This window comes from Rattus norvegicus, chromosome X (assembly GCF_021556685.1).
Source record: "Rattus norvegicus strain SHRSP/BbbUtx chromosome X, alternate assembly SHRSP_T2T, whole genome shotgun sequence".
Lineage (NCBI taxonomy): Eukaryota > Metazoa > Chordata > Mammalia > Rodentia > Muridae > Rattus > Rattus norvegicus.
Window position 1 is genome coordinate 3,318,955 of NC_141554.1, and position 72,089 is coordinate 3,391,043.

Consider the following 72,089-nt stretch of genomic DNA (forward strand, 5'->3'; position numbering starts at 1 on the left):
GACATTGAAATTTATAGTTCAGTATGAGTGAATGTCAGGAAGGGCAAAAATTAAGCAAAAGGCAACTTAAAACATAGATCAAATCACAAATTTTACCAGTTGATACTCTTATAATAATACTCTACTACCATAAGTAATTATTATCTTACAGGTGATTTTTTAAATGATACCAAAACTTGGCAGGCAAGTGATGTTTCTACCAAATAATTATGGATAGTATGACTAAGATTAAATAAGTTAAATATATTGTTTTCATTTTCATATCACTTTCTGGCATTTTTCCTCAAACATGATGTATATTACATTAAATATTAAGGTATTAATTTTAAATTTTAATATTTATTTTAACCTAACCTATAAAGTAACTGGTTGCCTTATGTCATGTTTGTAAACATTCAACTTCATCCTTCTTTCCTCAGTACTTTTTCCCCACCACCACTATGTCCCTAAAACTTGCACTATTCTGTCTGTGTTATTCTTACTTCTACATTCATACCCCACATGTTCAATAACTGCCAACCTATACTGTTTAAAACACTACTTTCTAATTCATGAGACACATTCCAGTTTAATGAACTCAAACCACTCACAGCTTCACATAAATACAAGTATATGAAAATGAGATTCTATTATCTACATGAGAAAGAACACATCGTATTTCCCTTTCTGAATCTTTGTTACCTTACTCGGAATATTTTCTAGTTTCATCTATTTTCCTGAAAACATCATAGTTTCGTTTTCCAAGGGGTGAATGAAATACCATTGTGTATATTGTGTTAGTCTTTCCTTTCTACCTATCAATGAACATTCCTTACTATTCTCAATAAAAAAGCAATAGATTTCCTTAGGAATAATGATGAGAAAGCTCAGATACAGAAGTCAAGATTTATTACTTACAAACCAAGAAAAATTTTTTCAAAGATAAAATAATAACATATTTGTGTTTATAGTAATTAGAGATGTGTATTTTCATAAATGTTATTGTATTCATAATACTGTATACTAATTAATAATGGAAAATATTTAATAATTTAGAGAATGTTTGTGAAATTGACAATCACTAAGTGATATTTCCACTAAAAATTAATCTTTTTATAATATATATATATATATATATATATATATATATATATATTTAATTTACTTTCAAAATAAAGCTCATGAAGAAGTTACTGGAATAAAATTCAGTAACACAACCAAAGACCTGTTATATGAATGAAGAGCAGTTTAGGTGTTATTGAATACCTCTCCAGTTAAATTAAGAGACTTAGAAGGAGTTAGCATTTTAATAGAAATTCACATGTCAAACAAGATACAATAAAATCCTGAAACTCTAGCCAGATGGTTACTATGCATTCCTATTTGCAAAGGTTTCTTCACACACATGGTACATGAAGAGTATGTATATATGAGAAATATATAATCATATTATCATTGTAACTTTCTTCATAAACCCAAGCAGACATGAATCTATTTTGCGGCTTAAAAAGTATGTACAAAGTACGGCTTTTGATAATAACACTAATATTTCAAAACTATCATGTAAACATGCTAAGACCTTAATACAAAGGACAGAGGTTTCAGAGCAACCATAATTTTTTTTTTTTTATCAACTTGAGTATTTCTTATTTACATTTCAAGTGTCATTCCCTTTCCCGCTTTACGGGAAAACACCCCCCTAATCCCTCCCGCTCCCCTTTGTTATGGGTGTTCCCCTCCCCATCCTCCCCCCATTGCCGCCCTCCCCCCAAAAATCTAGTTCCCTGGGGGGTTCAGTCTTAGCAGGACCCAGGGCTTCCCCTTCCAATGGTGCTCTTACTACGATATTCATTGCTACCTCAGAGGTCAGAAACCAGGGTCTCTTAAGATGAAAAAAAATTTTTTTCTAGGTACACAGATATGCATAATGAAATCCCCAGCTAACCAATACCAGAGGGGTAAAATTTATTGTCCTATATATTCCATAGAATACTCTCTCCCAGTCCGTTGTCCCTTAGCAGACTTTTTTCCTTATCTTTCTGTTTCTTATCTTCTCAGAGGAGGTTGTATTTCTCACAAAATTTGTTCAAATCATCAGATCTGGACTTCAATAAAAAGAAGCTGTATACTTTAGAGGAAAACCAATTAAAGGTTCTCATTTTTTATTGTGCAACATTTTAGATTAGATTTTGTATGCTTAATATACATCTATACCTTAGTCATTACCTTTCAAGATTGACCTGAAATCCACCATTCTAAATTAACAATGTGAAATCCCTTTAGCTAATCACAGAAAAACTTTCAAACTGTATTTACATAGGTTTATTTAATAAAATTTCAGCTTGTAGTTTAAGGAGAATAGTGATGGAAAACATCTTTTCATACATTTTAAGTGCCTTCACATTATTTTAAAGCTAAAATATTGCATTAGACTCAAGATAAAATTATTAACATCTTACTAAAATAAAATGAGTTTTTTTTCTTTGTATACTACAGAAGTTGTAACTGAACTTTTTTCGAGACAGTGTTTCTTTTATATCCCTGGCAGTACTAGAACCATATCTTTCCGTTTCTCTGTAGACCAAGCTGGCCTTGAACTTAGAGTTCTACTGCCTTCCTCTTCTTACCCAGTGCTAAGATAAAAGGCCTGTGTCAGCACACCCAGTGCTTTCTTCATCTTTAACAAGGTCTTATTTGATTATATTCCAAATCATATGAAGTCACTTCCCTAGAAATATCTAGAAGAAATCAAATACCAACATCATATTTTGCACACCTAAATCCCTCATCCCGAGTTCCTGATTGGTCTAGTAACCTAGCAAGCTCTCTGAGGGAACTGAAAATAACAAGTATTTGCTTTCATTACAGGAATAAAGAAAAGGCCGTCTCACTGCACAATCTCATGATATCATGGAAGAATTCTTCCAACATTACAAAGAGAAATCTCATAAGGAGCCCTGTATCTGAAGCCACAGTTCCTTATCTTGTGTTTGGTTTTGTACACTGTGACCACCATTTCATTATAACCAGGTTGAACCCAAAGGTATTCTCTGCCCCAAGGATCCATTTCTATCATATTGTCATATTCAGCCATATTCAGTTAAATTTAACCATCGACCACACCAAAGTGAGGATTTATAAAATACCCAACAGAAACCTGGGAAGAAATGCTACAAAAATAAATTCATGCCTAACAAATAAACAAAATATCTCTTACTTGTTGTAACACAGCGTCTATCCATTTTCATTGTTTTGATTGGTTCTGGATATATTCACAAGCCAAGAAAATTGTATTTAAGCCAGGAAACAACTTGTGAGATTTAGTTCTCTCTGTTTATTATATAGACTATTAATACTAAACTTAGATATCAGTTCTTAATAGAAAGCAATTTTACATGTTGTGTCATTTCACTGTTTCTCAGATTTTTTTGTATAATTGAAAAAGTAGAGCTGAAGCCTGTTATTTAATATTTTTCTCACTACATTTCAATTTCTACTCTAATCCTGAATGCTAAGTCCAACTGGGATCTGATTAAGTTTATTGGCCCCATACTTATTTTTCTTAAAATCATGAGGCAATAATTTTATATGCTAGAAAGTATACTTTTGGGAGGACAATTTACTGTAAATTTAGTTCATCCCTTTTCATTAATTTTGTCTGAATGACTTTATTATTTACAAAACTGTTTTAAATTGTTAGAAGTATTGTGTGGTTTTGTGTGTGTGTGTGAGTGTGCCTGTGTGTGGATAAATACCTACATATGTATATTTGATAATTCAAATATAATATGACAAGAGAAAGTTGCTTGAGTGTTATTGATAATTTATGGACACAGTGAATTTTGTTTATGCTGTATATATAACCTTGAAAGTATGTACTGTATAATTTTTCAAAAGCAATGTTTAAATATGTATACTACATGAAGCATACTAATTGCAGTTTTAGCTATTTCCACACTAATTTTATCTCTTTAGATGTCTAGAAAGAAATACACGGAAGCATGAATCATCTCTTAACTCCAAATGTAGGTAGACTCAATGATATATCTTGCTTTTGCACATGATTGCTCACCTTTAGTTCATAAGTTATATATTTAATTTGCTCTATTTATGTTAGAAAGTTGTGGCACATTGCTTTTGTAATGTGTGGCACATTGTATATATGTATTCGTTGATAACTTCCTTCTGTCAACAAACATTAAGAACAAATAATTTTTAAACATTATTACAAAATCTAAGATCATTCAGTTTCTTCCATAATCAAATAATAAAATGCATAAATATCAGAAGCATTTCCTTATTTTGACTATTAACAGAAGTATTTAATGTACCATTCCTATAAACATATTTTGATATTATCCATTAAAATATCTTCAAGGAGTAGTTTAAATATTAATGAAGGTAAGTATAATCAAATTGTTAGTATATTTGAATCACAAATGATGTCAGTATTTTACATACCCAAATATGCATAAACATGTAATTTTAAAACTGGATTCCATAAACGTGAATTTATATATTTCCATTCAAAATCACCTGCGCCTAACTTACACGCATTCTCACAATTACACTCTTACACACACAAACATCCATACATTCTTGTAATTACATACTTACACAGATATTCTTACTTACATAAGCATAGGGAGCAAATGACCAAGCACCAGTGCAGAAAGATGAGCTCCAATCTTTATTACATAAAGAAAAAAATCACTTCGACCCTTTTAATGCTAAGTGAATTAAACCCAAGTGTGTAAGAGAAAAGCCTTGTTCCTTTTGATAAGAGTAAGCCTGCATTGCTATTAAGAAATGACCTGTTCTGTCCCATGGTAAGGAGAAACCAGACTGCACCTTCCGCTCTTTCCAGCTTCTTCTGTTTTCCTCATCTCCTCTGCATTCTGCAGATTGCCCTCTTATGTTACTTATAGTATCTACATTATACCTCTCTACATTTCTTCTCAGCCCAGATATTTTTGGCTCTGTTCTACTAAGCTCCGTTCTCCTTAGCTCAAAGCTGACTTTTCAGCTCGGCCCCACTCAAGCTCAGTCCATCTGTCTCTGTCCTTCCAGTTCAGTCCTTCTCTCTCAGTCCTTCTTTGTGTTTATTTCTTTCTACTCAGCATTTAAACATATTTCAGAATACATGATCACATGTTACAAAGTTCATCTCTAGTTCATATGAAAGATCAAAGCATAAATTGAAATACAATTTACAACCGAGAATTTTTACATGAATATTTATCAGGAGTAATTATCAGGCTAAACATTCATCACCAGTGTCAGCTCTACAGGTTCACTGAAGGTCTAAAACCATAGTTGATAGAGAAGTTATTTACAGATAAACCCAGTCAATATCTTATCATCTGTCCTTGCACCTGTAACAAATCATTTCTTCTCTTTTATGACTCTTGATAACTGTTTTACAACCTTGTTAATGGGTTCTGAATAGGAGAAAGTCTGTTTACTATCTCAGAAGAATTAACTGGTGACACCTGGTAGACTGGCAGAGTTCTCACTGCAATTTTGACTATAAAAAGAGACTTCTAGCAGTCCCACTATAAAAGAGCTTAATAACCATTGATATAATATTAAAAATTATTGTAGGATCATTATTAAGGGTAAAGAATTCATCTATTTGTCTGTATAGCATCACTACAGGACAGTACAACTTCGTAGCTCTGCAGAGATCTCCTCCAAAGGGGTGTGCTCTTACTCAATAATTGTTATATATTTCTAATAATAACAACAGTAATAGCATTTCAATAGCAGGAAAATTTCCCAAAATTTATCCCTTACAGCCTTGCTTAATAAGGGCAAACAAGTTGTGGACTATAAAATAATCCAAGGCTGTCCATCTGAGGATGACCACCTGCTAGTTATTAGCTTGTCCTCTTATGGCTCCTGACACTTTCTTCTCAGTCCCACATGGTACCTTCTCCAAAACTGACAATAACATCCATCACGAAACATGCCTCAACAGATACAAGAAGATTGAATTAATTCCATGCATCCTACAAGATCATTACAGACTAAAAATTGTCTACAGTAACAACAAGAACAACCAAAGACCGACTTATACATGGTAGCTGAGGAATGATTTACTCGAGGAGAAGTTATTCAAATAGAAATAAAGAAAAAAAAATTAAAGACATTCTTGAATTTAATGAAAATGAAGGCCTAACTTGAGAATACAAAAAAGCAATGCTAAGAGAAAAACTGATAGCTTTGAGACCCTCAACAAAGAAACAGGAGCTATGATACACTAGCAGTTTGACAGAACACTTGAAATCTCAGAACTAATAAAATACAAATACACCAAGAGGACTAGACAATAGGAAATATTCAAACTCCGGACTGAAATCAACCAAGTAGAAACAAAAGGAATTATATAAAGAATCAAGAAAACCAGGAGCTGGTTCTTTAAAAAAATCCAAAAGACAGGTAAATCCTTAGTATTCAAATTAAAAATAACAAAATCATAAGTGAAATAGAGATATAACCATAGAAAATGAGAAAACTCAAAAAATTATCAGAACCTACTATAAAAGCCTATACTTAATAGAACTGGAAAGTAAGGATTAAATGGATAATTTTCTAGACAGATACAAGGTACCAAAGTTGAATCACGATCAGATAAACCATCTAAATACTCCCATAACTCGTAAAGTAGTAGAAGCAGTCGTTAATTGTCTCCCAACAGAAAGATCCCTGGACCAGGAAGGTTTAGTACAGATTCTCTCAGACATTCATAAAATACCTAATACCAATATTCTCCAAACTATTCCACAAATTAGAAATAGAAGGAACACTACACAATTCCTTCTCTGACGCCACAGTTATGCTTATAAGTAAAGCAAACAAAGACCCAACAAAGAAAGAGAATTTCAGATCATTTTTTTCATGAATTTCCCTGCAAAAATTCTCAGTAAATGTTTTGCATGCAAATTCCAAGAACACATCAAAACAATGATCCATCATGATCAAGTATGCTTCATCCCAAAGATACAGGAATGGATTAATATACAGAACCTAATAACCAATCAGTCTAATCCACTACAAAAACAAATCAATGAAAAAAAAAAACAAGCAATCATCTCATTAGATGCTGAGAAAACATTTTATAGAACCTAACCCTTCATGGTTAAACTCTTGGAAATATCAGAAATTCAAGTACCATACTGAAGAACAGTAAAAGCAATATACAGGAAACCAGTAGCTAACATCAAACTAAATGGAGAGAAACTTAACACAATCCCACTGAAATCAGAAACTAGACAAGGACACACACTCTCTCCCTACCTTTTCAATATAGTATTTGAAGTCCTAGCCAGAGTAATTAGACAACAAATGGAGGTAAAGAGATAAATATTGCAAAGGAAGTATTCAAAATGTCACTATATGCAGATTATGTGGTAGTATATTTAAGTGACCCCACAAATTCCACAAGTGAACTTCTAAGCCTGATAAACAACTTTGGCAGAGTGACAGAATATAATATTGATTCAAACAAATAAGTAGCTTTCCTCTACTCAAAAGAGAAATAGGCTGAGATAGAAATTACGGAAATGACACCCTTGACAATAATAAAGAAGCTTATAAAATAACTCAGATTCACTCTAACCAAGCAAGTGAAAGATATATATGACAAGAAAACAAGTCTCTGAAGAAAGAAATTGAAGATCTCAGAAATTAGAAAGAACTCCCATGTTCGTGTATTGGCAGGATTAATATTGTAAAAATGGCCATTTTACCAAAAGCAACCTATAGATTGAATGGATTCCCCATCAATATTCCAAATCAATTCTTCACAAACATAAAAGTGAAAGTTTTCAAATTTATTTGCAATAAAATAAATCACAGGATAGAGAAAATTATTCTGAAAAAAAAGCATTTTGGAGAAATCACCATCCCTGAGCTCAAGTTGTATTACAGAGCAATCGTGATGAAAAATTGTATTTTATTGGTATTGAGACAGGCAGGTAGATCAATGGAATAGAATTGAAGATGCAGAAAAGAACCCGCACAACTATGGCCACTTCATTATTGACAAAGGATCTAAAATCATTCAGTGGATAAAAATTGTGCTGTTTCAACTGAAGGACAGAATGTAGGAGAATGCAAATCAATACATTCCTATCTCCTTGTACACAGCTCAAGTAAAAGTGGATTAAAGACCTCCAAATAAAACCAGAGAAACTGAAACTAATTAAAGAAAAAGCAGGGAAAACCTTGAACACATTGGTACTGGGGAAAATTTCCTGAATAGAACACCAATTACTTTTGCTCTAAGATCAAGAATCGACAAATAGAACTTCATAAAATTTCAAAGTTAGTGTAAAGCAAAGACCACTGTATTTAGTTTCATACAGCAACATACAGATTGGAAAAAGATTTTACCAATCCTACATCTGATAGAGAGCCAATATCCAATATTTACAAAAAACTCAAGGAGAAGATTTACTCCAGAGAATCAAATAACACTATTTAATAGTGGGCTACAGTTCTAAACAAAAATTCTCAACTGATGAATATTGAACAGCTGAGAAGCACCTAAACTAATATTCAACATCCTTAGTCGTTGGGGAAAAGCAATTTAAAACAATCCTTAGATTCTACCTCATACCAGTCAGAATGGCTAAGATAAAAAATCAGTTGACAACAGACTCTGGCAATGGTGTGGAGAGAAAGGAACACTCTGTCACTGTTGATAGTGCAAGCTCTTAAAACCACTCTGGAAACCAGGCTGGAGGTTCTGCAGAGAATTGAACATAGTATTTACTACCTGAGGACCCAGCTGTACCATTCGATGGCACATACCCAAAACTTGCTCCCACCTACAACAAGGACACGTGCTCCACTATGGTCATAGCAGTCTTATTTATAAAAGAGAGAAGCTGGAAAGAACCCAGATGTCCCTCAAAATAGAAACAGATTCATATAATGTGGTACATTTACACAATGGTTTGATACTCAGCTGTTAAATGGAATGACTTCATGAAATTCATAGGCAAAAGGATGAAATCAGAAAATATCATCCTGAGTGAAGTAACCCAATCACAAATAAAGGCACATAGCATGTACTCACTGGTAAAGGGGTACTCTCTAGAATGTCCCAGGTACTAGGGATGCGACAGGTTCCCCGGACCCAACAGTGATGACATTAGCCAACATACACAACAGTGATATTGAACCTGAAGAAACCACCTGCAGTAGATAGACATAGCCCCCAGTGCAAGGATGGGACCAGTCACCCAGCTCTTATTAAAGCAGAGTTATCCCTGTCTAATGAAAAGGCAGGGGCAAAAATGGAGCAGAGGCTGGAGGAAAGGCCTTCCAGAGATCTGCAGACACCAAACCGGACACTGTTGCTGTTGCTGAGATGTGCTTGCAAACAGGAGTCTGATATGCCTGTTCTCTGAGAGGCTTTGCCAGGAAAGCCAACCATTGAACTGAACCTAGAGATCCCAATGGACGAAGTAGGGGAAGGGATTTAGAATCTGAAGGGGATTGTAATTAGAGGTAGAACAATGATTTCAATTAACCAGACCCCTCAGAGTACCCCTGGCCCTAACCACCAACTATAGAATATACATTGTCTGGTACCCTACATATGTAGCAGAGAACAGCCTCAACTCACATCAGTGGAAAGGGAAGCACTTGGTCCTTTAGATGCTTGATGTCCTAGAGAAGAGCAATTCAGAGAACAGTGATTCTAGATGGGTGAGGCAAGAATGATTGGGAGAGTTGGGGAGGCACCCTCTTAGAAACAAAGAGGAGGATTATGTGGTGGATGGAGTTTATTAACAGGATCTGGAAACGGGTTAATATTTGAAATGAAAACAAATACAATGGTTAATAATAATAATAATAATAATAATAATAATAATAATAATAATTAAGAGTGGTATTTTCCATACATTATTTTACTGCTCAGGTTAGCTTGGAACACTTATTGTTCCCTAGATGCATATTTCTTCCTACAGTTCCTGATTGCTTGTTTCTCTGAGGAGTGTAGCCTTAGATCTTTCTCTTCATTCAAAGAAGGCATGACACTTAACTCCTTTCTCCAAGCAAGGGTGATTGTAGATATGTCTGTAAAAGGCGGGAGGCATTTGCACAATCTAATTGGGGATCACCAAAAGAATTATTTAAAAGAAAAGTTTGTAATGTAAACAGTTGTATTCAATCAGCTTACCAGTATTGAAAGCATCCCAGGATTTCTAGCCAGGCAACTGCGTAAGATATCAAGAGGCATTTAGAATTTCAATACATGTGACTAGAAAAAATACATTCCATTGTGTAGCATACTCAATATTTCAAAACTATCATATTGGAAAGAATATTAAGAGCTTTAGGACAAGAAAAAATAGTGATACATCTAGGCAGAAGCATCACAGTAACACCTGGAAGTCACATGGAATTCTAATATCAATCCCATGCATTCTATGCTCTATTCACATCCTCACATGTTCATTCCGTAACACAGTCAACCAGTGATTTTCTAGTCCCTGCAGTCTCTGAGGAGCAAGGGTCTGGATCAGCCTTTCCCATTTGCTTATGATGTTCCAAGACACATCACTGCACCACTGATGGCCTCCAGTTAGAGCGATTTATCCTGTTGTAATATTCGCTTGACCGCACAATGTCCTAAGCACCCCTTTCCCTTTCCATTCATGTTGCTCCTTCCAGAATCCCTTATCTCGGCCCCTGACAGAGAGCAGATAGCACTCTGGACTCAAAGGAAGAGAGTCGATAGGGTTCCTCCTCAATCAGAAAGCTTGGATGATTGCGCCGCTACTACAAATACTGACAAGTGAGGCAGCTCCTGACTAGTCCGTGCAGACCTCGCGACTGCAACGTGCAGACCTCGCTATTGCCCCACGCAGACCTCGTGACTGCCCCAGCAGACCTTGTCACTACCCCGTGCAGACATCGAGACTGCCCCTTGGAAACCTCGCAACTGCCCCATGCAGACCTTGCGACTTCCCCGTGGAGACTTCGCAAGTGCCCGGTGCAGACCTCGCAACTGGTCCGTGCAGACCTCGCTACTGCCCCGTGCTAACTCGAGGACAGCCCCTATCCAACTTTGTTTCCTGAGATCAAGGTTCACTCGAGATTCCCCTGCTTTTCTTTCTGGACTTGTCCACAGTTCTCAGGAGAGAGACACATACTCAAAGGATACAGCTCAACTGATGTTCACCAAGACTCACCTCTGGGCAAGTACATTCACTGCCCCTTACGTGGTAGTAGCCCATTCACGATTTCTTGTTCAATTTTCTTAACGACTAAACAGCCAGATGTGTGGAGAGAGGCCAGCGAGCCTCATCCGGGACTTTACCCTCTGACCATGCACTGCCGATTTCCCAGCCTCCACAGCCTGGAAGCCCCTTCAGTGTCCCCCCAAGCAGATTATAACACCGGACTCCAATGGGGGAAGCACTTGAAGGGTTCCCAGCCTACGTCACCTGAGACCGCCTTCAGTGTCCCCGAACCAGATTACAACATCATTCCTCAATGGGGGAAGCACTTGAAGAGCAGAGACCCGAGCAAGTTTGCACCTCCAGGACTACTTACATGGACTCGGGACAAGTTCAGATGCCCAAAACCCTATGAAGACCAGAGATTCAAAAAACCTGATGCTCGTGTTACAGAAAACCTACAGAAACTCAAAGATCATATAAAGGCTTCAGTCAGTAAGAGGGCCCTAGACCCCAAGAGGTAACTGACTGAGAACAAGAAATGGACAGTTCCACTTCCTCTGAGGGTTCCTTGGGGCATGAGTAATCCACTGACCAAGGATAGCAGATCACTGAGTAACACACTGACCAGGGATACCAGAAGATCTGCTTTACATCCTGCTACTAGAAAAAAGAGTGGCCTCATCTTTAGTGCCCATTCTTGGGAAGATGAAAAAAAAAAGCGGGTTATGTCTACTGGGTTTGAAAAAATCTGGACTTTGACGAGTTGGTAGCCAGAGTGCCTGCAACATCTACAAACCACAGTGCTGGAGAGAACAGTGAAAGTTTCAGAGAAAACCACACTGTACCTGGGCCACCTTCTGCTGACTCTTCTACTGACAAACTGGGCCAGGTAATATTCACACACATTCCAGGTTCCCAACATCATTCCCTATCTAGACATGGAGAACTTGGATCTCCCATTTTTCCCCAAGATGTTCCTATCCACCCAGGACTTTCCGGAAATAACCAAATGTTTCCAATATTCAATAGGGTTTTTCAACATTTGTCCAGGTGTCCAAAATTCTTCCCATTGATCCTTAACGGAAAATCATATGTTCTCCTCTTCCAGAAGGAGTGTTTTTTTTCTTCTATTTTCATTAACTTGCAAATTTATTATTTACATTTCAAATGTTATTCCCTTTCTAGGTTATAGGTTAACATTTTCCTAGCTCTTCCCACTCAGCTTCTATAGGGGTGTTCCTAACCCGATCCACCCCCATATTACTTTCCTTCACTGGGGGTTTAGTCTTGGGAGGACCAAAGTCTTCCCCTTCCACTGGTGCCACTACTAGGCATTCAGTGATACCAATGATTTTGGAGTCCCGGGTTAGTTCATGTATAGTCTTTGGGTAGTAGCATGTAACCACTAATGAAGACAAGACAATTCTCTAGATTTAGAGAGATGGAGTATGTAAAGGTTTCCACTGTGTCACAAGAGACTCTCCTGGAAAAGGCACTCTTGAAACTGGTCAATATAAGGAAAGCTGTTCAGCAGGTAGGACATGGAGGTTCTCAGTGACATCATCATCATTAGGTCCTTCCCGAAAAATCTCTTGTAACCTGGAGAGCCCTAGCTCCTTCTGTGAGGTCAGAAGTGTTGTTGTGACACCACCTGCTTCTCAGATATTCCTTCAGTACATCTAGGGTTTGTAACTGGCCTTTAATTCAGAGTAAACAGCCATTTTTTAGGGAGAGCAAAGAGGATGAAAGGATCCGAGATGAGGAGAAGGAAGCTGCCCTTCTGTCATGGTATAAAAAAGGAAGAAATACATGGTCCACTGGAGAGCTCAGTGAATCCTGGGTAGGTGTTTAGTGTGTTCCCTGAACAGAAAGCCTTGATCTGACCCTTCCACATATGGGAATCAAGAGCTGTGAGCCTCTCAGAAGCATCTGGACTTCCCTGTTCTTATGGTTCCTGGAAGTCAGAGAGTTTATATCATTAATTTCTTTATTCCCAAAGCCAAGGGTTGGGAAGGGCACAGTTGATTTCCTGAGAGCTCATGGACTTTTCTCTTTTTGAAAAGAAGAAAAAGGTCCTAAGGAAAAAGGGAGTGACAGGAATTGTGTCCCTAGCTCAGAGAAAACTCCTCCATGGTTTGGATACCTATATTGCAGTTTGTGTCTGACACTGATATCTGGAAGAGAGAAGTGCTTCTAGTTGAGATTTCATCATCTGTCTTTCACTAGTATTACTCTGATTACCATTCCCTTACAGTAATCCTTTAGATTTCAATAGGTGAGATTAGGTAGCAGTTTCTTTTACTTTTTCCATTTTTTTTTTATTTTTTGGCAAAATTCATTGCTTATTTAATTGGATATTTCTATATTTACATTTCAAATGTTATTTTCTTTCCCAGTCTCCTGTCAATATGAGCCCTAACTGACCCCTCTCCCCTTCTTCTATAACCTCCCATACTGCACCTTGACATTCCCTTGAACTGGGAGTCAAACCTGGAAAGACCAAGGGCTTCTCCTTCTATTGGTGCCCAACAGGGTCATCCTCTGTTACATATGCAGTTGGAGCCATAATTCTGTCCATGCACAAAATATTGGGTTAGTACCAGAAATCTCTGGTTCTTTGGCATTGTTTTTCTTATGTAGTTGAAAGCCCCTTCAGTTCTGTTTGGAGCGACACTCTTGATGCCCTCCACTGTTGATGATATTATTATGGTTAGAATTTACTATCACTATTTTCATGGAAAATCCCCACCAAGCTGCAAAATAGTAATACACATTTGGTGGTAAAGAAAAAATAATACTATTTTAAAGTTGTCCTGCTGACTAATAATATGACAAACCTGTGACATTTCTGATACTTTGTGAACATCACCTTATTACCTGACCACACCAGTATTGTATGTTGGTCCTGGGTAAATGTTTCTTACTTTTCCCTGCCCTCTGTTACCCCTGTTATGGTATAAATTCAGCCTTGGAGGAAAATAAAATTGCCGCCCTGGTCAGACTCCTGTCTTAACGTCATTCTTTGTCCCAAGAACCCTTGTCCCAATTCTATTCCAGGCACCCTCTGATCTCTCACTTACAAAAGGCACCCAAGTTGCGGCTCTTTGAAGGTGTCCTGGAGGAGAAAGTCTTTCCCTATTAATAGGCTGGTCTGTCTTCTTTGTTTGTGGAAGACTTTGCTCCTTCTTGGACCTTTGGCTCCCACCCCTAACCCCCTCCCAGAGCTATTGCTGAGTGATGGGACAAGCATTCTACTCTCAACTTTTGTGACAGGACACAGAGAGTCATTCAGGACACAAAGAATAGGGCTATGGGGTCTTAAAGCACTTTGGTGCATCACAGGGACTGTGCTCCCTCCAGACCACAATTGGTTAAGAGATCAGAGGTAAGCTTGAGCAAGTCTGTGTTTTGTGTTCTGTGTTACTTTCTGTTTTGTCTCTGTGTCATGCTTCGCCTTTGTTTTATGCTGACTTGTGTTGTATGCCCCTGCTGTCTGAAGGGTTTGAGTCCCAACTGGAGAAGTTTTAGAGTCCACTTGGTGGTCACTATTGGTCCTGTAAGGGGCTTATGGCTGTGACAGGTCGACTTGCTTGTTGTCACAGGCCATAGGCCCTAGAGGATGCTCTAGGAGGAGAAAGGAATATAGAGGACACTCTAGAATCACATTGGGAGGTGGGATCAGATGTTCTGCCTCATCCCAGAAACAGCTAAGGTTAAGCTGCATTTTGGGCCAGGTATTGAAGGTAATGGGCATCTGTGGAATTCACTTATAGAATGCTTTTTCTTGGTCTTGTTTGTCTAGTTTTTTTCTTTGGTATTGTCGAGTGTCTTTTTTGGCTGTTGTTTCATTTTTGGACTTGGACTGATGATAGTGTTTGAAATCATGGAACTGTTTGCTTTCTTTCTCAAGAAGTTTTACTTGGTATACTTGGTGCTTAACTTGGAAATAATTTGCTTGAGAGAAATTGTTTTCTGCCAGGGAACCTGCCTTATCTGCTGGCCCTATTGCAAGTGAGGAGTTGGTCTTCAGCATTAAGTCACCTTCCTTGTTAGTCATCATTGACATAGACAGTGCCTCTGATCCTATTCCTGCAGCAGTCAGTTCTTGCCCCTGTGGTCAAAATGCCCCAGGTTGAGAATCAGGGTAGTCCCGAAAATAGTTTCAGAAAGAGTCTGCAGCAGACTGCGAGGAACTTCTTTGTGCCAGACAGAAAAGGCTTTACTCTAGGATGACAAGAAGAGCACCGGCTCTTCAGCTTACTCCAACTGGAGGCTGTGGCCACGGTCAGGATCAATGTTTTCTTTTTCATGGCCCTCTAACTCAGTGAGGCGGCTTGGTGAACGGCTACCACTGCAGTCCTTGGAGGGCTATACTTCTATTAAAGATCAGTACTCCAATGTTAGTAATCTATTTATTGGTTGTAGGAGTCCGGAAACCCAACACAATTGTGACCACTGCCTCAGGAATGGTAGCCGAAAGCGTCCTTAAAACCAATTGCCTGTAACTATAGCTTACTCTATGATATCTGATGCTTCAATCGGATAACACCCCCTGGGCAAGCCCCCCTTCAATTCTCAAATGCTATTTTCTCCTGGTCTTTTGGCACAAGGTCATCTAGCATGTATGACAGCCTGGAAGAAACTTCCCCCTTAAAGTAGACGAACCATACAATTATTTTATCAGCCACTTGGCATCTAGCACTCAGTTCTTAACCATCTCTCTATCCTTTTGTTATTAATTCTTACTGGAAGCCTAGTGTCCTTCAGAGGCTGGGTCTCTTGAGAGGCAGAGCCACTGAGCTGACTCTAAGGAGCTGAGCTGAGCTCAGGACAATCAAAGTCCCGAGAGACAGCCAGTAACAAACCAGCTGCCACTCTGCTCTCATTTTTGTTTCACAGGCACAAAGCTTGTGCCTGATTATGGGCTGGCCTTTTTGCCCCAAGAAAGCTGGCCCATTTAGCTGTATGACTGAATGCTATTTGTCACCTATCTGGTTGTTCCACGTGCTCTCACCATGTCACCCCCTAGCATTCTTGCCTGGCACCTTACCGCTGTTCTTAAGAATTTTATCACCCAAGACACTGTGTAATTTGACTTAAATATATCCCATCCTGCTAATATGGATGTCCCAGATTCACATTCTGAAGGTACTAATTTTAAAACAAGGGATGGTACATTCCCCTAAGTATTAAATTGATATACTTGGGGTCTTAGAACGTTTCAATCAGAGGTTGATACAGAGATTATAATTACTTTAAAATAGTTAAAAGATACAGTGCATTCTTACTGACCTGCTTTTGGGCACAGATCCAAAGAAGGAGCCCAGCGAGGCACTTAACATGGCGTAAGGTACACACGACTTCATCTACAGCCTGCATTCCACTCAAAGGACTTGCTTCCTCAAAGAACTGCATCGCTTCAAGAAGAATGAGAAACCTAACACCCACTCCAGGACAGCTAAATTATGTATTCTTCAAAAATGCAATACCATTCATAGGATTTGACTTTTTGGATAATGCAATTATGATTGTTGCAGGAACCCAAATTGTATTGTCTATTTGATTTATTTTGAGACTTTAAAAAATGTCAATCAGCATGCTATTTTTCCTTCTATGTATCAACACATTATTTATTTTTCAGTTAATGATGCTGTACATTAATTATTTGGGGTTTGCTTATTCCTTATTGGACATGCATGGGATACCTATTTATCTCCTTGTCTTTTGCTTATATATTTTGGCCCTTGGACATTTAATCATTTATCATCCTTGTTAAGTAACAGGGAGATAATATAACAACAAAACCTATTCACTTATATTATCATAGGCTAACTATCGACGATGCTTTGATGAGGGTCAAGTTCACCTACAAATCTCCATCCCAGTCCAGGGAAGGACATTTTTGTTCCTCAGTCAAATGAGGCCATCATTCTTTTTTGCCTACTGTCCTGATGCCTTTGCTGAAAAACCAAAAAATTCTCACCCCTGCGTGCAGAGCTGGACAGTCATTGATGGATAGAGAATGATATATTCATGAATAAATGGCCTAAGACAGGAGGGCCGACATTAGCTGCTGCCTTATCCCATGATGGGCCCTAGCTACAAGATTCTCTTGGCCATGTGACAAATAACACCCCAAGTTAGACAGACGCAGTTTCCAAGGGGTGCATTCCAGTACATGCATGGGCACTGGTCACTTTTACATTTGAATATATGTAAATTGGAGATGTTGGTTGCAATTGCCTTGGAGCCCTCCATTGTAGATGTTATTATTATGATTAGTATTAAGTATGACTGGGTTCATGGAAAATCCCCAGTCAGCTGCAGAAGACTAATACAAATCTGGTGGTCAAGAAAATAAAAATATGGTAATGTTGTCCTGCTGATTAATAATATGACAAACCTGTAAACTCTGTACCATCATTTCAACATCAATCCGTGACCAAACAAATCATGTGTTTTGCCCTGCGTAAATGTTTCTTAGTTCCACCTCCCTCTGTTAACCCTCTTATGGTATAAATTCAGCCTTGGAGAAAAATAAAATTGACGCCTTTTTCAGACTCTTGTCTTGGCATCCTTCTTTGGTCCTTTGTCCCACATTCTCTTCCAGGTACCCTCAGAACCCTCACTTTCACAGCATTTGTAATCCCTTCTCAAAATCTACCAACAACATATCAGTTGTCAGTAAACTAGTTTGCCACTAGCATTCACTTCTGTATTTGATATGCTCTAGCTGTCTCTCTTAGGAAGGAGCTATATCCGGTACCTGGCAGAATGCACTTCATAGCTTCATCACTCATATCTAGTTTTGAATATATATATATTCAAATATATATATATATTTGGTGTCTCCTACAGCAATGAGGTTAGGTAGAATTTTAGCATGGATTGTGCGCAACTAGCTAAAGAATGTAGAATCCACAAATGACAATGGCAAATAATCTCACTCCTGTTCCTATTGAGGTTGATGTTTAACTGGACCTCAAGCCATTCCTCTCACTGCCCATCCTCCTAAGTATGATGTATGGCCTGAAGAAATAATCATGGTGGGAACACAGGTAGGTAGATATGAGAGAACTGATACTTAATTGGAAATAGAACCACATTCTATAGTCAATGTTGTCCTTTGTTTTATTGATATCTGCTATTTTTTGGATAAAATAAGCATTTGGGAGTTTATCATTCGAAGTAGGTAGACAATATTTACATTGTTATATTCATTCTATTGCTAGACCCACATTGTTGCCAAAATCAATGAAAAAAATGGAATTGGAAAACAGATTATTTGATAACACATTCTGGAATATATATATATATATATATATGTATATATATATATTCCAGAATATATACACACACACATGAATATATATATATATATATATATATATATATTCCAGAATATATATAGATACATACATATATATATATATATGTATGTATAAATTCCCCAATCAAGGAATGTTCAAATAGAAAATGAAATACAATATACACTCAATTAAAGGTCTGTAGGGTAAATACAGGTTTTTGGGAAACAAAGAAAACCTAGGAAACTGAACTGTATATCACAGGAATGGACCTGGTAATAGAATTATGATCCAGAAGAATCTCCTCCATCCTATGTTCCTAGATGTTTTCTACTCATGCCAAGCCCCTGAATAACTGTCTCCATTCAGACCATGTAAACACTAATACAGGAAAGAGAAGTATCTAGACTTGGAGAGATGAAGTTTTTAGTACGTACAGGTTTCCACTGTGTCATAGGAGACACACCTGCAAATCACATTCTTGAATCTATTCAATGTACCTCTCCAATATTCCTTCAGTACATATAGGGTTTACTAATTGGCTGCTAATTCAGTGTAAAGGGCCATTTAGGAGGGAGGACAAAGAGGATGAAGAAATCAGAGGTGTGGAAAAGAAAGCTGGCCTTCTGTCTTGGTATAAAAAAAGGAAGATATGCATGGATTATGGGAAAACTCAGTCCTTGGTAGGAGTTGAGTATATTCACTTGAGACACAGACATGACCTTAGCCCTCCACATACGGGATTCAGGTGCTGGAGCCTCTCAGAAGCATCCTGACTTCCCTGCTTCTAATGGTTCCTGGAAGTCAGAGAGTTTATATCATTAATATCTTTATCCAAAAGGCCAGGTGTTGTGAAGGACACTGTTCTTTTCCTTAGAACTCATCGTTTTTATTCTTTCTGCCCAGAAGAAAATGGTCCTAAGGAAGAAGTAAAAAAACATGTATTCTTTCCTCAGCTCAGAGGAAATTACTCAATTATTTGGATACTTATAGAGCAGTATGTTCTGATACTGGTATTTGAGAGAGAGAAGTGCTCCAAATTTGGACTTCATCACCTCAGACTTTCCACTAGTATTATTCTGACTATAATTCCCTAATAGGGACCATTTGGATTACTGAGCCAATAGGTCTGATTAGCTGCTAATTTTCTTTTCTTTTCTTTCTTTAATTTTTTTTTTGTTTTTTTAGCAAATTTTATAGCACTTTTAAATGGGTATTTCTATATTTACATTTCAAATGTTATTTTCTTTCCCAGTTTCTGGTCCATAAGATTCCTAACTGGTCTTCTTACCCTTCTTCTATAACGCCTTTACTGAGCCTTGACATTCCCTTGAACTAGCAATAAAAACTAGGGAGAACCAAGGGCTTATCCTATCACTGATGCCCAAAATCACCATACTCTGCCACATATACAGTTGGAGCCATAAGTCTGTCTATAAACCGTCTTTGAATATTGGTTTAGTACCAGAAAGCTCAGGTTAGTTGAAATTGTTGTTCTTATTTGGTTGAAAGTCCATTTAGTTCTTGAAATCCTTTCTCAACATCTACAAACAAGGGGTCTGTTTTCAGTTATCTGGTTTGCCACTAGCAATCACTTCTGTATTTGACATGCTCTGGCTGTCTCTCTAATGAAAGATCTATAACTGTTTATTGGCAGAATACACATTTTAGCTTCATCAATCTTATCTAGTTTTGGTGCCTGATTTTATATATATATATATAAAATGGCTCCTACAACTATGAATTTTAGTGGAATATTTACATGGATTCTGTGCAATTAGGTCAAGAATATAGGATCCACAAATGACAATGCCAAATAGATTCCTTCCTGTTCTTATGAACCTGCTGAAGTTGAGGTTTCACTGGACCTAAAGCAATACATTTTGCTGCACATCCCCCTGAAACTGACGTTTGGACTGAAAAACTCTCATGTCTTGCCCTGGGAATACAGGAAGATAGATATTAGAGAAAAGATATGTAATAGAACTATAGAACTGCATTCTATAGTCATTGTTGTCTTTGCTTAACTGATGTCTGTTAATCTTTGGATATTATAATGATTTGGGAGTTGATCATTTGAAGTAGTACACAATATTTCCACTGTTATATTCACGGTATAGCTGGGTCAAGTTTGTTTACCAAATTTATTGCAAAAAATGGAATTCGAAAAATGAAATTTTTGAGTACTCATGCAGGAATATATAGAATATCCCCTGTCAATGAATGTACAATCAAAAAATGTAACAAAATATCCACTAAATTAAAGGTCTGTAGGGAAAATATTGGCACATGGGAAACTGAGAAAACGTAGTGATTTGAATTGTATTTCACAGGATTGGACGTGGGAATGAAATTAATCTCCAGAAGAATCTCCTTCACTCCTTGTTCCTAGATATTTTCTACCCATGCTAAGCCCTTGCCTAACTTTCTCCATTCAGAGCATGTGACCACTAATGAAGCAGAGAAATCTCTAGCTTTAGAGAGATGTAGCATGTGAAGTTTTACCCGGTGTCAAAGGGGACACTACTGGAAAGGGCACACTTGAAACTGGTCAATGTAAGGAAAGCTGTTTAGCAGGTAGGCCATGGCAGTTCTCAGTGACATCATCATTAGGCCCTCCATGAAAAATCCCTTGTATCCTGGAGAGCCCTAGCTTCTTCTGTGACGTAACAAGTGTTGCTTCGTCAGCAATTGTCTCTCAGATATTCCTTCCATATATCTATGGTTTACTAATTGGCCTCTAATTCAGAGTAAAGAGCCATTTGGGAGGGTGAACAAACAGGATTAAGAGATCAGAGATGGGGAGAAGGAAGCTGGTCTTTTGTCTTGGTATAAAAGAAAAAAGAAACGTGGTTCTTGGGAAAACACCCTGGGAAGATGGCTTTAGTTTTTTTGATCTCTGGTTTAACTGTGATCTTGGAGAAGTTGCTGAACATTCTAAAGACCTTTGGGCAGATGGTAAAGTTTCTAGATACCCCTTTTTTATTTCATTGGTCCTGGGGATTGTACGGCTGATGGTAAATGTTTCCCAGGAAGACTGCTAAGCCAGATTGATTTTTGGATGCTTTAGAAGACATGGAATATTTCTGATATACTTGGGCTGATGGCACAAGGTCTAAAAGATATTTTTCGATGTGGACTTTCCCTCAGACCTTTGAAAATATAAAAAAAGCTTTTGTAATTTTGAAGTCTAATTTGCACAATGACAAATCACTTTGAGCATGGACAACACTTTCTGGAGCCCTAGAGCAGTGTGAAGAAATTCCCTGAAACCCTGGGCAGACGGTGAACATGCATTTTGGTAGAAAAGTGAGTTTCTTGAGCACCTTGGGACAATATGGAATGTCCAGTATGCCCTTGTAAGGATTGGCAACTTTCCAAAATTCCTTCGTCATTTTTGGAAAATTCCAAGGGCCTATGGACAGATGGAGAATGTGTGGGACTCACCTGAGGAGTAGTTGTATCTTTTGGTGTCTCTTTGTTTCCAGAAGATGACACAATATCCCAATTCACAACTGTCTTCCTCAGAGGAGAAAGTTCTCAAGACTCCATCCGAAGGATCAAATCTTAACCCTGTGTTTCTAGAGACTGGATGCTTATGGTCCACTATGGTAGAGGGAGAATGCAATCTATTTCTTCCCAGAGTGCACATGTGATATAAATCTACTTGGGTAGACAGGGATAGTTGTAAAGCATGCTGTTCAGCTGCAGTAGATCCTCAGACATCCTTCTCAGATGAGGAAGGTCTTAATGTATCATGTATATGTATAGAAATCCTGACTGTGACATCAGAATGGTGGTTAGGTATTAGAGCTACCTCTGAAGATGTGACTTCTTCTAGAGAATCATGGACATATGTGAAAGATCTGGGAGCCTCATGAGCAGATAAGGATGTTTCTACACATCGTTGTGTAATTGTGGAAGTTCCAAGAAAATTTTCTTCTGCGGGAGAAATGGAATCAGACTTTCATATAGAAGTGTCAGGTTCCCTAGCCTGCTTGATAGGCAAAACGGCTTCGAAGGCACCTTCAGGAGATAAGGTAAAATCCAGAGCCTTAGAAGTATTTTGCAGATGTTCTGGGTCTGCTTGTGGGTATAAAGAAGGACTGGATACCCTTTGGGAATATTTGGAAGAGTCTGTAGCGTCTTTTGTGTTTGTGGATGTTGGCTGAGCTTGAGGAGATTAAGAAGTTTGTATAGACACCTGTGAAGTTAGCAGAGGTCATATCCATTCTTTTGCACAAATGCAATCCAAGCAATCCCTTTCCTCAGCTGTTGAGGATGGTACAGACACTGGTATTTCGTTATCATGTTCCCCCACTCCTGGTTCATATATGGTTGAATCCATAACCTTCTCTACAGATGGAATATGTCCTAGAACATCTTTTGTACATGTGTCACATCGGCAAGCCATTTCTACATATGTGGCTGTGGGTAGAACTCCTTTTGTAGATGTTTCTTCTCCCACAGTCTCTTTAAGAGATAGAGTACTACTCAGAGAATTCTGCTAAGTTTTGGGAAATGCTAGCATCTCTGCTGTATATGTGGAAAAATTTGGAGCCTCTCCTTACAGGACAGAATGACCTAGAGTCCCTTGAGGAGGTAGGGGATGTTGTATCTTCTCTGCACTTTGTATAAATATGGAGTCTGCATGGCTCATTGACTGTGTGTTGTGATAAACTTGGTTCTTTTGGGCCTGATGACAAGTCAGGAGGGACCTTTTCGGTGGTAGAGGATATTTGAATAATTCTCTGTTGTATAGTGACATTGTAAGTACTGGGGGAGATGGTGAGGGTGCTAGATCATATTTTTTATATGCTGAAGGCACAAGAGTTCCTTTGGTGGACTCAGAATTTTCTACCACATCTTGCTTGGGTATGGAACACTGAAGAGCCCCTTCTGAAATTGTCAATGGTCCTTGATCTAATGTTGTACATGCAGAAAGTTTTGTCTCTGCTTGGGCTGGTATGTGCGTTATGAGTTTCACTTTGGGATTTGTGACTGCATTTTTTCACTCTGGACCATAAGTGATGATTTAATCTCATTTTTAATAGTGGAGGGCTTTTAAGTTCCTCTTGGTTTAATAGGGAGGTTCTGAAACCCCCCTTTTCAGCAGAATCAGGTTTAAAATTTGCTTTACCCTAAGCAGATTGCATTAGGCACTTTGATGTAGATTGGGGACATCTTTGACTGTCTTTCGGATTGGACATAGCTCTCTGCCCTGCTTTGGCAGCTATCAACGGTATTAAAGTCTCCGGTGGAGAGGGGGCATGTATTAATCCATTTGTGGAATATGAATAATCACTGAGATTACCTTTAAGAGAAGTAGTTTTGCAGCCCTCTTTTTCTGATGGGGCCTGTTGTACCTCCCCTTGACCAGAGGGGTCTTGTCCATCACACTTTGGAGGAGAATTGGAATGATTAGAGACCTACAGGATAGGGAATGAACATTTGAAACTCCTCTGGAATCTCTGTGTGACAGAGAGCTGATCACCCAGAAGAGTGGGCAATCCTGGCACCTCAGGGAAGGAGAGACTGCCACTTCTGTCCACCTGTGCCGACATCCCTAGCCCAAGAGGAAACTGCACAGTGCCTCTGGATACATGAATATAGTAGGAGTCAAGGTACAGGAGCCCTGCAGTCCAAAATGCATCTTTATCTGGTTTAGTCCAAAATGCATCCTACACCCAAATCTCATGGGATTGGAAGACTTAGAGCATCAGAGGGGTGGAAACCCCTGAAAACCACCTAGCTCCAACTGGGCCTCCTGTGCATAGGGACCTAGGAGCAGTAGGGGTAGGACATTTCTGCTTGTGGCTCTCATAGAGAGCTGAAAGTCAGCTGTGGAATGACTTCTGGCCTGAGACCAGTGGTAAATCCAACTTTTCTGCTCTAAGTGACCTGACTGGTGGACTCAGAACAAGCAAAGGCAGAACTCTGCTGGGACCAGGCACTTCCAGTTTCTAGCTTTCTCCTGAAACTCGTCATCCCGGCCCAGAGCTCCCTGCTCCTAGACGCTGTGGGAGAGAGAGCTGATTATCCAGTATTGTGCACAATACTGAGCCTACAAGGAAAAGAGGCTCCCATGTCTTCCCACTGTTACCCACATCTCTGGCCCCAGACAAAAGAGCATAGTGCTTCTGGACCCAGGAATATAGAGGAGTAAAACTGTAGGAGCACCATGTCCCAGACTGTGCCTGGATCTGAAATGAACTGGATGAATAGCTCACTGCACACAAATCCTGAGGGTGGGGGAACTATACTTTCAGAGGAGCGGACACTCCTGGGAAACCAGAGGATACTATTCTATCCCCAAATTCCTGTCTCAAGAGGGAAACACCTTGTGCCTTCTGTGCCCCCACCCGCACAGAAGGACCTAGGAGAAGTATGTGAATTTCCTTCTGGTTCCTGCCCACAGGGAGAGCTGAAAGCCAGTGGACAGGAGAAACTACTCAACTGAGAGCAGTATACTCTGTTCCCATAACTGGCTAAAAGAAATCAGGAAAACAGGTTTACAGCCGTCCTGACACACGAGCATACAGGACTGTCAAGCCACTGTCATAAAGAGCAAGACAAGCTAACTCCAGAGACAACCTGATGGCTAGAGGCAAGAACAGGAACTCAAACAACAGTAATCTAGACTACTTAGGCTCATTCAGAGCCCAAATCTCCCACAAAAGCAAACACTGGATATCCAAACACACCAGAGAAGCAAGATCTAGATTTAAGTTCAAATTTTATCATAACCATGGGGGATGTTAAGAAGTTCATAAACAACTTCCGTAAGAAAATACAGGACAGTAAAAAAATACAGAAGTAAACAGGTAGAATCCCATAAAGAGGGAACAAAAAGGTACCTTAAGAACTACTGGGAAAACAACAAAACAGGAGAAGGAAATGAACAAAACCATCCCGGAATTAAAAATGGAAATAGAAACAATAAAGAAACACAGAAGAAGACAACCCTGAAGATTGAAAACCTAGGAAAGAGACCAGGAGTCACAGATGTTAGAATCACCAACAGTATAAAAGAGATAGCACACATAATCTAATGAGCAGAAGATTCCATAGAAAACATTGACACAACTGTCAAAGATAATGTAAAACCGAAAAAAACTCCTAGCCCAAAACATACAGGAAATCCAGGACACAATGAGAAGATAAAACCTAAAGATAACAGGATGGAAGAGAGTGAAGACTGCCAACATCAAGGGACAGTAATATCTTCAACAAAATTATAAAAGAAAACTTCCATAATCTAAAGGAAGAGATGTCCATAAACGTACACAAAGCCTACCGAACTCGAACTCCAAATAGACTGGAATGGAAAAGGAAATAATCCAATCACATAAAAGTCAAAACACCAAATTCACAAAAGAAATATAAATATTAAAAGCAGTAAAGGGAAAGGTTAAATAACATATAAAGGCAAAGCTGTCAGAATTCCACCAGAATTCTCACCAGAGACTATGAAACCCAGAAGACATTGGACAGATGTCATACAAACACTAAGAGAACATAAAGGCCAGCCCAGGTTACTGTATCTAGCAAAACTCTCAATTAACATAGATGGAGAAACCAAGATATTCCATGACAAAACCAAATTTACACAATATATTTTTACATATCGAGTAAGACAAAGGAAACTAACTGGTAAACCCCAATACAAGGAGTCAGGTAAAATCATAGATAAAGCAAGAAATTAATCTTTTCACAACAAAACAAAGAGAAGCACACAAACGTAAACTAACCTTCAATATGAAAATAAGAGAAAGTTACCATCACTAATCCTTAATATCTCTCAACTTCAATGGACACAATTTTCCACTAAAAATACACAGATTGACAAACTTGATATGTAATGAGGACCCAGCGTTTTAAACTACAGGAAACACACTTCAGAGACAAAGACAGACACTACCTTAGAGTAAAAGGCTGGATAAATACTTTCCAAGCAAATTGCCTGAAGAAGCAAGCTGGAGTAGCGATTCTAATATCATATAAAATCTATTTTCAACCAAAAGTCATTAAAAATCATAAGGAAGGACACTTCATATTCATCAAAGGAAAAATCCACCAAGATGAACTCTAAATCATAAATATCTATGCTCCAAATACAAAGGCACCTACATACATAAAAGAAACCTTACTAAAGCTCAAAGAACATATGGCACCGCAAATAATAATAGCAGGTGATTTCAACGCCCTACTCTCATCATTAGACCGATCAGGGAAACAGAAATTAAACAGAGACATAGACAGATTAACAGAAGTTATAAACCAAATGGACTTAACAGATATTTTAGAACATTCTATCATAAAACAAAAGGATATAACTTCTCACCACTTCATGGCACTTTCTCTAAAATTGATCATATAATCAATCAAAAACCAGGCCTAAAAGAATATGGAAAGATAATAATAATCCAATGAATCCTACCAGACTCCATGGGCTAAAACTGTTCTTCAATAACAATTAGGAAAGAACACACACATATACATGGAAGTTGAACAATGCTCTACTCCATGATAACTTGGTCAAGGAAGAAATGAAGAAAGAAATTAAAGACTTCTTAGAATTTCATGAAAATTAAGGTACAATATACCCAAACTTTTGGGACTAATATAAGCTATACTAAAAGGAAAGCTCATATCTCTGAGTGCCTGCATATAGAAACAGGGGAGAGCATACAGCAGCAGCTTGACAGCACACCTAAAACTCTAGAACAAAAAGAAGCAAATATTCACAGGTGTAGTAGAAGGCAGGAAATAATCAAACTCAGAGCTGAAATCAACCAAGTAGAAAAAAAGGGGACTATACAAAGAATGAAGAGAACCAAATGCTGGTTCTTTGAGAAAATCAACAGGATACATTAACCCATAGCCAGACTAACCAGAGGGCACACAGAGTGTTTCCAAAATAACAAAATCATAAACGGAAAGGGAGAAATAACAGCAGAATCAGAGCAAATTATAAAATTTATCGGGGGTTGAGAATTTAGCTCAATGGTAGAGCACTTCTGTAGCAAGCACAAGGACCTGGGTTCGGTCCCCAGCTCTGAAAAAATAATTTAAAAAAAAGTTATCAGATTGTCCTACAAATGCCCATATTCAAGAAAACTTGAAAATATGGAGAAAAAGTACAATTTTCTCGACAAATTCCAGGTACCAAAGCTAAATCAGGAACAGAAAAACCGTTTAAACAACCAATAACTGTTAAGAAATACAAGCAATCATTAAAAGCCTCCCAACATAAAAGGAGTCCAAGATCAGATGGGTTTAGTTCAGAAATCTATCCAATATTCATAGAACATTTCATACCAATACTGTCCAAACTATACAACAAATTTGAAACAGGTGGAGCACTACCGAATTCCTTTTATGAAGCCACAATTACTCTTATACATAAACCACACAAAGACCCAACAAAAAAGAAAACTTCAGAGCAATTTCCGTTATGAATATTGGTGCAAAAATACTCGATAAAGTCTTGCAAACTGAGTCCAAGAACACATCAAAAAATCATCCATCATGATCATGTAGGTTTTATCCCAGGCATGCAGGGATGGTTTTGTATATAGAAACCATCAACATAATCCACTATATAATCACACTCAAAGATAAAAACCCAATGATCCTTTCATTACATGCTGAGAAAACATTTGAAAAAATTTAAAACTACTTCATGATAAAAGTCCTGGAAATTATAGGGACATAAGGACCGTTCCTAATCATATACAGCAAACCAGTAGCTAACATTAAATTAAATGGAGAGAAACATGAAGCAATCCCACTAAAATCAGGGACATGACAAGGCTGTCCACTCTCTCACAATTTATACAATGTAATTCACGATGTCTTAGCCAGAGGAAGCAAACAACAAAAGGAAGTCAAAGGTATATAGACTGGCAAGGAAGAAATAAAAATAGCACTGTTTGTAGATGATATGATAGTATATTTAGTGACCTCAAAAGTTTCACAAGATAATTCCTGAGCCTGATAAACAATTTTAGCAAAGTGGCTGGGTATAAAAGTAACTCTACACAAAAGCTAAACTAGCAGAGCAAGAAACTAGGCATATGACAACCTTCACAATAGCCCCAAATAATATAAATATCTCAAGGTGACTTTATCCAAGCAAGTAAAAGATATGAGCATATGAGCAGAACCACAAGTCTCTGCAGAAAGTGAAGGAGATTTCAGAAGATGGAAAGATCTCCCATGCTCATGAACTGGCAGGAATAATATAGTAAAAATGGCCATTATACCAAAAGCAACCTACAAATTAATTCCAATCCCCATCAAAATTCCAATCCAATTCTTCGTAGAGTTAGACAGTACAATTCATTATTTCATCTGGAATAACAAAAAACACAGAATAGCTAAAACTATCATCAACAATAAAAGGACTTCCTTGGGAATCACTATCCCTGAACTCTAGTATTACAGAGCAACAGTGATAAAAACTGTATGGCATTGAGACAGAGCCAGGCAAATCAACCAGTAGAATAGAATTGAAGACCCAGAACTTAAACCATACTCCCATGGTCACTTAATTTTTGAGAAAGAGCCAAAACCATCCAATGGAAAAAAAGATAGCATTTTCAGCAAGTGGTGCTGGTTCAACTGGAGGTCAGTATGTAGAAGAAGGCAAATTGGCCCACTCTTACTGCCCTGTAAAAAGCTAAAGTCCAACTGGATCAAGGACCTCCACTTCAAACCAGATAAACTCAAACTAACAGAAGAAAAAGTGGGGAAGCATCTGGAACACATGGGCACTTTAGAAAATTTCCTGAACAAAACACCAAAGGCTCATGTTCTAAGATCAAGAATCAACAAATGCCATCTCATAAAACCGCAAAGCTTCTGTAAGGCAGAAGACACTGTTCTTAGGACAAAATGGCAACCAACAGATAGAAAAAAGATCTTTACCAATCCTACAACAGATAGAAGGGTAATATCCAAAATATGCAAAGAAAACAAGAAGTTAGACTGCAGGAGACAAATAACCCTATTGAAAAATGGGGTTCAGAGCAAAACAAAGAATTCACAGCTGAAGAATATCGAATGTCAGTGAAACACCTAAAGAAATATTCAACATCTTTACACACAAGGGAAATGCAAATCAAAACAACACTGAGATTTCACCTCAAACCAGTTAGAATGGCTACGATCAAAAACTCAGGTGACAGAAGATGCTGGCGAGGATGTGGAGAAAGAGGAACACTCCTCCATTGTTGGTGGGACTGCAGACTGGTAAAACCATTCTGGAAATCAGTCTGGATGTTCCTCCGAAAATTGGACATTGAACTACCTAAGATACCAGCTATACCTCTCTCGGGCATATACCCAAAAGATGTACCTTCATATAACAAAGACACATGCTCCACTATTTTCATAGCAGCCTTATTTATAATAGCCAGAAGCTAAGAACCAAGATGCATTCAACAGAGAAATGGATACAGAAAATGTGGTACATCTACACAATGGAATATTACTCAGCTGTCAAAAACAATGTCTTTATGAAATTCATAGGCAAATGAATGGAACTGGAAATATCATCCTGAGTGAGGTAATCCAATCACAGAATCACATACATGGTATGCACTCATTGATAAGTGCTATTGGCTCAAATTCTCGAATTACCCTAGATGCACAGAACCAAAATGTGAATGCTTCACTCCTTCTTTAAAAGGGGATCAAGAATACCCTTGTCAGGGAATAGGGAAGCAAATTGTAGAACAGAGGCCGAAGGAACACCCACTCAGAGCCTGCCCCACATGGGGCCCATACATATACAGCCAGCAAACTAGGTAAAAAGGATGAATCAATGAAATGCAGGCTGATAGGAACCAATGTAGATCTCTCCTGAGAGACACAGCCAGAATACAGCAAATACTTAGGCAAATGTCAGCAGCAAACCACTGTACTGAGAATGCGACCCCTGCTAAAGGAATCAGAGCAAGGCCTGAAAGAGTTAATGGTCTTGAGACCCCATCTGAACAAAAATGCCAACCAAACCTAGGTTCAACCGACTAAGCCACTACCCAAGCCTATACATGAACTGACCTGAACTCCAAATTCACAGGTATCAATGAATGCCTATTAGGGGCACCAGTGGAAGGGGAAGTCTTTGGTTCTCCCAAGAATGAACCCCCAGTGAATGGCATTTTTGGGAGAAGGGCAGTAATGTGTGGGTGGATCGGGAGAGGAAAACCCCTATAGAAGGGGAGAGGGAGGGGCTAGGAAAATGTTAACGGGGGAAACTTGGAAGGGGAATAACATTGAAATGGAAATAAGAAATACTCAATTTAATAAAGATGGAAGAAAAAAAGATACTCCCTCTGGAAGAGGAGAATGTATGATTTTCCTTTCAGGATCTGTGGGAGGAATTTTGGACACCTGGGCAAATGTGGAATAACCCTATAGAACATTGGAACCATTTGGTTATTTCCGGAAAGTCCTGGGTGGGTAGGAACATCTTGGGGAAAAATGGGAGATCCAAGTTCTCCATGTCTAGATAGGGAAGGATGTTGGCAACCTGGAATGTGTGGGGAAAGTACCTGTCCCAATTTGTCAGTATAAGAGTCAGCAAAAGGTGGCCCAGGCACAGTGTGATATTCTTTGAGTCTTTCACTATTCTCTCCAGTATTGTGTTTTGTAGATGTTACAGGCACTCTGGCTACCAACTCGTCCTAGTCCACATGTTCCTCAATCCCAGTAGACATAACCCGCTTTTCTTTTCTTTACTTTTTTTTTTTCATCTTCCCAAGAACCAAGAATGGGAACTTAGATGAGGCCACTCTTTTTCGGGTAGCAGGATGTAAAGCAGATCTTCTGATATCCCTAGTCAGTGGGTTTCTCAGTGATCTGCTATCCTTGGTCAGTGTATTACTCATGCCCTCAGAAACCCTCAGAGTAAGTGGAACTGTCCATTTCTTCTTCTCTGTCAGTTCCCTTCTGGAGTGTAGGTCCCTCTTATTGACTGAAGCCTTTATATGATCTTTGAGTTTCTGCAGGTTTTCTGTAACATGAGCATCAGGTTTTTTGAATCTCTGATCTTCATAGGGTTTTGGGCATCTGAACTTGTCCCGAGCCCTTCTAAGTAGTCCGGGAGGTGCAAAGTCGCTCGGGTCTCTGGTGTTCAATTGCTTCCCCCACTGTGGTAGGAAGTTATAATCCACTTGGGGGACACCGAAGGTCTTCCAGGCTGTGGAGGCTGGGAACCCTTAAAATGCTTCCCCCATTGGAGTCCGGTGTTATAATCATCTTGGGGGACACTGAATGGGCTTCCAGGCTGTGGAGGCTGGGAATCCTTCAACTGATTCCACTGTTGCACTCAGGTGTTGTTGTCATCTTGGGGGACACTGAAGGGTTCCCAGGCCGTGGAGGCTGAGAAATCGTTGGTGCATGGTCAGAGGGTGAAGTCCGGGATGAGGGTCGCTGGTCTCTCTCCTCACATCTGGTCGTTTAGTCTTTAAGGAAATTGGACAAGAAATCTCGAATGGGCTGAATGAGGGCCAGTGGTGACTCAGTGGTGATCACTGTATATTAGTTAGCTATCCTCTGAGATGGCTCTCTATCTTCCAGAATTAAATTGAGGCATTGCAGGGAAATCTCGAGTGACCATTGATCTCCTGAAACAGCCAAAGCTCGAGAGGAGCTGTCCTCGAGTTTGCACAGGGAAGTAGCGAGGTCTGCATGGGGCAGTAGCGAGGTCTGCAAGGGGCAGTCGCGAGGTCTGCACCAGGCAGTCAGGAGCTGCTTCACTTGTCATTTCTGCTTGTAGTAGCGGGGCGATCATCCAAGCTTTCTGAATGAGGAGGAACCCTGTCGAATCTCTTCCTTTGTGTCCAGAGTGCTATCTATTATGCCCCACTGTCAGGGGCCAAGACAAGGGATTCGGGAAGGAGCAACATGAATGGAAAGGGCAAGGGGTGCTTAGGACACTGTGCGGTCAAGCGACACTTACAACACGGTAGATCCCTCTAACCAGAGGCCATCTGTGGTGCAGTGATGTGTCTTGGAGCCTCATAACCGAATGGGAAAGGTTGATCCAGACCCTTGATCCTCAGAGACTGCAGGGACTAGAAAATCACTGGTGGATTTTTTTAGGGAATGAACATGTGATAGGATTTGTATAGAGCATTGAATGCATGGGATTGATATTAGAATTCCACTTGAGTTCCAGATATTACTGTGATGCTTCTGCCTTGATGTATCACTATTTTTTCTTGTCCCAAAGCTCTTAATATTCTTTCCGTGATGATATTTTTGAAATACTGAGTATGCTACACAATGGAAAGTATTTTCTCTAATCACATATATTGAAATTCTAAATATGTCTTGATATCGTATGCAGTTGCCTTTATTATTACTATTATTAACAATTGTATTTCTTTGCATTTCAAATATTGCCCCCTTTCCGGTCCGCCTCTATAATCCCCACCACCACATACTCTTCCTCTTTGTCTCTAAGAGCGTGTGTCCTTAACACAATATATTCTGAATTATTAATGGTATTTTAGTATTATTTGGGTTAATTGTGTGAAAATTTCAAAGGATCCCATACCTCTTCCTTGATTGTATCCCATACATTTTAATTTGATCTTGAAGAGTTGCATGAGAACTGAAGTATCGAAAATGTATATCTTCCCATTGAAAATTTCTAACATCCATCATGTGAAACTCCTGGACTTCGTGGATTACAATATCTCTGAAAGCATTTAAAAATTTCCCTGTGTGCAATGTGCAACTCTACAGAAGCTTCACTCCCATAGTTGCAGTCCAGATTGGCTGTAAACAAATAATTTTCCTTGCCCCAGAAGGGTTTAAAATATTTTTATTAACTTTTAATATAAAATTTGTTAAGCCTTTGAGAAAAGTGGGCAGACAGGCACTAGAAAGTATGTTTTTAAAATTCTTTTCTTAAAATTTGACTTTTTCTGCAATGTATTTGAATTATGATTTCCCTTTCCTCTATTCCCTCCTTCTTCTATTCCTCTCCAGTCATCTGTATCTACATTCTTCTGACTCTCACTAGAAAACAAACAGTCATCTAAGGGATAAAAATAAAATGAAAGTTCATGAATTTGAATAGAACAAAACAACAGATAGAAAAGAGCCAATGCAGGCTACAAGAATCTGATACAGACACAGAGACACAGACTTCCATTCACACAATCAGGTATTTCACATGGAAACAGAAAACAGAAAAGAAAAATATATACACCAGTAGCCACAGAGTAAAAATTAATAGATAAATAAATAAATAAATAAATAACAAAAGGAAAAAGACATTCCGAATAAAAACTCCTGTCATATTATGAGACAAAGGATCCCCCAAAGATGTTGTTCAGTTCCCTTATTTCTTTATACGAATTCTACCCTTAAAATTAGTTTGGTTACCCAGTGAGATTCCTTGGAGAAAACTAAGTTTTCATTTTCAAATGATTATCCACAGATAACTTCCAGTGTAGAGATAAGGTGATATGCAGGGCTTGGCCTCTTTCAAGGGCTAATTAATAGGTAAGGAAATCTGTGAGGGTGCTGTCTTCTGAGCTTGATACAGTTGTGGCACTCAGGAACTCAGAATACTTACATCTATCTGAACAGACCCTATGGCTATATTGGCCCTGCCTATTCAAAGGAACTAAGCGAAGTGTTGGAGAATAGAAAATGATGTAGCCACTGGTGTCTTACAAGTTGTTAAGTGTATAGCTTCATGGTCTTTTTCACAAAAGTGACTCAGGTTAAATCCAGGGGGTCATGAAGGAAAAATAAAATATGCATGTGCTGAGGGGATTTGGTCTAAAGAGATATGTTGGTTGGGGAAGATAAGATATTGGGAGTGTAGTGGGCTTCCATACATGTGTTGTGCATGTATGGAATTGTCAAAGAATAACTTGCTTTCTTAAAACTTCCAAATGTAACCACTAAGATCGGTTTGGCAGATATTCTTTCAAATCAGATCTATTTGTTTTTAAAATTGGATCTCATTGTGTAGCTCAAAATGACCTAGAACTCCCAGTGTTCTGTCTACTGCCTCCATGCTCTTGTATCAGGTTTACTCTACATTGACAAAATTATAGAATATATGTTAATCTTCTGTTTATAAAGTTTAATTACATAATGCAATATTCTCTCATTTGTTTTCATTTAACAATATATCTTGAATACATGTGCATGAGGAATTTCTTCATGGAATATCATGCATTTAATAAATGGTAGATTACTCATTTGTTTAAATAATAACCTAACTTTGGCATTCAGATTATTTTCATTTTCATTAAGTAAGGATTCGCTACAGAAATCAGCATGGACACTGACTTTGGCACTGTACTCAGTGGTGATTATTTACAATATATTTTGTTTAAATTACAAAACACATTGTTGGAATGATCTCAATGCTGTAAAGTAATGAAATACTTGTATAAATACTGCCAAATTTCCATCTCTGAAGACTATAATAAATACATAATGCTATCAATTTTTTGTCAAAGAACCCATAGTGTACCATTCAAAATTAAATGATAAATATATTTTAAAACGGTAACAGTCTCTGATTTCTGTCAGTTGTTGGATTAGGGGAAGGATTGACGAAGTTGAAGTGGCGGGCAACCTCTATAGGAAGACCAGCAGTCTCAACTATTCTGGACTGTTGATATCTCCCAGACACTGAGCCAACAACCAGGCAGCATACACTATCTGCTCTGATGCCCTGTACATGTATAGCTGACGACTGCCTGGTCTGACCTAATCCTTGAGAGTTTTGAGGCCCCAGGGATTATGTGGCCTGTCAGAATCTGGGGAACATCGTCTTGGAGTCAGGGAAGGAAGAGGTGGAATGGGATGAGTAACTGTGTGAGGGGACAAGGAGATTGTACAATGGAAGGAATGTATTTAAATAAAATAATTTATAAAATAGTTTTACTCATAAATTCAAATGTTAGATTTTTAACATCCACATTGCAATTCAATAGTGAAGTTTAACATTTTATCCTTACTGAACTGTGTAAGCTTTAATCCTTAATTTTCACTCTTCATACTATTTGCGAATTGTCTTCTTTCTTATTATATTGTAGCAATTGTGTTTGCATATGTAGAATGTTTACTATTCATAATATGTGCAGAAAATACATTCATGAATCTTTTATTTGAGTGATCTGTTATGTGTGAATGCGTATGAATAGATTTGTGCACATGGACACAGGCACCTGGGGAGACCAGGAGATGTCCAGATCCCCTGGAGCTGCTTTTACAGCTGGTTGCAAGTGGCTTCGTGGATGTTGGAAAATGAATGTGTTTGCTCTTATGAGTATAAGTGCTCTTAACCACTAAGCTAATATTACGATACTTATTCCATAATAAAATCAACCTATTTATCATTTTCTCATGTATTTCTGGTGTCTTTGTATTTGAGACATCTTGGCACATTCTAGGTGCTGAGACCACACTCAGCCATTATTTTTTCCAGTTTTCTTTCCTTTATCATTGTAAGATGTGTTTGATTAAATATGTTAATATTATACAGTAGATCTTTCCAAAATTTTCTTATAGAACCTTGGATAAGTGTCTGTTTCTGTCCTCCCTGCACAATCGATCTCATGTGTTTTTGCTTTCATATAGAATGAAGTAAAAGCCAGTTAGTTTTCCTTTGAATAGTTAATGTACTAAGAAAAATGTGTTTAATTTCCTATTTTGAGACAAATACAATATATTATTTATTTAAAATGTTCTATAGTTTTTCTTTTTCTTATTATTACTGTTCTCATTAGTCTCATTATTAATATTCTGTGTAGCCTTTTATGTGTGCAGGTGTTGTGGTGAATATTGAAGTCTTCAAAACATATATGTGTAGGTATCAAATTTAGGTTCTTGGTTTTCAAGGCATGAAATTTTATCTGCTGGGACACCACACTGGAACACACTATAAAATGTTTTAAGGTGACAGATAGCTCCAGGCTGCTTTATGTAAACAATATTTTCATCATTTTGCTTTTAATAAATATTTTTGGTTATTCTAATATATTTTATTTTCCATTTTACTTGGTAACCCAAGTATGCTTATTTTAATATTTAATTAATAATTTAATCATAATTATTATGCACTTGAAACCTAGCTAATATTATATAATCTTATATACAATTGAATAAATGCAATTATTTACCTAAAGCATGAAGCTTGGTACATAATTTTGTTCATTATTCCTATGTATTTGCATAAAGCAGAGAATATTTCATCTTTACAATCCTGATGCCAATTTTACAAAGTATGACAGCTACCAACTACATGTGACTTTTAATCACCAAAAGGTGTTTGGATTATACTATTAAATTATATTTCCCCAACATCAAGTAAATATTTATTTTGCTTAATTTAAAAAATGCTCTATAGCAGGAAAAGTTTAATTTCTTTTTGTTAGTTTAAGACTAAATTTAACTTTTACATTCTCTGAAGTATCAGAAAGTAACTATTAAAGAGAAAGATATGCCGGGCACGGGTCTAATTTCTAGTATATCATATAATTACAATCACCAGTCTTGTCAGTTTCAAGTGATTGTTCACATCATACCTGTAAAACACAATGATCAACATGACAGGATAAACATAAGGGCAATTACAGTGGCATAAACCCAGCAGTGATAGCCAGCAGTTTCTCTAATTTTGCTTAAGTCCTGTTCAATGAACATGGATGGTACTGGTAATTTAGCCACATATATAAGGCTATTGCAGCTGTGACTATGGGGGTATATACAGTCCCTTACTTACTTAAGCCAGTATCATACCTAACATCAATCAAAGTCATGTGTCCTTATATGCAAATTAAGTACAGTCTCTGCAACAAAGATCACAGTAAAAATCCCAGCCTTTCAAAATGCAGGACAGAAATTTCAGGTGCAGTCTCAATGCATCTATCTATAAAACGTCACTTGATTCAAGGCTGAGGAACATTACAGAAGAGGGAAGAAGATTGTAAGAGATTAAAGTATACTATGAGATGGTGTTCCAAAGTAACACCAGAAATTACATATAGCATCTCACTAGCTTATGACTGCCTAAACAGCAACTGAGGAAGAGAGGAAATGGGAAGTATGGAAGTTTATTTTTCTTTCTCTTTTTTCAATTCCTTCTTCTTCTTCTTCTTCTTCTTCTTCTTCTTCTTCTTCTTCTTCTTCTTCTTCTTCTTCTTCTTCTTCTTCTTCTTCTTCCCCTCTTCCTCTTCTTCTTCCTCTTATTCTTCCTCCTCTTTCTCTCTCTCTCTCTCTCTCTCTCTCTCTCTCTCTCTCTCTCTCTCTCTCTTTCTCCTTCACTCTCTTTCTCTCTCTCACTGTTGGATATTTCCTGTTTACATTTCGAATGTTATTCCCTTTTCCAGGTTTCCAGTCCACACAAGCCCCTTAACCCTTCCCCCTACCCTTCTATGAGGAGTTCACCTCTCACCCACAGCCTCCCCATACCTCCCCACATTCTCCTACACTGAGGGGTACAACATTGTCAGAAAAAATTGTTTCTCATTCCATTGTTTCTCAACAAGACCATCCTTTGCCACATGCGAGGACCATGGGTCAGTCCATGTATAGTCTTGCTGTTGGAAATTTGGTCCCTGGAAGCTCTGTTTGTTTGAGATTATTTGTTATTAGCAGTTCTTTCAATCATTTCTCTAATTCCTCCAACTGGGGTCTGATTTGGCTTCCAGTGGTTTGCTGTTGCCATTTGCCTCTGTATTTGACATTTTCTGGCTGTGTCTCTCAGGAGGGATCAATATCCAGTTATCGTCAGCCTGCACTTCTTAGCTTCATACATCTTATCTGGTTTTGGTGACTGTGTAATAGCTGCAAACTCTGTGTGAGCCAGGCTCTGAACGGCAGGTCCTTCAATATCAGTTATAAACTTTGCCTCCTTATCCCCTCCCATGGGTATTTTGTTTCCCTTTTAAAGAAGGAGTGAATCATCTGCATTTTAATCATCCTTCTTGAGTTTCATCTAGTCTGTGTATTGCACGATGGGTAATTCAAGCTTTTTGGATAATATCTACTTACCAATGAATGCATACCAAGTATGTTTTCTTTGATAGAATAACCTCATGTAGGATGATATTTTCTAGTTTATTCTATTTGCCTATGAATTTCATGAAGTCATTGTTTTGATAGCTGAGTAATATTCTACTGTGTAGATGTACCACATTTTCTGTATCCATTCCTCTCTTGAAGGGCATCTGGGTTCTTTCCAGCTTCTGACTATTTTAAATAAGGCTGCTATGAACATATTCGACTATATTGCACTGTTGTATGTTGGAACATCTTTTGGTTATATGGCCAAGAGGGATATTACTGGGTCCTCAGGTAATGGAATGTCCAATTTTCTGAGGAAACTTCAGATGATTTTCAAAAGGGTTGTACAGTCTGTAATCCCACCAACAATGGAGGAGTGTTCCTCTTTCTCCACATCCTCGCCAGCATCTGCCATCACCTGAGATTTATATCTTACCCATTCTGACTGGTGTGATGTGGAATCTCAGATGTTGTTTTGATTTGAAGTTCCCTGATGACTAAGAATGTTGAACATTTATTTAGGTGTTTTTTGGCCAGTTGAAAACCTTCAAATGAGAATGTCTTGTAACTCACTCTACCCCATTTTTAATAGGGTATTTTTGCTTTCTAGAGTCTACCTTCTTAAGTTCTTTGTATATTTTGGATATTATCCACTGTCAGATATAGGATTGGCAAAAATCTTTTCAATCACGTTGGTTACGGATTTTGTCCTAATGACAGTGTCTTTTGCCATACAGAAGCTTTGCTGTTTTATGATCTCCTATTTGTCAATTCTTGATCTTAAAGCATAAGTCACTAGTGTTTTGCTCAGGAAATGTTCTTCAATGCCCATGTGTTCAAGATTCTTCCCACCTTTTCTTCCATTAGTTTGAGTGTATCTGGTTTTATGTGTAGGTCCTTGATTAACTTGTACTTAAGCTTTGTACATGGTCATAAAATTGGGATTATTTGCATTCTTCTACATGCTGACTTCCAGTTTAACCAGCACTATTTCTGGAAAATGCTATGTTTCTTCATTTGGATGGTTTTATCTCCTTTGCCAAATATCAAACGATAGGGTGTGTGCGTTCATTACTTGGTCTTCAATTCTATTCCACTGGTCTATCCATCTGTCTCTTTATCAATACCATGCAGTTTTTATCACTGTTCTCTGTAATACTGCTTGAGTTCAGGGGTGATGATTCCCCAAGTTCTTTTATTGTTGAGGATAGTTTTAGCTACATAGCTTTTTTCTTATTCGGAATGAATTTGCAAATTTCTCTTTCTAGCTTTATTAAAGAAGTGAGTAGGAATTTTGATGGAAATTGCATTGAATCTGTACATTGCTTTTGGCAAAATAGTCATCTTTACTAAATTAATCCTGTCAATGCATGAGCATGGAATCTCTTTCTATCTTCTAAGATCTTCCTCAATTCCTTTCTTCAGATACTTGAACTTCTTGTCATACAGATCATTCCTTTGCTTGTTTAAACTAACACCAGTTATTTTATAATATTTGGGACTATGGTGGAGTGTGTGATTTCATTATTTTCTCAGCGTGTTTATCCATTGAGGAGTGGAAGGCTACTGGTCTGTTTGAGGTAATTTTATACCCTGACACTTTGTAGCAGTTATTTATCAGGTTGAGAAATTCTCTGGTGGAACTTTTGGGGTCAATAAGTATATACAATCATATCATCTGCAAATAGTGATATTTTGATATCTTCTCTTCCAATTTGTGTATCTGGTTGAACCCCTTATGCTGTCTGATTTCTCTGACTGTGGCATGGAGTCCTGTTTAGAAAGAGTAGGGAGAGAGTTGGGCAGCCTTTTCTAGTTCCTGGTTTTACTGGGAATGCTTCAAGTTTCTTTCCATTTAGTTTGATGTTAGCTACAGGTATGCTGTATATTTCTTACACTATGTTTTTTTTTTTTTTTGGTTCTTTTTTTCGGAGCTGGAAAGAACCCCGGGCCTTGCTTCCTAGGTAGCGCTCTACCACTGAGCTAAATCCCCAGCCCCACACTATGTTTGATATGAGCCTTCATTTCTTGATTTTTTTTCCAGGATTTTTAGCCAAAGGGTTGTTGAATTTTGTCAAATGCTTTTATACCATCTAATGAAATGTTCATGTGCTCTTTAATTTTGAGTTTGTTTGTGATGGATTGCATTCACATGGATTTTCCTATATTAAACCATCCTTCCATTCCTGGGTTCAAGTCTCAGTCATGATGGATGATTTTGATGTGTTCTTAGATTCGGTTTGCAAGAATGTTATAAGTATTTTTCATCAATATTCATAATTCATCAATATGAAATATTCATATTTTCATCAATATCATAAGGGATATTGGTCTGAAGTTCTCTTTCTGTGCTGAGTCTTTGTGTGGGTTAAGTATAAGAGTAATTTTATGGATTCATGTAAGGAATGTGGTAGTTCTCTGTCTGTTTCAATTTTGTGGAGGTGTTTGGATAATATTTGTATGAGGTCTTCTAAGAAGGTCTGATAAAATTCTGCAGAACCATCTCTACTTGGGCTCTGTTTGGTTGGGAGATTTTCAATATATGCTTCTATTTCTTTAGGAGTTATGGGGTTCTTTAGATAGTTTATTTGTTCCTGTTTAACTTTGCTACCTGGTATCTGTCTACGAAATTATCCATTTCCTCCAGATTTTGTAGTTTTATTGAATATAGGCTTTTATAGTAAGTCTGATGATTTTTTTTTTTACTTTCTTCAGATTCCCTTGTTACGTCTCCCTTTTCTTTTCTGATTTTGTAGATTTCGATACAGTCTCTTTTACCTCTGGTTGGTTTGGCTAACGGTTTATCTATCTTATTGTTTTTGTCAAAGAAACAGCTCCTGGTTTTGTTGATTCTTTGTATGGTGCTTTTCATTTCTACCCCTTCATTGATTTCAGCTCTGAGTTTTATTTCCTGCTTTCTACCCCCTTGGGTTTACTTAGTTCTTTTGTTCTAGAGCTTTTACATGTGCTATCAAGCTCCTGATATATGCTCTCTCCTGTTTCTTTTCACAAGAACTCAGATCTATAAGTTTTTATTTTTAGTTCTGCTTTCATTGTGTCACGTATGTTTGGGAATGTTGTGTCTTCATTTTCATTAAGTTCTAAGAAGTCTTTAATTTCTATCCTTATCTCTTCCTTGACCAATTTGTCATGAGTAAAGCATTTTCAACTTCCATGTATACGTGAGCATTCTGACATTATTGTTATTGTTGAAGACAAGTCTTAGTGTGTGGTGATCTTATAGAATGCATGGGATTATTTCTATCTTCCTGTATCAGTTAAGGTCTGCTAGGGGACCGATTGTGTGGTCAATTTTGAAGAAGGTTCCCTGACGTATGAGAAGAATGTATATCCTTATATTTTTTAGGATGGAATGTTCTATAAATATCTGTTAAATCCATTTGGTTCATAACTTCTATTATGTTCTCTACATCTCTGTTTAATTTCTGTTTCCAAGATCTCTCCAGTGATGAGGATGGGGTGTTGAAATATCCTACTATTATCATGTCAGGTGCAATGTGTACTTTTGGCTTTTGGTAAGTTTTCTTTTATGAAACCTCAGGATTTCTCGTGAGTCATTTTTTACTGCACAAATCCAAATGTAAATACAACATTCTAGTTCTTGAGTTAATATTCTGGAAATTTACCTGGGAGAAGAAGGCCTCACTCTCTAACTAGAGAGCTAACTTTCTAAATACAGAAATTACTAATGAAAAGTAAGTTGCTGTAAAAATATTTCAAATTAAAATATAGTCATTCTCTGTGTTGGCTGTGGGAAGGTTGTTTATTTGTTTTTGTTTTGTTCTTTGTTTCTTTTATTTTAATATGGACAAATATTTACACTACATCAAAATAAGCAAAATGCCTAACAATAGAATCCTATGCATTCCAGCATTTTTTTTTCTACAAGAAGAGGTACACTGAATGGTCAAGTATGTTCAACAGCACTCTCGCTGTAATTCTCAGAGCTTTAAGTCTACCCTATGTTCTCTACACTTAGATTTTTATAACTTTTATATGAATGGGTCAGATCTAATCTAATAGATCTAATAAAGTATTATACCTGACTATGTCCCCTGCCCCCACAAGAAAATCGTGTATTGTTTTTCTTTTTTTTGTTGTTTTTGTTGTTTTGGAGAGCTGTGTTTTTTTCATTAACCCAAATAGAAAATTAATATAGTGATCAATTATTGAACAGAAACGAAAATTATGTATTGTGGTGAGAAATTCCCCAAAATAGAGTGTACCCAAATGCAAATCTAAAATGTTTGTGGCTAGACATGCACACAAGCTCAGGACTCATGTAGCTGACAAGCATTCCACACCTGATCAACTTTAGTGATTTGATGTATTCATACAGAAGCAAACTCATGAGAATGCTTTTTTTCTTAGCCGTGTTTATAAGTGATCAAATGGTGAAGCAGGATGTAAACAAATACTGTTATCCTTCATTGTTGCTTATTTTAACAGTTTAATTTATGTACAACCTCTACGTGCTTTTTTCTATTGTGTTTCTCTGTGTCTCTGTCTCTCCATGAATATATAGGCATACAAGTGTGTATGTGAGTGTGTGTATGAGTGTGTGTGTGTGTGTGTGTGTGTCTTATATGGTATTTATAAACATAGATAACATGTTTATTTATTTAAAATTTGGAAATACTGAAGATCACATTTGATTTGTGGATTAACCATGTGCTGATCTACTCACATATCTCTGATATTTTATTATATCAAGTGAATAGAGAGAGAGCCAAGAGGCTGGTGATATCTCCTACTCTACACTTGTCAGGAAAAAGTGGTCTATTTTTTGTCAAGAAAACCCAAACTTCAGCAAAGACATATACACTCCACAAAACAGGAAAGGACATCTCATTTGAAAGGAAAAGTTATCAGAGTGTGAGAAAAATGAGTTTGCCACATTCCAATATTTGTGGGACATGAGACTGAACTTCAGAAGATATAATGGGAAGGGACAGGCAGAATCCCTAAAGACCAAAGTACGCTTAGCACTGGAGTTCCTCATTACATGAGAGCTCAGATATTGGTAAGGATGGTAAACATAATGATAAGAACTTTGCAGTCCATACTCAGTCTCCATATAAGGCAACAATGTGAACAAGATGAAAAGTAGTCACCACTACAGTACTAACAGCTACTTTAGCAGTGGTATTGTGAAAAACAGAGTATAACTGGAGAGAGAAGAAAAGGTAGATATTTGAAAACAGACTAGGCTCTGCTGGAACTGAACAATTTTCCATGAAAGTAACCAAGCAATCACACCACAGGTGCCAAATGCAAAAATGAGCAAAAAAAGATTAACTGTATAAATACTATGTGTACAGAAATACAGGTAGTTTGTTGGAATTCTATGATGTTGAGATGAAAGAATAGGAAGGAATTTCTATCAAGTCAGGCACCATATCCTGTTCTTAGAATACTCACATTAAGAGACTGAGACAGAGAAGTTAGGAATTTCAGGTTGTGAACTACATATCAAGACAATACATCTTTTATTCTTTTTTCTTTATTTAAATCAAAAGTCTGGTTGATAGAATATCACGAACAATATTAAGAAAATAGAAATTTAGCCTATGCAGTGATACTCCTGCTAAGAAAACATGTTCTATAAGAAGACGTTAATTATTAAGTTACAAATACCAGCTGTCATATTGAAGGTTGTGGCATGAAGGGGTATGGTGTTGTTTGGTTGATCATTCTTCACTTCCATGTCTCATTTTACACATCTTAAAAAGCTTCTCTGATGACCTCCTTACTGTATAGACATCGATATGTGCCTTGCCTTTAATTCTATGTATTAAAACCAGTAATTTATTTATCAAATGACTATTTGATTTTGCATTATCTTCAAAAATAATGGGTCTTGAGGAATTTACCTTTATTGTGTGGGTTTGAATATTCATAATAGCAATCAGAGAATAATCGGGGCCCAACACACACACAGGGTTTTTGGAGAGACTATACCTGTGGCAATACGAAAGCATAGAAATAGAGTAGGTTGATCTGTTTTCTGCTTAACATTTATAACTAGTTACTGATTAGAATGGGTAAAAAGTTGAGATACAGTCAAGGTTTTCTTTCCTTAATTTCAATGATTGCTTATACAGCATGTGAAACTGACTCACCCCTGGTAAAATTTCTGCCTGAACTGCATTAGTGCAAAGACTACAAGTTTGCACCAGCTTTGTAAATATTTGGACACTTGACTCAATGCTTAACACACTTTGGAAAATCCGCTTGTGTTAGAGAGAAAGTATTAGATATGAAAATCTGTGAGAATAAATCACTCCTAAGCTTTGATTTTTGCGACTACAGAGAAAGACTTTGACTCTGATGTAACTGAGTGTCTAAAAGTATTAAAAAATCAATATCTCTTATCTGCAAGAATCCTTTTAGTGGCTTACTGCTCTGTCTTCCAGAAGATGAGTGTTAATTGTGTCAATTGCTCTTTTTGGCAGGAAAAGGGCTTGTCTGTCAAATGCTTTTTCAATCGCCAAGAAGTTTGAGGTACCTGGAGAATGCTTCCTCTGTTCATCCTCATCCTGCTCTCATGGCCTTTGTTATCTGCACAGTCCATCTCTACACACCCCATGTACATTTTTCTGATGAACTTTGCATTATCCTGAAATTTGGTTACACTAGTTCTGTCATATATTATATGGAGAGACTTGAAAGTGAGATCTGAGGAATCTCTCAGGAGGGGGATGTGCCACACAGACGTTTCTTCACACTTTTGTATAATTCAGTGCTGCCTATTGCCAGCCATGGCCTTTGTATCCACTGTATGGCCCTGCTTCATTCTGCAGCCCAAATTGAGTAGTGAGGTATGTTCCCACATGGCAAGTGTTTCCTGGGGAATAGGTTGCCTTGTAGAACTGAGGAAAAAACTACTTGAGATCCAAATCTAACCACACACAAGGAGTTGAAAAATTATTGGTCATCTTCCATACCACAGTGATATCCATGCTGAACCCATCATCTTTGCTTAAAGTATGAAGAAGTCAAGACAGGACTGAAAAGAACTCTGGGTCTGAAGAAAGTTCTGATAATAAATAGATAATTAAGGATCCCAAGTGATCTTTCAAAAGATTACAAAGTCTGTGAAAGAAAAGAAAAAAATAATAACTGTGTGTTTTCTTGCTGTCTTGAAACAAACTTTAAGAAACATACCTTTCTTTAAGTGTTCTCTTTATTCACCACCATGTATTGCAAACAGTTGTAAAGTATGCTTGCTACTAAGTGCTTTAGTAGATTAATCAATGTAAGTGGTTCTGAATGAGTTTAAACCACATGTTAATGTCTCTGGGTGCTGAAAATTCTCTGTATCCATTCTTAGCTATTTGGAAATCTTTCAGAAATTGTTTGTATGATCTCAGCTCGTTATGATACAATTCCATATTCTTCAGTACATGTAAATTCTTTGCATTGGATGGAACTGCTAATTACTTCTCAGGAGAGTGAATTGACAACCCCTGCTTTGTGTACCATTTGATCAGTCCATACTTCAGTTCTGGTCACCCAGTGTCTATTATTTTGGAACAGGAGTAGTCTTTCTCCACTTTTGAGATTCTAAGGCTGTGGAGAAAGAATTTCAGCCAGGTGATTCTCAACATCAGCATGGTTTCCCTTATAAACACACACACACGTACACACACACACAGACACACACACACACACACACACACACACACATACACACATGCAAACACACACATACACACACAAATATGCATTCACATACAGGAACTGAAGTGAGTTTACAGTGACAGAATATAAAAATAAAAGTCAGCTAGAGTTATGTAATTAGATTCAGTTGCTAATGTAGAAAATAAAATAATATACAATTAGAATCTTGAGTCTTTATGAGTATAATGAAACAAAAATAAAATTCCATTTAAGTGTGCTGAAAAATATGAGGGCACGATGTGACAAATTACCATGACACCAAAACTACACAGTATTGTTTTAGGCATGAATCACTTATACAGAAGGGCAATGTTATATTCTCTTCAGACTCATTTGTTCTGAGTTTTCTTACATGGAGTAAGGATCATTCCAGGTCAAAATGTTGGTGAAAAAATGACAGAGATGCTAGAAACCAATCCTAAAGTTTTGAAGAGACACACAGTCTTTCCATAGGCTTTAAGTGATTCTCCCATAACTGTTACTTTAAAAAATACAAAAAGAAAAATACATTAAAATATTTTAAATATGAAAGGAAAACTAATTTAAAATAATTTCATTGCTTCATATTTGGTTCTTGTTAAGATGACAGATATCCTCCTAATGCTTACTGCGATAGCGAAGCAAGAAGCACTTTGTGGTATCTGTGTCAAGTACATATAATCTCAACCTAAAAGGAAAACTATAGACCGTCAAATTCAGAACATTCTGCAAGGTAAGTAGTTATCTTCAAAAGTGTGGTCACAGAAGATAAAAATAGTAATGAATTATCACAAAACTGAATGACTTAAAATATGTAATAAGTAAATGTTAACTGGATTTCTGGATTGGATATGGGCATAGAAAGTGTACAGTTCTAGAAACATTGTTGATATGATTTAGTGACCTACTGTGTTACTTGTAACATTTTTTTTTCAATTTTCTGATTTTTGAGAAATTAGTCATTAGATTGCTTAAAGAAGTATATAAAATTCAATTGAGACCGGCTGAAAACCATACTGTTTCCTAGCAATTAAATCTGTTTTTCCTGTATGATTTAATTCTTTTTATTTTTTGTATTTATTTATTTTATTAATTTATTTATGTCTCAATGCTGTCCTCTTCCTGTTTTCCCCAGAGTCCCCATAAAACAAACAGCATCCCTTTCTGATTACTTCTTTCAAGGAGCTTAGTAGCAGTAGTTGAAGTCATGTTTAGTCCCTTGATAGCTGTTCCTTTGGCCACACATTTAAAGAAAATATATCATTGATAGTACAGACATTAGGAAATATCTTCAAAAATGATCTTCCAAAATTAAATATTCTCCAGTTATCAGCTATCAGCTATCAGCTTTGACAAAAGTGGAAGAACCCATGAACAAAAATATCCTTGTAATGTCAGTAGAGAAAATTGATCAGAGAAAGAGGAGCCATATATAAACCTTCTGGATTCAACACAATAGAGCCTACATTCCTGTAGTGTATTCTTCATGAGTTTATAGAGTTTATGGGCTAATACCTGAAAGAACTCCTACAAAGCCCAGCAGCAAATTAACCACAAACTGCAATATTTATACAAGCCAAAAGAAATATGTGTAAAGTATTATTTTCATTTCTATGAGAATATTAATGTTTTAAATTCATATAGTAATAAAATTTTATTTCATTTCTGCAAATTTTTATTGCAATTTTTAATAAATAGATTTTAAGTGACTCATGTGATCATTAACTTTTAGTGGTTTTGATTGCACTATAGAACAATAAAGTGTTTATTTGACTGTGATCATTACTATGAATATTCACGAAAATCAAATTATGTCAGCCAGGAACTGCTCTTCTGTTTTTATACTTTTTGTTGTACATATGCTTGTTCACATGTGCAACACATGCATGCCTACTGTCCAGGAGGTTGAAGAAGGTGTGAGGTTCCGTGATGCTGAAATTACAGCCCTTGTAATTTTATTAACCAGGTTCTCTGGAAGAACAGATAATGCTATTAATCACCGAATCATTCATTCATCTGCAGGAAACACCATTTTTTGTAAATATAGTGACTAAATTGTCCTTTCTTCTGCATAGACTACTGTTTTCTCAAATGTGATAATTTAATATTAAACATACACCCACCTATTCTTAACTTCATATATATATATATATATATATATATATATATATATATATATATACACACACACACAAATGCACATACACAGCCACACACACTCACACTCACACACACACACACACACACACACTGCTCTTACATTCAAGTTTGCACCCACCAACACACACACACACACACACCTGCTTCTTACCTTCAAGTAGACTTAGTTATTTTCATAGTTATTTGTTTATTTATTCACTTTGCATGCCACCTGCCCCCTCCAGTTCACCCCTCTCACAATCCTTCCCCCAGCCTTTTCTCCTCTGAGCAGGAGGGGAACCCTCGGGTATCTCCTCACCCTTGCATGTCTAGTCTCTGTGATCACACCATCTGCTAGTGAGGACAGACACAGCAGCCTAGATGAATGGGTTGAGGAGGTAGGGGTCATATCCAGAAAAAGGCAGAGAGCTGGGGTAAAAGATGCCCATGAATCAATGGGTGTTTCCTTAGATTGAGACTCACAGCCTCAGTGATATGGACCTGAAGAAGCAATCTCCGGTGGCTTAGAAGGCAACCCAAATGGAGTGATAAGAATTTTTCTACTTTTGACCCAAAATTTATTCTGACCACAAGAAATGAAAGGCGCCGTGCATAGAACAGAGAGTGAAGTTCAACCAATGGTTAGTGCAGATCGAGACCCATCCCAGGGATGAGCACCAATCCCTGACACTACTACTGACACTCTGTTATGCTTGAGAGAAAAGGTCATGGCTTCCCTCTGAGAGACTCCACTAAGCTGCTGACTCAGACAGAAGCAGACATCCATTAGCCATGCCAGGGTGGTGCTTGGGGACACAGATGGAAGAACAGAATGAAAAGGATTATGGCTCTCTAAGGATGCCAGGCAGTCAGGCTTTTTCTTCATGTGGGTACCGAACAACTAGGGTGGGTTTCCCCAAAACATGTTGTATGTAGATGGGACATCTGTTTCTTTAAAATTCATTCATTTATTTACTCATTTGCATCCAAGATCGGTGCTCCATCTTCAAGGTACGCCAACACCCATTGTCAGGGGAACCCATAAGACAAAGCTATACATTTCTACACCTGTGTCTGTTGGCTCAGGCTCAGTCCATATTCACTCTCTGGTTGGTGGTTCAGTCTTTGAAAAACCCCAAGAGTCCCCATGAGTTGATTCTATTGATGCTCTCTTGGTCCCTCCTGTGTCTGGGCCTTGATTCTTCACCTGTTTTTTTAAAGACTCCCCAAGCTCCAGCTAATGTTTGGTGGTGAATCTTTACACTTGTTTCTCTCAGGTATAGGGTGGAGTCACAGAGAGGAAAGTTATACTAGGAATCTGTGTGCAAGCATGATAGAGTATCTTGTCATATCAGAGATAGGTGATTGCTCATGCGGTAGGTCTCAATCTGTAATAACCATTGGTTGGACATTCCTTCCATGTCTGTTTCTATCTTTGTCTCTGAAGATCTTGTAGGCTGTGTTCACTTTTGATTGAAGGTTTAATGGGTGGGTTTTTTCCCTTGTCACATCACTGTGGTCATTTCTGGCTACAGAATTGGCAAATTAAGGATCTGTACCCTCATTGCTACAGTCACCCCAATAGACATCCTGGGGACTCGCCTTTCCCAGTTCTCTGGATCTTCCTTGAGATGTGCACCCCACACTTGTGATTTCCATTCTCTTTTCCCTGCTTTCCTAGCAACTAATTCCTCCAAAGCCTACTCCTTCCCTACCTCCCCTCCCACATTCAGTTTCCTCCCTCCCTCCATCCTCCTCAATATTATTACATGTTAAATGCATTTGAAAGTCAATATTTGGGAAAAAAGCACTTTGAAAAGTGTAGGAAGTATCCCACTCACATGTTGCTAACAGTGGACTGTGCTGATGGAAATTTGTCTCTACAACCTCTCAGTACTAGAAGTCGTCATAGGCTTCCTATGTGTATAGATATTTGGTCTTTCTCAGATTTCTGGCGCATTTGGAGACTGATTATCTCATTGCTTATCAGGCCTAAATCTGGATATAGATGTTTTTTGGATAGTTATCAGATAGTATACAAGCTAGCCAAGACATAATATAGATTTAAGCCTTTCTCAAGCTGAAATGAAGAACTAAATATTATTTCTAACTGATATAATGCAACAGACTGGGTGTTGAATATATCAAATGCTTATAAATTGTTGAATGATAATAATCTTACTCAATTGATATATAAATGAAAAGTCTGTTTAACTGGACAAGGAAACATTGTTTACACTGAAGTTATCTGTATTTTGATGTAATCCACTGCTCTAAGGACAGCTGCCTTGTCTGTACTCCAGAACTCAGGTGAATTCTGCAAAACCACTTTACCATTAAATTGCTTAGTACAAGGTGAGGGGCAGGTCCAGTATAGAAGGAGGCCTATCATTGGAGGAAGGAAGGATGGGCAGGAAAGAAGTTTGAAGGAAGTAGAGACTAGAGGAAAAGGAGAGACAGAAGAGGAGAGGTGAGAAGCCATGGCAGGTGAAGTTAAGATTCTGCTCTGTGTATTTACTTGTTGTTATTAATGTTCCAAAGGGAATATGGATGGTACCAGGCTTGGTATGCTTAAGTGGGCTATTATATCTTATCAATTGGGTCAAAGATTATTTTGTTGTGTGTTCTTTGTGTGAGGATTTGAGTGTAAGAATGTGTGTGGCAGTAAGAGACACTGGGCAGATGAGAGTAGGGCTGTATTCAACCAAGATATCTAGCAGAGGCTTGGGAAACTACAGTGACAGTGTTAGCGGGGTAAAAGACTACCTTTATTTTTATATTTTTGTAACTTTGTTCACTTCTGTATTTGACGTGCTCTAGGTGTGTCCCAAGGAAAGATCTACATCTGGTTCCAGACAGAATGTGCTTCTTAGGTTTATCAATCTTATCTAGTTTTGGTGGCTGATTTTATATATATATATATATATATTTAACATGGATTCTGAGCAGCTACGTCAAAAATGTAGAATCCACAAATGCCAATGCCAAATGGGAATCTGCTCCTGTTTTTTGAGCCTATTAAATTTGAAGTTTCACTGGACCTCAAGTTCTTCCCTCCTGTCAATCCTCTTCATCTTATCTTTGGCCCAGAAGAAAGAATCATTTTAAAACATCCAAAATTCTTTTGAAATATCACCCTTTGGAACACAGGAAGGTAGATATTACAGAAATGATATCTAATGGGACTACAGAAACATTTTCAATTGTCCCTGCTCTCCTTTTATTTACTCAGGCAGCTATACTTATATCCACCAAATAGAAAATTTGATAGTTTATCATTTTAAATGGTACAATATTTGCCTGGTCACTTTATAGCTTGGCCACCTTTGTTGCCAAAATCATTGCAAAAATCTAGAATTGGTAAACAGAATGTTTGAATACACATACAGGAATATCTATAAAGTCCCCTAACAAGGAATGAACAATTAGAAAATGAAATACAAAATTCACTCAGTTAAATGCTGTAGAGAAAAAAAATGGCCTTTGAAAGGGGAAAATCATAGAAAATTGAACAGTTTGTAACAGGAATGGACCCAGGTAATGAGGTTATTATCCAGATGAATCTCCTACAACCCCATGTTCCTAGATCTTTTCTACCTAATACAAGCCCTAACGGACTTGGTCCATTAAGAGCCTGTAACCACTGATGAAGAAAAGAGAAGTTTCCAGCTGTAGAGAGATATAGTACAAAGGTTACTGTGTCACAGGAGACTCTCCTGGAATAGGCACCCTTGAATCTGGTCAATATAAGGAAAGCAGGTAGGCCATGGCAGTTCTCAGTGACATCATCATTTGGCCCTCCCTGAAAAATTTATTGTACCCTGGAGAGCACTAGCTTTTGTGATGTCACAAGGAACTACATCACAGATATTCCTGCAGTACACCTAGGGAATACTAAATGGACTCTATTTCAGTACAAACAATCCATTTTGGGAGGGAGAACAAAGAGTATGTACATAACAGAAATGAGTAGAAGAATGTTGGCCTTCTGTTTAGTTTAAAAAATGAAATATGTGGTACATGGGAAAGCACAGTGAGTGCTGTGTAGGGGTTAATGAGGGTTCACTGAACACATAGCCTTGATCTGAGCCTTCCATATATGGGATTCAGGAAGTGCGAACCTCTCAGTAGCATCTGGTTTCCTTGCTTGTTATGGTTCCTGGGAATCAGAGATTTTTTATCATTAATTTTATTATTCCAAAAGTCAGGTGTTGGGACAGGTATAGTGTTTTTTTTTCTGAGAGCCCATGCCTTTTATTTTTTCCCCAAAAGGAAAAGACCTAAGGAGGAAGGGAAAGACAAGTATTGTATGCTCAGCTCAGAGTAATCTCCTCCAGCTTTGGATTCCTATAGTACAGTTTCTGTCTGACACTGACATCTGGGAGAGAGAAACGCTATTTGACTTCTCACCTCATTCTTTCCACTAGTGTTATGCTGACACCACCCATTTCCCTGACAGTGTCCCTCTAGATTTCTGAATCAATATGTCTGATTACCTTTTGGTTTTATTTACTTATATTTCTTTGATTTTTAATTTTTAAGTTAATTTTAATACTTTTTGGATATTTCTATATCTACATTTTAAATGTTTTTCCTCTCCCAGTATCCTCTCCATAAGAGACCTGAGCGTTTCCCTTCCTTTACATTTAAGCCCCTTACTGCCCCTCTGACATTTCCTTGAACTGGGAGTCAAACCTAGGAGAACCAAGGGCCTCTCCTTCCTTTGGTGTCAACTTATTTAATCCTCTGCTGTATGCAGTTGGACCCATAGGTCTGCCCATGTACAGTCTTTGAATACCTGTATAGTACCCAGAATGTTCTTGTTCATTGTCATTGTTCTACTGATGGGGTAGAGCATCTTCAGCTCTAGTAAACCTTTCTCAAAATTTACCAAGAAGAGGTCCATTTACAAATCTCTGGTTCCCTGGCACTAGCAATATGTAAATAACATGCTCTAGCTGTGTCTCAAAATATATAACCTGTCCTAGATCATGCACTTCTTAGCTTCATTAATCTTAATCATATCTAATTTTGGTGGCTGATCTATCTATCTATCTATCTATCTATCTATCTAGTTATCTATCTAGATACATCTATCCTTGTCTCTGTCTCTGTCTCTGTCTCTCTCTCTACATATATATATATATATATATATATATATATATATATATATTTGGTGACTTCTACATCTATGAAATTATGTGAAATTTTAATATGGATTCTGTGCTCTAGAGTGAAGAATGGAGTATCCACAAATGACAATACCAAATATACTCCCTCCTGTTCTTATGAGCCTATTGAGGTTGAGGTTTTACTGGAACTCAAGCCATTCTTCTCCCTTCTCATCATCCTGTATCTATTGTTTGGCAGAAGAAAGTATCATTGTAAAACATCCAAAAGCCTGAAGTCTCACCCTTGGAACACAGGAAGGTAGATATTAAAGAAATAATATCTAATGTGACTACAGAACTGCATTCTATAGTCCATGCTGTCCTTTGATTCACTGATGTCAGGTAATTTCTGCATTAAATAAAAATTTGGGCGTTTATCATTTGGAAGTAGGTACACAATATTTACACTGTTAAATTTACTCTTTAGCTTGGCCAGCTTTGTTGCGAAAATCATTGCAAAAACTAGATTTGGGAAAACAGAATTATTGAGTACACATTCAGGAATATCTATAAAGTCCCCTATCCAGAAATTAACAATTGAAAATTAAATACATAATCACTCATTTTAATATCTGTGAGGAAACAATGCCCTTTGGGAAACAGATAGAACTTAGGAAATTGAACTGTTTGTCACAGGAATGGACCTGGTAATAAAATTATCCAGAAGGCTCTCCTACATCATATTTACTAGGTATTTTCTACACATACCCAAGACCCTGAATAACTTTGTCCATTTATAGAGCAGGTAACCACTCATAAAGCAAAGGGAACTCTCTAGCATTAGAGAATCTATATAAATGTTTCCACTGTGTCAAAGGAGACACTCCTGGAAGGGGCACCCTAGAATCTGGTCAATATTAAGAAAGATCTTTAGCAGGTAGGCCATGGCAATTCTCAGGGATAATGTCATTAGGCCGTATCTAAAAAATCTCTTGCAACCTAGAGAGCCTAGCTTTTTCTGTGATATCAAAAGTAATGTCGTGACTGCAGCTGCCACTCAGACATTCCTTTAGTACCTCTAAGGTTTATTAATTGGCCTTTATTTTAGTTTAAACAGCTATTTAGGAGGGAGAACAAATGGGATGTAGATATCAGACATGGGGGAAGGAAGTTGGCCTAATGTTTTAGTTTAAAAAACGAAGAAATACATGGTACATGGGAAAGCTCTAAGGTACTGTGTGAGGGTTGTGAGGGTACATGAACTACATCCTTGTGATCTGAACCTTCAACATATTGGATTCAGGAGGTGAGAGCCTCTCAGTTGCATCTGCATTTCCTTGCTGGTTATGGCTCCTGGAAGTCAGAGATTTTTTATTATTAATTTCTTTATTCCAAAAAGGCAGGGGTTCGGAAGGGTTCATTTGTTTTTCTGAAGGCTCATGACTTTCATTATTTTTCTCCATGAAGGAAAAAGTTCCTAAGAAGGAGTGATGACAAGTATTGTATCCTCTGCTCAGTGTAAATTCCTCCTTGCTTTGGATTCCTATAGTGCACTTTGTTTCTGACACTGATATCTGTGACAGAGATGTGTGCATCTAGCTGCGACATCATCATCTCAGTCTTTCCATAGTATTACTCTGATTACAATTCCCCTGACAGGTACCCTTTAAATTTCTTGGTCGATACGTATGATTCCTTGACAATTTTCTTTTCTTTTGCATATATCATTTTTAAGCAATTTATTGCTTTTTTTAATTGGATACTTCTATATTTTCTTTACAAATATAATTTCCTTTCCCAGTTTCCTCTCAAAGAGCCTGACCTGTCCAATTCCCCTTTTTCTATAACCCCCTTACTGCCTCTGACAGTATAGTTGAACTGGGAATCAAACCACAAGGTGGACAGGGGCCTCTTCTTCCATTGTTGCTCACCAAGACCATCTTCTGATACATATGGAATTGGAGCCATTGGTCTGTAATGTGCAGTCTTAGTTATTTGATTTAGTACCAGAAAGGTTTCGTTCATTGGCATTAGTGCTTATGGGGATTAAAGCCCCATTCAGATCTTGTAATCCTTTCTGAACATTTACCAACAAGAGGTCCATTTTCAGTTCAGGTTTTGCCGTTATCTTTTAACACTGTATTTCACATACTCTAGCTGTGTCTCTCGGGAAAGGTCTATATCTGTTCCTGGCATAATGCACTTCTTAGCTTCATCAATTTTATATCGTTTTGGTGGCAGATATATATATATATATATATATATATATATATATATATATATATATATATATACTTTTAGTGGCTCCTACAACTAGGTGGTTAGGTGGAATGTTAACATAGAATCTTCCCAACTAGGTAAAGAATGTAGAATTCAGAAATGACAATGTCAAATGGACTCCATCCTGTATTATGAACATATTGAATTTGAGGTTTGACTGGTGGTAATGCCATTCTTCTCCTGCCTATCCTCCAGTATCTGGAGTTTTTACTCAAGAAAGAATAATATTAAAACATCCAAAACCCTCAAGTCTGGCCATGGGAACACAGGAAGATAGGTAGTACAGAATTAATATCAAATGGGACTAGAGAACCGAATTCTATAGTCCATGTTGCCCTTTGTGTTGCTGATGTCTGGTAATTTTTAGATGAAATAAGCATTTAGGAATTTATCATTTGAAGTCAGTACACAGTATTTACACCATTATGCTCAGTCTATAGCTAGGCACAATTTGTTGCCAAATCATTGTAGAAAATGGAATTGGAAATCAATATATTTGAGTACCATACCAGGGAATATTTATGAAATGCACCCTGTCAATGAAAGTACAATAAGAAAGTAAAATATAATATTCATTTAATTACAGGACTGTAGGGAAAATACTGGCCTTTGTGATACACATAGATAACCAGAAAAATTGAACTCTATGTCACTGGAATGAACCTGGGAATAAATATTATCTGAAGAACCTCCTACACTAGATGTTCCTTAAACTTTTCTACCCATGCCAAGGCCCTTATTAACTTTTTCCATCCCAAGCATGTAACTGCTTAAAATCAAGAAGAGAAATCTCTAGCTTAAGAGATGGAGTATGTAAAAGGTTTCCACTGTGTCACAGGAGACATACATGGAATGGGCACCCTCGAATCTGGTCTATGTAAGGAAAGCTGTTTAGCAGGTATACCATTGAACTTCTCAATGACATAATCATTAGGCCCTCCCTGAAACATCTCTTGTAACCTGGAAAGCCCTAGCTTCTGTGATGTCACAATATTGTTGTGACTGAAACTCTATCAGATATCACTTCAGTACCTCTAGTGTTTACTAATTGAATTCTAATTCAGAGTAAACAGCCATTTTGGAGTGAAAGCAAAGAGGATGAAGAGATCAGAGATGGGGAGAAGGATGCCTTCTTTCTTGATATAAGGAAGAAATACATGGTCCTTGGGGAAAGCTCAGTGAGTCATTGGTACAGATTGAATGGGATGGCTGAGAAGAGACAGCCTTGATCTGAGCAATATAAGGGTAACAGAAGCTGGGAGCCTCCCAAAAACATCTGGACTTCCCTGTTATTATAGTTCTTGGAAGTCAGAGAATTTATATCATTTATTTCTTTATTTCAAAAGCCAAGTTTTGGGAAGGGCACAGTTGTTTTCCTGAGATCTCATAGCCTTTATTCTTTTTGTAAAAAAGAAAGTGTCCTAAGGAAGATAGGATTGACAAGTATTGTCCTCTTCTCAGAGTAAACTCCACCATGCTTTGGATACCTATGCTGCCGTTTGTGTCTGACACTGATATCTGGGAGAGAGAAGTGCTTCTGTTTGAGACTTCATCATGTCAGTCTTTCCACTAGTTTTACTCTGAATACCACTTTGGATTTCCGAGTCAATATATGTGATTAATTGTCAGTTTTCTTTCTTATCTTTCATTATATTTACTCTTTAGCAAATTTTATTGTTTTTTAACTTGTTGTTTCTATATTTAAATTTAAAATATTATTTCCTTTTCCAGATTCCTGCCCTTAAGATCCATATCTGTTCCCTTTCCTTGTTTTCAAACCCCCTTTTCTGCCAATTGACATTCCCTTGAACTTGGAGACAAAGCTAGGGAGGACAAAAGGCTTCTACTCCCATAATTGCCCAACAATGATGGGGAGAAGGAACCTGGCCTTCTGCCGTGGTATTAAAATAAGAAAAAATACGTCATCCTTAGGAATGCTAAGTGCATACTTCATACGTGTTGACTGGAGTAACTAAAGAGATAGCCTTGATATGAGCCTTCACCATATAGAATCAGGAGCTGAGAGCTCTCAGAAGCATCTGTAATTCCAAGTTCTTATGGTTCCTGGAAGTCAGAGTGTTTATATCATTCATTGCTATTCCAAAAGCCAAGTTTTGGGAACAGTACAGTTGATTTGCTGTGACCTCATGGCCTTTATTTATTTATTTTTTTTTGTCCAAAAGAGAAAGACGTCCTAAGGAAGAAGGGAAAGACAAGTATTGTGTCCCTAGCTCAGAGTAAACACCTCCATGCTTTGGATTCCTATAGTGCAGTTTTTATCTGACTCTGATATTTGGGAGAGAGATGTGCTTCTAGTTGAGACTTCATCATCTCTGTCTTTCCACTAGTATTACTCTGAATACCACTTTAGATTTTTTCAGTCAATGGGTTTGATTAGATGACTGTTTTCTTATCTTTTATATCTTGAGTTTGTCTTATTTTTTAGCAAATTTAATTGCTTTTTTTTAAACTAGATGTTTCTCTATTTACCTGTAAAATATTATTTCTTTCTAATTTTCCTTCTTATAAAATCCCTACCTATTACTATCCCTTCTTTAATGACACTTTCTGCCCCTTGACAATCCCTTGAACTATAAGACAATTCTGGGTTGGATCAAGGGCTTCTCCTTCCATTGGTGTCCATTAAGATCATCATCTGCCACATATCCATTTAGAGGTGGTCTGTCCATGTAAAGTCTTTTAATATTGGTCTAGTACCAGGAAGTTCTGGTTCATTGGTACCGTTGTTGTTATGGTGTTGAAAGCACCTTCCAACTCTTGTAATCCTTTCTCAAAATCTACCAACAAGAGGTCCGTTTTCAGTTCACTGGTTTGCCACTAGCATTCACTTCTGTAATTGACATTCTCTAGCTATGTCTCTCAGGAAATATCTACATCCAGGTCCTGGTACAATGCACTTCTTAGCTTCATCAATCTTATTTAATTTGGTGGCTGTTATATATACTTTTGGTGACTCTACAATTATAGAAGTTAGGTGGAATTTTAACATGGATTCTGCGCAAATAGGTCAAGAGGTAGAATCCACAAATGGCATTGCCAAGTAGACTCTCTCCTGTTCTTATGAACCTATTGAAGTTGAGTTTCACTGGTCCAGAAGCCATTCTTCTTTGTGATCATCCTCCTCTACCTTCTGCTTGGCCTTAAGAAAGAAACATGTTAAAACATCCTAAACAATTAAATCTGGGCCTGAGACACTAGAATGTAGATATTTTTGCAGATGATATCAAAAGTGACTAGAAAGAAAATTCTATGCTCCATATGGTCCTTTTTTAACTGATATCTGGAAATTTTGGATAAAATATAATTTTGGAGTTTATCGTTTGATGTTGCTACCTGTATTTACACTGTTATACTCAGTCTATTGCTGTGCGCCTTTGTTGAGAAATCATTGCAAAAATGAGTTAGAAATTAGAATGTTTAGTACACATTCAGGAACATTTATAAAATCACCTATCAAGGAATATACAGTAAGAAGTGAAATACAGTATTCATTAAAACTAAAGGTCTGTAGGGAAAATACTGGCCTTTGTGATACAGAGAAATCTAGAATTTGAACTGTATTTCACAGTAATGTACCTAGGAATAAAATATTATCTAGAAGAATCTCCTACACTCCATGTTCCTAAATCTTTTCTACCCATGCCAGGTCCCTGACCAAATTTCACCATTTAGAGCATGTAACCACTAATGAAGCAAAGATAAGTTTGTAGATTTAGAGATGGGTTCGTAAAGGTTTCCATTGTGTCTGAGACATAACAAGAAGGGCACCCTTGTATCTGGTTCATGTAAGGAAGCTATTTAGCAGGTAGGCTTTTTCTGTGATGTCACAAGTGTTGTTGTGACTGCAACTCCCTTTCAAATATTCCTTCAGGACCTCTAGAGTTTACTAACTGGCCTGTAATTCAGAAAAACGAGCCATTGGGGAGTGAGAAGAGAAAAGAGGATGAAGAGATCAGTGATGGGGAGAAGGAAGCTGGTCTTCTGACTTGGTGTCAAAAAAAGGGAAAGAAATATGTGGTCCTTGGGAAATCTCAGTGAATCCTTGGTAGGGGTTGAGGGAGGATCACTGAAGAGATAGATTGGATCTGAGCCTTACACATATGGGAATCAAGAGCTGTGAGCCTCTCCCAAAACATCTGGACTTCGCAGTTCTTATGCCGCTGGAAGTCAGAATTTTATATCATTCATTTCCTTACTCCAAAAGCCAAGTATTTGGATGGTCACAGATGTTTTCCTGAGAGCTCATGGCATTAATTCTTTTAGTAAAATTAAAAGGTCCTAAATAATAAGGGAGAGAAAAGTATCTTGTGTCCTCTGCTCAGAGCAAACTCCTCCATGCTTTGAATACCAATAGTGCAGTTTTGTTTCTTACACTAATATCTGGGAGAGAGCAGTCCTTCTAGTTGAAACTTCATCATCTCAATCTTTCCACTAGTATTTCCACTGACTAACACTTAAGTTTTCTGAGTCAATTGGTGAAATAAGCTTGCATTTTTCCTTTCTTTTCTTTCTTTCTTTTTTAAAAAATTTTTAGCAAAACTCTCAAATATCATCCTGGGTGACAATGTAGATTAGACCCATCAGATGAAATGAAGAAATTAGAAAAACTCTCCTGGGGATGAAAATGGTAAAGAAATCACATTGATGTATCATAAATGCAGTGCCAAGAGCAATATTAATACTAGTCTGGGGAGATGCTGCCTTTATCAGAGACCACAGACCTTTAGTTTAGAATGATTCCATTTTAAACTGAATGGAAAATGATGGTTGATATGGTTCTAACAGATCTCATAACATTAAAAGAGGGTCTCTTCCAGATCAGAGAATGATTATTGTAAAGCAACTTCCAGAATAAACTTATGAGACCCACCATCAACCTGTGAAATAATGTGCGAAAGAAGAAATTAGTGTCTCTTCAGGGACAAACTGTTGCTTTCAAACAAACAGTAAAGTGTCCATTCTATGAATGATACATAGATATATACACATTATAGCAGGATGAATACCAGAGTTTCTTCAGGTCCATGAAAGAGGTATTCAGCAGTTGACCTGGCTCAGCTAAAGTTATTTTGCCAACTCATGAGACCTGAGCTTCCTTCACCTAGGAGATCCATGATTGAAGGAAAGAACAAACTTCAGACAACTTGTCTCAGATTTCTATGTAGTTCAGATTTCCTGGTCTTGGTCCTCAGAAGGAAGGACATCTTGTTTTTCAATTCTTGTTCATCCTATAATCCTTCTCTCTGATGCACTAATGCAAATAAATTAGGTGCATTTCATTGATAGATTACAATTGATATTTTAATTCTGTTGCCAGGAGAACTATAGAAAATAAGAAGGGCTGTATCAAAGCATCCTTTGAAAGTCAGACTACGGGAATGTGTCCATTGGAAATTTGTAACTTAGCTGAAACTCTTACTAGAGACAAACTGCCATAAAAGGTCTTCTCTAGATACCTGGTGTAGTAGTTGGTGTTCCCAACAGATAGTAAAGGATGAATCTCTCTGTATAGAGGAATCTGATTGTTCAAAATGATCACAGACTACGGACCACATAATTTAACAATGGCTGACTATTTGTAAACTCCTAGAATCCATTAGATTATTAGTCCAAAGGAAGCATCTCATCTGGTCATAAGTATATGGATAAATTTTCAGTATGCAGGTTCTAATGTATGTGAGGTTTGGTAGCATTGTGAGTGCAAACATGAAAAAGTAAAAACTTCATTCTTCTATGTTTTCTATGGGGATTCAAATGAAAGGCATAGTTAAGAATAGACTGGGATTGCAATTCTCAAACAGACCAGTATCTTCAACTGAACATTCATTTCTGAAGCTGCACGCTGTCAGAATGGCTCAGGTGTATATGTGACTGCAAGATCTAGTCTGGGAAGGCATTCTGTTCATCAATCACACCTGCCCCTACTACAGAAACACCCAAGACTTCCTCAATCAACTTTTTTGGACACATGGTCTTCTGGGATTCGAAGAGATTAGATCTACTAACAACAACAATGCGATTCAAGATTACTTACAACAGGTCACTGGAGTGAGAATAGTTCCTTGGATCTTTAAAGGTGAGAAAGACTGCATAGGTAGTCACAGTGATCTAATCTCCCTGCAACAGAAAGAGAATATAATGATGTTGCTGAAGCAGTTTGGAGCTAGCAGTTATAAAAGGGATGGCTGTAAAAGCCCATGCTGACAGCAGACATTCAACCATGCTGAGAGTTGAAGTGCGTCACAGATGACTTCAGTATTTTCATAGGACAGGGATTTAGAACAAATTGGCTTTTATTCTATTCCTCAGTGCAAAATCTTGTTGCTGTTTGCCTCAAACCATGGGGTAGGGAAACTTAAGAGGCAACAGAGGTTTGATTTTCCAGTCTTCATGTTCTGACATGTCTCTGCTTCTAAGTCCATGTTTCACAAGCCAGATCATTTAAATCTCCGGGGAATCAGTTACTGTTTGCCTACCATGCTGGTCTTCTGAAGTCATTTTACAGAGTCCACTTCCTAGTAATTATTAAAGCAATGAATATTATGAAGTTGTTTATGATCTACACACAGGCCTTTCATGCCCCAAGCATGTACCATCCCACATCTGCCTTGGCAACTCTCAGCCAGTGTTTTAACCTATTCATACAATAACCCACAGAAGTCCACACTTGTATGAGGATGTTGTTTGAAAAACAGATGAATAGCTTTAGCATGGTTGTTCTTCACTGTAGCCATATTAACACAGACGACAGAGTATATGATGCATTCAGCTCTGTTTGTCGTGTTTAATTGCCCATAAAGTCCCAAACAGCTCTGAGTTGATTGTGTCAGAGTACGAGCAAAGTCAAATATAAAATGCAAAATTTCAAAAAACTCTCCTTCCAAGGCTGTTTGTGAAAGAAAGTTGTTCGCAAAGGCACTGTCTAATAAATTTATTCCATTCTCACTTTGATATTTTGATTTGATGTCTTGAAATGACATTTAATTATCAATTATCATTGAAATGCAGGTTCTCTCTATGGTCTCTAGTGAGAAGGATTCATTTTTCAAAGGGATGTATCTGCAGATGCCTGAAAAAATAAATATAAAGAATAGATCTTGATAAAATCCTAGGGTAAAGATGCAACATCCTACTCCAAAGATCCATATAAGAAGCACATTTGACATTGACCTTATATTATTAAGAAATTCTTACATATTCCCTCTATCATTGGGGATTAAATAATCTCAGATGAATAGTTCACAAACAAGAATAGCCTTTAGAATCATTTTACCCTCTTCACTAATAGTTTTTAGCAAATAGAACACTAAAAGATCACATAGAGAAAATGGTTATAATCAAAAGATACATGTAGGTCACCTCTAACTCCTCATGGTCAAGGTCAATTTGGACACGCTCATTGTGGTCATGGATTGCTCTCATAAGACTCTGCAGAAGGTTTTCCTATTGCCTCAGTGTAAGCTCCAGGAAGACCAAGCTACCAGGCCAGTCAGGTTCCTTAGAATGCACTTGAAAGCCATACGCTGAACTTTGATGTGCTTTAGCTCTATTGTCAAGTTTTTAAGCCTCTAACAAATAGCAAGCTGTCCTTTACTCCCTCCTCAACACCTCAATGAGCCTTAGCTCAATTGCTCAGTTTCATTGGTCATAGCTCAGCACCCCAATATGCCCTCATCTTACTGTGTTTCTAACATCCTGCCTGCTACACCAATGGCCACTCCATACTAGATCTCATGACTGGTAGCTATTATGCCATAAATCCTTTCTTCACCCTTGTGTCTACTAGCCTGTTTGCAGGAATACTAGATATTCACACAACTGATTGGCCAAGAGCATCTTTGTTGAACTATACAGAATCAATTTTGGAACACGACCTTCAGTGTTTGCAGGAAGATTCCAGAATCTAAGAATCAAAACGTAAGAGCCAAACAAGACTCAATCCATATCTCTGGTTTTGGGAGGGGAGATAGAGCAAATAGAATTTCAGAGTTGAAATTCAAATAATTATAATATATTTATAGTATTAATTATGCCAAGATAAAAGGATCAAAAGTGGAAATGGGCAACATTAAAGGCAGAGAAATTCCCTAATTGCAACCAAACAATGTGGACGTGGTAGAAAGACTGGGTTCTTCCACAGCCATCTGAATTTGAACTTGAGAAATTCTTCTGATCACTTCTTGATCTCTGTGTCTTTCAAATAACAAAAGAAAAGAAAACATAATTAAACAAAAAAAAACAAACAAATGAAACTAAAAGCAAAAGCAAAACCGAATCAGCCCCAATCCTAAAAGAAGAAGACCGAGTGAAGATTGTTTGGGGTCCTCATTTTTAACTACACTACAAACCTGTGGCTTTCAATGCAAAAATTGTTCATTATTTTATTTGAAACTTCTCTTTGGGTCAAAGACAAAGGTTTATAAGCTGTAAAACAGGAAACAGAAACAAAAATGTACTGCTTAGAGCTCACCACTAGTGTGTGCACTATGGTGACTGTGGGCAATGCACGGAAAATACTGCTGTTTGACAATGGGTCTTATGGTTTTCTATATGCTGGCAATATCTGCATGACTCTGAAATGAGTTACGTTATGCCAAATCATGAATAAATGAACTGTTCCTTTTGTTTGGATTACAAGATATGGCAATCAGTTGACTGACTATGATTTGTATTTTGTACCTAGCCTCTGTGGTAAAGCTAAAAACTTCTGATGGAAAATCCTCCACCAAATACTCGATGTTCAATGGTGCTGCCAGCCAAAATCCATTTCCTGAGGCTACTTTTCAATCTCCAGAAGAGGTTTCAAAATGTCAAACTTAACAATATTTTATTTGTAGCACATCTTATCACTTTTATTTTAAATAATGTGTGATTTAGCATAATTCCTTCTAATTTCTTCCTCACATAGAACTTCTTATGACCTCCAAATTCCATTCCTTGAAGGAGTACTCTTACCTTGCATTGACTGAGTTTTCTATTTTCCTTTTTATGGCTTACTGTGATTGCTTATTGTGGCTGTCTAAACAATGCATTATTGAGCAACTGACTCCATCAGAATGGCTTGTAGGCATCAGTGTATTGCATTTTCTTGATGGCTAGTTTATGTATGGGGACTTGCCCACACTGTGGATGGTACCAGAACTAGTAAGCTGAGGAGGTTATAGAGAAAATGTAGCTGAGCAATTAATAAGCAGAGTTCCTCTTTCATTTCATGCTACCTTGTGTTCTTTTCTTGGATTTATTAAATTCATGAACTGGAACTTGTGTTGTGAATAAAACCTTCAATTTCCCACATTGGCATTTTATATTTACTAAAACATGATAGTATAACTTCAAACATTTGGCATTTTTCTTGAGATCTGATCCAGGTAATTCCATCCTCCTGCTGGTATGTAACCTCACTTTTAAAACAATAAATCAATCCTGGACACTCAATCTTTGAAATGTTACTCTGCCAACAACATCATATGTATGTAACTCTTACTTTTTTTTAATCTCATGATATTTTCCTCCTCTTTGTTCTCTTTAAAATTATCTCCCTAGACATGTTAGCACTTTGTATTTTAAAGTTGTCCTCTGTCCATAGCAGAATAATTATAGTCAAATTCTTGAGTTTCGTAAAAGTAGGTGATTTATTGTAGTAAAATTTTCTAATCAATATTTATTGCATTAACTTTTAATTAATCAAAGACAAGCATTATTATATTATCTACTTATCATAAAACTATAAAAGATTTGATTTATTCAAGTCTTTAGGGTTCTTCAGAACATCAGCTGGAACGTTCTTATATATATTCTGGATGGATCATGGATTACTTCATATGTCTTCTAACTAATATTATGCTTTAAAACTATGCTAATCTGCAGTATTTGTTATATACTTTAAGAGTGTTTCAAGTGAATATTTTCTTGATTTCCCTCCTATGGTTTGAAATTGGAAAACAGGAAAGATAACGTGTTTTCTGTGTTCACTTTGAATTCTATTTTATGAATGTATTTTCAGCTTTAAGAAACCTAATCTTTCAGACAATTGTCTCTATTCAGGATCCTTCTAGGTAATTCATAATTGCTCTGCTTTGCATTTTAAAATATTTTATCCACAATATTTTATTTTATATTTTCAGATTATTGTGAGGGAATTTTACCTATATTTTCTCACAGTATGGTTTGGATTGGCATAAATGAGGCTCAGGAATTATGTGTGTTCGTATGATATTCTACTTTTATGACTTTTCAGTCTTAAGAGACTGACACATTTTTAGAGTTTTTAAAATGGTATCATGACATCTGCAAATGAGACCAATTTGATTCTTGTTTTTCTTTTGTATTCCTGGATCTTCTTCAGTTGTCATATTGTTCTAGCTAAAATTACAAATACTGTAATATATAGAACCGTGACAATTGTCCACTTGTCTTCTTCCTGCTTGTAGTAGAACTGCTTTGAATTTTCTCTCTTTAGCACGATGCTTGTGGTGGAGGGCACCTTTTGTACCTTGCCTTTACTATGTTGAACTATATCCTCCATACTTATAGCTGCCCCAAGACTAATCAAACTTGTAAGTCTGGGAATTGGAGAAAGCTTACCTGGTTAGAATTATTTTTTAATATTTGTCTTGAATCTGTTCACAAGTATTTTATTGAGAATATGTGTGTATAGGTGCAAATTAGTGTGTGATGTACTTCCTCTCTTTCTGCCAGTCTTCTGTAACTCTTTTTTCCTGTCGCTTCCAACCCCTGACCAGCAGGAAAGGTGTGACACAATGATGTTCTTCCCAAAGCAGTTTATTCAGGAACCCTTTTTCTGCAAAGCCAGAACAATGTCTCCATCAGCCCCGAGCCCACTCCCACTTATATGCGCCCTCAACCACCTCAACCGTCCAGTCTGCATAACCTCCATTCATGAGTCCATGTCCATGGCCGGATCAATGCGTCATGGTGCACCGGTGCAGCTCTCATGATGAGGCGTGGCTTAATTTCACGTGCTGGTCGGAGACAGGAGTGGCAGTCCCAAGCTCCATCTTGGGATTTCCGCTAAACTCGCTTCCCACAGTAAATCACGAATGCTTTAAAAATATTCTAGATTTGGGACTGTAAATATAAATAGTCTGAGTTTTCTCCATGTTTCCTATATTCTCTTTCATTTCATTAATTCAAACCTTTCATTACCTAACATGGCCAGAGGGTATGACGATCTTGTTAATACCTTCCAAGAGTGACCTCTTCCTTTCTTTCATTATATAGTTGTCTACATTTTATTGATTTCAGCCATAATGAGTTGGATACACATGTTATACCCCTTCCCCAAGGCTAAAAGCCATCCTGAAACAAGGTGCAAAGAGAGTGTAGGTGCCCAAATTGTGGATGGGATCAGACATGAAGCGTCTTCTGGATACAAGAAGTGCTGCCCTCATGTCACATAGCAGCTGTGGCTTCCTACACAGCTTCAAGCCAGTCAACAGTCAAGAATCCAGTGAAAAGACCTGAAAGCTGCTATAACTACCTGACATACTATGGACAGTTAGTGTCTTCTGTTGGAGGGTTGAAAAATATTAGTAAGGGTTTATCATAGAGTTATTAAACACTATTTTAATGAAGAAGATATACACAGGTAGGATTCAAAGAAATAGAGTGATATGTGTAAAATAAATGGAAAAATATCAAAATTCATTGGTGGAAATTCTCAAGAGTAAAATATATAAACTATATTCCTCAATATTATGTATATAGAAAATGTTTTATTATATAAGGATATTTAATGAAGCTACGTTATGGTTTCTGTTGGTTACAACAGATCTGCCAATTCTGTGAGTTTAATGAGTGCATTTTGTAATTTTATCTTAATAAGTTTAAAGTGGTTTTTTCAAAAATAGTAGCTTTTATTTCCATGTACATGTTCAACAACGGGCTTCTACCATAAATCATATTATAAAAACCAAAACACTATATATCAAGAAAACATAATTATATTGGGCTACATATCCAAACAAAATATACAAAAGTGAAGAAATTCAAGTGACTAAGAATCGAAAGTGAAATATTTATCATCCTTATACATTACTGAAATGCAAATCAAAATTATTCTGAGATTTTTTTTTCCTCCTTTCTGAAAATTTAGTTTTATAACACATGAGTCAACTTTTGTTTCTTGTTGTGGAGGGGAGTGGAACATTCCTATTCTCCTGGTAGGATGAAACTTGTAGCAACTTTGGAAATCAATATGATGTTTCTACAGGAATGCAGAAATGGAAATAACTCAGGGAAAATATATCCAAATGTTGATTCATCCTAGTATAAAAACCCTTGAATATTTGGTAATGTTCAAGTTGTTCCTTAACAAATAAATGCATAAAGAAAATGTGGGTGCTTTTAACAGATTGGAATGGGAAAGCATGTAATTTTCAGGACAATGAATGTATTTTGTGAGAGTCATCATAGATGAGATAATCCAGATCAAAAAAGAAAATGGGATACATTTTCACTTTAATCTGAATGTTAAGTCTCCACTGTATTGCTATGATTACTTTATTGTAAATGTCAAGGGATGTGGTCCAGACTGTCCTCACTTTGGCATTTACAAATGTGCTATGGATTGCAGAGGAACACTGTCAGGAGCAGAATATCACATTTGAAGAAAAGGAAGAGGATGACAATGGAGGGAATATAGAGATGTACAGTTAAATTAGGAGACATTTGAGGCATTGAATGGAAACCTAATGAAACAGAAATAAAAAATATTTTTTATTTTTTTGTCGAGGTAACTAAAGATTTATAGCCATAAGGACAGAAAATAAAACATTGATTGGGTATATCTATGTGAATTTTCAATAATAAGAAACTCACAAAAAGATTATGGATTCAAACTTTCAATAAACCTATAGTATAGATAATGAAATATATTCCTTAATGAGACAGATGTGAATATCTCTGTTGTAAACATAAATGTATTATATTATATACATTATATGTGTAAAATAATCTATTTTATTTTACATTTCCAATGCATTTCCCAAATTGGTCTTCCTTTCTTGAAACCCCTAAGCTATTCTGATCCTCATTTTTCTAATATTGTGCTACCCCATCTACATGACCACATCCCCCTTCTCTGGGATATAGAGTCTCCACAGGACCAATTACTCCTTCCCAGATATGGCAGATGAGGCAGTTGTATTCCACATATGCTCTGATATCTATGTAGCAGAAGTCTTGGATGGACAAAGCATACTCTAGGAGATGGAAAATTTCCTGAACATCTGAAGAGAAAACTTAATGGATGCTTTTGTTCTTCATATTGGGTTCCAATCCACTCCAGATCCATAATTCATTCCCCTAACTCTTCTTTTGTGGCTGTCAGGTGTTGTCAAATGCTTAGGTTTTCTGCATCGGTCCTGATCAGGGAGATGGCAGAGCCCCTCAGAGGGGAGACGTATTAGGGGTCTTAATGCAAGCACATCTTGACATCAGGAATAGTCTGAGGATTTGGAGTCTGTGGATGAAATTGATCTTCTGGTTGGGTGGTATCTGCATTGCCCTTTCCTACAGTCTCTGCTAATTTTTGTATTTAGATTTTTTTTTAGATTTGACATTTATAGATAAAAATTGTGAGCTGTGTGGGCAGCACCATCCCTTCACCGGTGGGCATGTCGAGCTACAGGAGGCAGTCTCTAGTTGTTCTATCTATTTTCCTGCTCGGTATTTAAGCTACCACCATCACAGTAAGTTTCTGGGATATACTTACATCCCTGGCATCAGGGATTTTCCTGGGGATACCAAGTTCACCACCAACAACTGATGCTTATTTTTATTTACTCCACGCTTCCTCTGAATTTCTCCACTGTCTCTTTTAATTGTTGCAACTCCCACCACTTTGTCCATCATTTCCCACCTCTAGCTACTCTCTCTTCCTGCACTCCTCTGCCTTCCATGTTTATTTTGTTCTCCCTCCTAAGTGGATTGCAGGCATCCACAATTTGGCCTTCTAACATGTTACCCTTCATGTTATAAAGCATTTGTATGGCCAAAATTATTCTGTTAGCAGGGCTAAGATCTGCTTGTCATTGAGTGCATCTTATGCTTGGTCCTTTTCGATCTCTGTTACTTCACTATTTTCCAGTTCATCCTTTGTCTACAAAGTTCTTGGTGTCCTCATTTTTAATACCTGAATAATGTTCCATTGTTTAAATATAGCATATTTTCTGTATTTATTCCTGAGTGGAGATGAGGTATACCATGATTGTTTCCATTCAAATATTATAGTAAGACTGCTGTGAATATCTTCAATCACATGTCCGTGTTATGTGTGGATCAAGATTGAGTCTATTTGTTGAAGTGAGTGGTAAAGCTGGGTTTTCAAGTAAGCTATGTGCAATTTTCTCTGAACCTCACTTAGACATCCAAAGTGACTATCCAGCTACAAATCCACGAGCATTGTAGGAGTGTTAAGCTTTCTCTACATTCTAACCCACTATGCTACTGCATGTGTTTTTATTTTAGCCATGTCGATTGTTTTAACAAAGACTCTTGTGTTCATTTTGATTTGCCTTTTTGTGAACTAAGGATGTTAAACATTTCTCGATATGTTTTTCACTTACTGAAGCTACCTCAGTTGAGAATTCTTTGTTAGCTCTGTAATCCAGTTTAAAAGTTGTGTTGCTTGATTGTCTGGGAGTTTACATTTCTGAGTTCTTTCTATATTTTTGGTTTTGGCCCTCTCTCAGATGTATGGTTCATAAAACTCTTTTCCAAATGTGTAGGTTGCTGTTTTCCTATTGTCAGTGTACTTGACTTTAAAGAAAGTTTTCAGAATGATGGGATTTCGTAAATTGATTGGTGCTCTTAGAGTCTGAACCTTTGGTGTTCTGTTCTTAAAATTTCCTCCTGTATGCAAATGTGTTCTAGGCACTTTCTGGCACTGTCCCTTCTATTGGCTTCTGCATATCTGATTTTGTGGGGATTTCATTGATGTTCTTGGCCTTTAACTTTGAAGGACAGAGAAATGGATCACTTGGCACAGAGATATATCTGGACACCAGTTAGGAGAATATCATTTCTTAGAACGCTTTGTGTTATGTATAACATACTTAGTCATCACTGAAATGCAAATAAAAACAACCGTGAGATACCTCCTCCCTGCATCAGTCAGAATGACTAATGTCAAAATTCAGGTTACACCATATGCTGTCAAGTATCTGGAGAAAGAGGAACACTCCTCCATTGTTGTTGGGATTGCAAACTGGTAAAACCTCTCTGTAAATCAGTCCTGAGTTTTCATAAAATTGCACTTGCTGAAGACGTAGCTATACCTTACCTGGGCATATACCCAAAAGATGCTCAACATACAACAAGGACACATGTTACACTATGTTCATAGCAGCCTTATTCATAATATCCAGAAGCTGAAAGAGCCCAGATGTACTTCACCGAAGAATGTATACAGAAAATGGCCTATATTAACACAATGGACTAGTACTCAGCTATCAAAAACAATTAGTGCATGAAATTCATAGGCAAATGGATGGACCTACAAATTATCATCCTGAGTGAGAGTTACCCAATCACAGAAAACAAACAAAGTATATAATCATTGATTATTGAATATCAGCCTAAATGTTGTAATTAGCTATGATACAATGCACAGACCACATGAAACTCAGAAGGAGGAAAAATGCACATGATTCACGCCTTCATGGAGTAAATAAAATATCCATAAGAGGGGTAAGGAGGCATTCTTCTTAAGGGACTGACGAAATGGCCATTCAGAATCTGCTAGACTTTTGGCACACACACACACACACACACACACACACACACACACACACACACACACACACACACACACACACACACACACACATATATATATATATATATATATATATATATATATATATGCACCAAACTATTTTGGATTAAATAAGGATTTGAGAGTTTATCATTTGAAGTATGTCCACAATATTTACACTGTTATAGTTACTCTATAGCTGGGCCCCCTTTGTTGCCAAAATCATTCCAAAAAATTAAATTGTAAACCAAAATATTTTGAGTACATAATTAGAATATTTATAAAGTCCCCTATCAAGGAATGTACAATAAGAAAGTGAAATGCAATATTTATTCAATTAAATATCTGTACGGAGAATACTGGCCTTTAGGAAACAGAGAAAACCTAGAAAATTGAACTATATATCACAGGAATGAACATGGCAATTAATTATTATATAGAAAGATTCTTCTCCACTCCATATTCCTAAATCATTTCTATCCATGCCAAACCCTGAGTACATTTCTCCATTCAGAGCATGTAACCACTAATGAAG